Below are 67,272 nucleotides of genomic sequence, written 5' to 3' on the forward strand. Positions count from 1 at the left end.
CCGCCCCCCCCACAGATTGGCCTCTCGCCCCGGCACCCTGCAGGCATTGGCAATTCGGCCACGCCACGCCCCGCCCCCCTCACGCAATGCACGCTAGCTCTGGCCCCGCCCCCTCCCTCCCCCCGCGCATTCCCCGAACTGACACGGCTGTCACGGAGGTGAGTACTGTACTCCCCCCCCCCCCCCGGCCCCCGCTCGCACGGGAGTGGTGTGGATACGTTGGTAATCGGCGGAAGATCCACACGCACACACATAACAGCACACACACAAACATACACACACATCAGATCACACTCACTCTCACACACACCTCACACACACCTCACACACACCTCACATCGCATCCACACACTCACAGCATCCGGCGATATCGCTTGCTTCTCGGCCTCGATACTGTGCTGTTGTGACCTTCCAGGACCTGACGGAGGATCACATGGCCAGAGGCATGTGGTATCTCCGGATGTTGTGAGTGTGAGCGCGTATGTGCGATATCGTCAGTGTCTGTGTGTGTGAGTGTATGCGATCGGGTGTGTGTGAGTGGATGCGATCGGGTGTGTGTGAGTGGATGCGATCGGGTTGGGTGAGTGGATGCGATCGGGTGTGTGTGAGTGGATGCGATCGGGTGTGTGTGAGTGGATGCGATCGGGTCTGTGTGTGTGAGTGGATGCGATCGGGTGTGTGTGAGTGGATGCGATCGGGTGTGTGTGAGTGGATGCGATCGGGTGTGTGTGAGTGGATGCGATCGGGTGTGTGTGAGTGGATGCGATCGGGTGTGTGTGAGTGGATGCGATCGGGTGTGTGAGTGTCGGCAGAGGAGCACGGCGTGCTGGAGGAGGCTGGGAGCAGAGAGGCTGATCATGGGGAAGGCTGGGAGGGGGAGGCTGATGCTGGGGGAGACTGGGAGGGGAAGGCTGATGCTGAAGGAGGCTGGGAGGGGGAGGCTGGGAGGAAGGAGGCTGGGAGGAGAGAGGCTGATCCTGGGGAAGGCTGGGAAGGGGAGGCTGATGCTGAGGGAGGCTGGAAGGACAGAGGCTGATGCTGGGGGAGGCTGAAAGGAGAGAGGCTGAGGCTGGGAGGAGAGAGGCTGATGCTGGGGAAGGCTGATGCTGAGGGAGGCTGGGAGGGGAAAGCTGATGCTGGGGAAGGCTGGGAGGACGGAGGCTGGGAGGAGAGAGGCTGATCCTGGGGAAGGCTGGGAGAGGGAGGCTGATGCTGGGGGAGGCTGGAAGGAGAGAGGCTGATGCTGGGGGAGGCTGGAAGAAGAGAGGCTGATGCTGGGGGAGGCTGATGCTGGGGGAGGCTGGGAGGAGAGAGGCTGATGCTGGGGAAGGCTGGGAGGAGAGAGGCTGATGCTGGGGACAGAGAGGAGAGGCTGATGCTGGGAGGAGAGAGGCTGATGCTGGGATGAGAGAGGCTGATGCTGGGAGGAGAGAGGCTGATGCTGGGAGGAGAGAGGCTGATGCTGGGGGAGGCTGGGAGGGGGAGGCTGATGCTGGGGGAGGCTGGGACGAGGGAGGCTGATGCTGGTGGAGGCTGATGCTTGGGGAGGCTGATGCTGGGGGAGGCTGGAAGGAGAGAGGCTGATGCTGGTGGAGGCTGATGCTTGGGGAGGCTGATGCTGGGGGAGACTGGGAGGGGAAGGCTGATGCTGAGGGAGGCTGGGAGGGGGAGGCTGGGAGGAAGGAGGCTGGGAGGAGAGAGGCTGATCCTGGGGAAGGCTGGGAACGGGAGGCTGATGCTGAGGGAGGCTGGAAGGAGAGAGGCTGATGCTGGGGGAGGCTGGAAGGAGAGAGGCTGATGCTGGTGGAGGCTGATGCTTGGGGAGGCTGATGCTGGGGGAGACTGGGAGCGGAAGGCTGATGCTGAGGGAGGCTGGGAGGGGGAGGCTGGGAGGAAGGAGGCTGGGAGGAGAGAGGCTGATCCTGGGGAAGGCTGGGAAGGGGAGGCTGATGCTGACGGAGGCTGGAAGGAGAGAGGCTGATGCTGGGGGAGGCTGGAAGGAGAGAGGCTGAGGCTGGGAGGAGAGAGGCTGATGCTGGGGAAGGCTGATGCTGAGGGAGGCTGGGAGGGGAAAGCTGATGCTGGGGAAGGCTGGGAGGACGGAGGCTGGGAGGAGAGAGGCTGATCCTGGGGAAGGCTGGGAGAGGGAGGCTGATGCTGGAGGAGGCTGGAAGGAGAGAGGCTGATGCTGGTGGAGGCTGATGCTGGGGGAGGCTGGAAGGAGAGAGGCTGATGCTGGTGGAGGCTGATGCTTGGGGAGGCTGGGAGAGGGAGGCTGATGCTGAGGGAGGCTGGGAGGAGGGAGGCTGGGAGAGGTAGGCTGAGAGAAGAGAGGCTGATGCTGGGGGAGGCTGATGCTGGGGGAGGCTGGGAGAGGGAGGCTGATGCTGGGGGAGGGTGGGAGGAGGGAGGCTGGGAGGAGAGAGGCTGATGCTGGGGAAGGCTGGGAGGAGAGAGGCTGATGCTGGGGACAGAGAGGAGAGGCTGATGCTGGGAGGAGAGAGGCTGATGCTAGGATGAGAGAGGCTGATGCTGGGAGGAGAGAGGCTGATGCTGGGAGGAGAGAGGCTGATGCTGGGGGCAGAGAAGCTGATTCTGGGGGCAGAGAGGCTGATGCTGGTGCAGCATGGGGGATGGAGCACGATGGGGGGGTGCGCAGCATTGGGGATGGAGCATGATGGGGGGGTGCGCAGCATCGGGGATGGAGCACGATGGGGAGTGCGGAGTATGGCGGATGGAGCACGTTTGGGAGTGCGCAGCATGGCGGATGGAGCACGTTTGGGAGTGCGCAGCATGGCGGATGGAGCACGTTTGGGAGTGCGCAGCATGGCGGATGGAGCACGTTTGGGAGTGCGCAGCATGGGAGATGGAGCACGATGGGGGGTGCGCAGCATAGGGGATGGAGCACGATGGGGAGTGCGCTGCATGGGGGATGGAGCACGATGGGGAGTGCGCTGCATGGGGGATGGAGCACGTTTGGGAGTGCGCACCTCCCCCCAACACACACACACACACACACACACACACGCGCGCGCACTGCACAACACACCACACACCACACACACACACACTGGGAACCACAAACAACTGCTCTACACAGACACCCACACACACAGACAACGCTGCACACACACAACACCCAACACACAAACACCGCGGCACACACAAATATACGCACATACCGCACAACACACACATTGCACAAAACATACCTCCCCCCAAAACACACCACACACACACAAACCGCGCAACACACACACAACGCTACAGACACACAGCGCTCCACAAACAACGCAACACACGCAACACACATACAACACCGCTCTCACCCCCCGCCACACCCAGACAACACCCAGAACATGTACAGCCCCTACACAAACACTTGGTAACTACACACAACAACATCTATATATATATATATATATATATATATAACAAAAATCATACATGAACTACACAATACGTAAATTCTAGAATACCCGATGCGTAGAATCGGGCCACCTTCTAGTATAATTATATATGTACAGCTGCTATAACCTGGACATCTCCTGTATATAATTATATATGTACAGCTGCTATAACCTGGGCATCTCCTGTATATAATTATATATGTACAGCTGGTATAACCTGGACATCTCCTGTATATAATTATATATGTACAGCTGCTATAACCTGGGCATCTCCGGTATATAATTATATATGTACAGCTGGTATAACCTGGGTATCTCCTGTATATAATTATATATGTACAGCTGGTATAACCTGGGCATCTCCTGTATATAATTATATATGTACAGCTGCTATAACCTGGACATCTCCTGTATATAATTATATATGTACAGCTGGTATAACCTGGGCATCTCCTGTATATAATTATATATGTACAGCTGGTATAACCTGGGCATCTCCTGTATATAATTATAAATGTACAGCTGGTATAACCTGTGCATCCTCTGTATATAATTATATATGTACAGCTGGTATAACCTGGGTATCTTCTGTATATAATTATATATGTACAGCTGGTATAACCTGGGCATCTCCTGTATATAATTATATATGTACAGCTGGTATAACCTGGGCATCTCCTGTATATAATTATAAATGTACAGCTGGTATAACCTGTGCATCCTCTGTATATAATTATATATGTACAGCTGGTATAACCTGGGCATCTCCTGTATATAATTATATATGTACAGCTGGTATAACCTGGGCATCTCCTGTATATTATTATAAATGTGCAGCTGGTATAACCTGGGCATCTCCTGTATATAATTATATATGTACAGCTGGTATAACCTGGGCATCTCCTATATATAATTATATATGTACAGCTGGTATAACCTGGGCATCTCCTGTATATAATTATATATGTACAGCTGGTATAACCTGGGTATCTTCTGTATATAATTATATATGTACAGCTGGTATAACCTGGGCATCTCCTGTATATAATTATATATCTACAGCTGGTATAACCTGGGTATCTACTGTATATAATTATATATGCACAGCTGGAATAACCTGGGTATCTTTTGGAGCATTGACTGATATTTCACCAGACGTTACAGTTTTACATTCCTGGCTCTTTATTTCTCGCGTGCCTCGGCTGTCTATAATTTTACACTATTTCATGATGCATTTGGGTTTGTCCATATTAGACTGTAGGAATGTCAAAAATATTCTCCACGATGTTGCTCGCTCCGGACGTCAGATCATCGGATTTCGCTGTGACGTTCACACAACAACTTGGATTCTTAACTCCAAATGAATTTATGTCACAAGAGCAGGAGCTAAAACAGAGAAAAGGAGAAGCCATGAAAGGTGTGTGGTCAGGAGCGAGACTTCCTCCTACACTGCAGACTGCCTCTACATACTGCACAGTGCACTGCCTCTACATACTGCACAGTGCACTGCCTCTACATACTGCACAGTGGACTGCCTCTACATACTGCACAGTGCACTGCCTCTACATACTGCACAGTGCACTGCCTCTACATACTGCACAGTGGACTGCCTCTACATACTGCACAGTGCACTGCCTCTACATACTGCACAGTGCACTGCCTCTACATACTGCACAGTGGACTGCCTCTACATACTGCACAGTGGACTGCCTCTACATACTGCACAGTGCACTGCCTCTACATACTGCACAGTGGACTGCCTCTACATACTGCACAGTGCACTGCCTCTACATACTGCACAGTGGACTGCCTCTACATACTGCACAGTGCACTGCCTCTACATACTGCACAGTGCACTGCCTCTACATACTGCACAGTGCACTGCCTCTACATACTGCACAGTGCGCTGCCTCTACATACTGCACAGTGCGCTGCCTCTACATACTGCACAGTGCACTGCCTCTACATACTGCACAGTGCACTGCCTCTACATACTGCACAGTGCACTGCCTCTACATACTGCACAGTGCACTGCCTCTACATACTGTACAGTGAACTGCCTCTACATACTGCACAGTGCACTGCCTCTACATACTGCACAGTGCACTGCCTCTACATACTGCACAGTGCACTGCCTCTACATACTGCACAGTGGACTGTCTCTACATACTGCACAGTGCAATGCCTCTACATACTGCACAGTGCACTGCCTCTACATACTGCACAGTGCACTGCCTCTACATACTGCACAGTGCACTGCCTCTACATACAGTTAGGTCCAGAAATATTTGGCCAGTGACACAAGTTTTGTTATTTTAGCTGTTTACAAAAACATGTTCAGAAATACAATTATATATATAATATGGGCTGAAAGTGCACACTCCCAGCTGCAATATGAGAGTTTTCACATCCAAATCGGAGAAAGGGTTTAGGAATCATTGCTCTGTAATGCATAGCCTCCTCTTTTTCAAGGGACCAAAAGTAATTGGACAAGGGACTCTAAGGGCTGCAATTAACTCTGAAGGCGTCTCCCTCGTTAACCTGTAATCAATGAAGTAGTTAAAAGGTCTGGGGTTGATTACAGGTGTGTGGTTTTGCATTTGGAAGTTGTTGCTGTGACCAGACAACATGCGGTCTAAGGAACTCTCAATTGAGGTGAAGCAGAACATCCTGAGGCTGAAAAAAAAGAAAAAATCCATCAGAGAGATAGCAGACATGCTTGGAGTAGCAAAATCAACAGTCGGGTACATTCTGAGAAAAAAGGAATTGACTGGTGAGCTTGGGAACTCAAAAAGGCCTGGGCGTCCACGGATGACAACAGTGGTGGATGATCGCCGCATACTTTCTTTGGTGAAGAAGAACCCGTTCACAACATCAACTGAAGTCCAGAACACTCTCAGTGAAGTAGGTGTATCTGTCTCTAAGTCAACAGTAAAGAGAAGACTCCATGAAAGTAAATACAATGGTTCACATCTAGATGCAAACCATTCATCAATTCCAAAAATAGACAGGCCAGAGTTAAATTTGCTGAAAAACACCTCATGAAGCCAGCTCAGTTCTGGAAAAGTATTCTATGGACAGATGAGACCAAGATCAACCTGTACCAGAATGATGGGAAGAAAAAAGTTTGGAGAAGAAAGGGAACGGCACATGATCCAAAGCACACCACACCCTCTGTAAAACATGGTGGAGGCAACGTGATGGCATGGGCATGCATGGCTTTCAATGGCACTGGGTCACTTGTGTTTATTGATGACATAACAGCAGACAAGAGTAGCCGGATGAATTCTGAAGTGTACCGGGATATACCTTCAGCCCAGATTCAGCCAAATGCCGCAAAGTTGATCGGACGGCGCTTCATAGTACAGATGGACAATGACCCCAAGCATACAGCCAAAGCTACCCAGGAGTTCATGAGTGCAAAAAAGTGGAACATTCTGCAATGGCCAAGTCAATCACCAGATCTTAACCCAATTGAGCAAGCATTTCACTTGCTCAAATCCAGACTTAAGACGGAAAGACCCACAAACAAGCAAGACCTGAAGGCTGCGGCTGTAAAGGCCTGGCAAAGCATTAAGAAGGAGGAAACCCAGCGTTTGGTGATGTCCATGGGTTCCAGACTTAAGGCAGTGATTGCCTCCAAAGGATTCGCAACAAAATATTGAAACTAAAATTTTTTGTTTGGGTTTGGTTTATTTGTCCAATTACTTTTGACCTCCTAAAATGTGGAGTGTTTGTAAAGAAATGTGTACAATTCCTACAATTTCTATCAGATATTTTTGTTCAAACCTTCAAATTAAATGTTACAATCTGCACTTGAATTCTGTTGTAGAGGTTTCATTTCAAATCCAATGTGGTGGCATGCAGAGCCCAACTCGCGAAACTTGTGTCACTGTCCAAATATTTCTGGACCTAACTGTACTGCACAGTGGCCTGCCTCTACATACTGCACAGTTCACTGCCTCTATATACCGCACAGTGGACTGCCTCTATATACTGCACAGTGGACTGCCTCTATATACTGCACAGTTCACTGCCTCTATGTACTGCACAGTGGAATGTCTCTACAAACTGCACAGTTCACTGCCTCTATGTACTGTATAGTGGACTGCCTCTACATCCTGCACAGTGGACTGCCTCTACATACTGCACAGTTCACTGCCTCTACGTACTGTACAGTGGACTGCCTCTACATACTGCACAGTACACTGCTTCTACGTACTGTACAGTGGACTGCCTCTACATACTACACAGTGGACTGTTTCCTCATGCTGCACAGTGGACTGCCTCTACATACTGCACAGTGGACTGCCTCTACATACTGCACAGTTCACTGCCTCTACGTACTGTACAGTGGATTGCCTCTACATACTGCACAGTGCACTGCTTCTACGTACTGTACAGTGGACTGCCTCTACATACTGCACAGTGGACTGTTTCCTCATGCTGCACAGTAGACTGCCTCTTATTCTTTCTGAGCGAAGCCTCTAGGAAAATCTGCAGCAAACTACATTTTCTCCGCCATACTTAAAGCTGGTAACAATTATTCTCCTGTGAGATACAACTTAGCTTCTTACCGATTAGACGGAAGGCTTTTCCCGTGGATGCTGATATCATTTATTGTCACAATAACGTTATTATCACTTGTCACCCGACCTGAAAACATGAGAAGATAATTCTGTGAGTTTTCCTTCTTATGTCTGTGCCTGGGAAAAATGGGCTATGCTTGTAGCGCTCCCGGGGGGCGGCCGCCTAGAGCCATGCAGCACCCTTGTACGTTCCCCCCAGTGGTTGACACATACTGATGAGTCCGATGGTGTAATTGGAAGCCGCTCTCCTGCTCTCCACGTGAAGCTTCAGAAGATCCTCAGGTTTTACCAAGGAAATAAAGACCTTCAGCCCCGACTCCAGCGACACAACTAACTTATCTCCTTCATTCCTTACAAACCTATAGAGAAATAAAACAGTCAGTGAAATACCTGGTGTACGGCCGCCGGATATTACTGACCGCCGCTGCCTGTATATGTATAGTATATGGCTTCCGGTATGTCTCCTATCTATTATACGGTTAAAACCAGAAGTTTCCCTCCGTTCTCTATAAAGACACATCTGCAAGTTTTTCCTTCTGCTCTCTATAAAGACACATCTGCAGGTTTTTCCCTCTGCTCTCTATAAAGACACATCTGCAGGTTTTTCCTTCTGCTCTCTATAAAGACACATCTGCAGGTTTTTCCCTCCTCTCTCTATAAAGACACATCTGTACGTTTTTCCCTCCACTCTCTATAAAGACACATCTGCAGGTTTTTCCCTCCGCTCTCTATAAAGACACATCTGCAGGTTTTTCCTTCCTTCTCTATAAAGACACATCTGCAGGTTTTTCCCTCCGCTCTCTACAAAGACACATCTGCAGGTTTTTCTCCCTATCTGACATGAAATCAGAATAAACCTTTCCCGTTTTAGATCAATTAGGAACCAAAATTATTTCTATTTGCCAAATGCCAGAATAATGAGCAAGAGAGAATGTTTCAAGGCATTTTTATTACTTTCTGCAAAGTCAGAAGTTTCCCTCCATGTCATTAGTATTTGGTGCCATTGCCCTTACACTGTATGATTTGGGTAAAACGTTTTGGATCCTTCCACAAGCTTCTCACAATAGTTGGTAGGAATTTGGGCACATTCCTCCTGACAGAACTGGTGTAACTGAGCCATGTTTGTAGGATGTCTTGCTTGCATCGGCCTTTTCAGCTTTGCCCATAAATTGTCAATAGGATTGAGATCAGGGTTTTGTGATGGCCACTCCAAAACACCGACTTTGTTATCAGTAAGCCACTTTGTAATCAGTTTGGCAGTAGCAGTGTGTTTTGGGTCATTGTCCATTTGGAAGAACCATTTACTCCCAAGCTTAAGTTCCTGGCTGATGTCTTGAGATGTTGCTTAAAGGGGTTATCCGGCTTATTTTGACTTTTTTTTTATTATTTCCCTATTAGGCTATATTGGGGCAGGTAAGTAGATAGTGAGCACTTACCTGCCCTGCTGTCAGCCCCTCTCCCGCGGCTCAGAGTAGTCATGTGACCGCTCCTGCCACGATTTTGCTGCTTCCGGTCATTTCATGTCAACATGGGCAGGGCCATGTTGACATGCAAATCTGTGAACAGCTTGTTGCCGCCCTGCTGGGCGGGTAGAGTGTGTGAGTCCCCGCCCCCCATCCCTGCACCCTCCCACACATTCTCCCGCACCCCCTACTCTCCCCGCAACCTCCCCCGGCACTGCTGTGGGACCCGTGAGCTGATGGGAGGGGCCTGCCTGCGGCTGCCGTGGTGTCAGCGCCAGCACCGGGCCCCCTGCTCCCTGCTCAGGATCGCACATTCAAATGTATCAGCAGTATCTGTGATGCCGATACGTTTGAAAGCACTGATGAGAGGGAGCGCTGCTTCTCATCACTGTCCCGCTGTCTGTGTCTGACAGTTCAGGATAGCGGTGACGTCACTACTCTGTTGATATGTCCTGAGCAGACAGCGGACGAACGTGCAGGAGCGGCGGGGACCGAGAAGGGGTAAGTATGTATTCCCTACATGTGTTCCCTATGGGGGTAGGGGGGTCAGTGCAGAACGATGGGGGGTTGGTACAGAGTGCCGCGTGTGGGGGCGGGAGGGTTGCAGAGCCCGATGTGTGTGTGGGGTGCAGAGCCCTATGTGTGTGTGCGGTGCAGAGCCCTATGTGTGTGTGCAGTTCAGAGCCCTATGTGGGGGGGGGGTGCAGAGCCCGATGTGTGTGTGCGGTGCAGAGCCCGATGTGTGTGTGCGGTGCAGAGCCCTATGTGTGTGTGCGGTGCAGAGCCCTATGTGTGTGTGTGTGGGGGGGTGCAGAGCCCTATGTGTGTGTGGGGAGTGCAGAGCCCGATGTGTGTGTGCGGTGCAGAGCCCGATGTGTGTGTGCGGTGCAGAGCCCTATGTGTGTGTGCAGTTCAGAGCCCTATGTGGTGGGGGGTGCAGAGCCCGATGTGGGGCTGTTATTTCCATTGCTAGAGTGATAACAAGTCAGGTGCTGGGGCAGAATACTGATAGGGAATGTGTGTGCAGGGGGCGGGGTTGGCAGGGGGAGGGGCTGGACACTGAGGCCGGGCGGTGCCAGCTCTGACTGGGAGGTTTAGCACAGGAAGTTATGATGTTTGCTGGAGCTGAATGTAAAAAGAGAGCTGCAGAGAATAAAGTCATAATTCAAGAGGAACAAAAGTTAGAAAACAAAAAATAACAATGTAGGGGTGTTTTTTTTATGACAATACAGCACAGATTAGCTTAACAAAAAATTTTGAATCTATGTCGGATAACTCCGTTAAGTATTTCCACATAATCTTCTTTCCTCATCTATTTTGTGAAGTGCACCAGTCCATCCTGCAGCAAAACAACCCCATAACATGATGCTGCCTCCCCCGTGTTTCACAGTTGGGATGGTGTTGTTAGGCTTCAAAGCTTCTCCCTTTTTCCTTCAAACGTAACGATGGTCATTTTGGCCAAACAGTTCAAATTAAATTTCATCAGACTAAAGGACATGTCTCAAAAAACATTAAGGTCTTTGTGTTCCTTTGCAAACATTAATTTCACTTTTTTATGTTTTTTTTAGTAATGGCTTCTTCCTGGCAGAGTGGCCTTTCAGCTCCTGTTGATACAGTACTCGTTTCACTGTGGATAATGACACAATCTTACCAGCTTCCGCCAGCATCTTCACAAGGTCTTTTGCTTTTGTTCTTGGGTTGATATGCACATGTCTGACCAAAGCACATTCATCTCTGGTACACAGAACTGATCTCCTTCCTGAGCAGTATAATGGCTGGACATTCCATCTTGTTTGTACTTGCATATAAATGTTTGTACAAATGAACGAGGCACCTTCAGGTATCTGGAAATTGCACCCAAGGATGAACCAGACTTGTGCAAGACCACAATTTTCTTCCTGAGATCTTGGCTGTTTTCTTTTGACTTTCCCATGATGCTACATAAAGAAGCAGTGTGTTTTAGGTGTGCATTAAAATACATCCACAGGTGTGTCTCTAATTAACTCAGATGTTGCCAATAAACCTATCAGAAGTTTCCAAAGACATGACATCATCATATGGACTGTCCCATATTGTTTATAGGCATAGTACTCTTAGTGTAGGTAAACTTTTCACTTTGCATAAAGTAATAAAAATGCCTTAAGACATTATTTCCCTCTCTCATTATTCTGGCATTTGGCAAATATAAATAATTTTGGTTCTTAATTGACCTAAAAAGGGAAAAGTTTATTCTGATTTCATGTCAGATAGTGAGAAAAACCTGCAGATGTGTTTTTATAGAGAGCAAAGGGAAAAACCTGCAGATGTGTCTGTATAGAGGGTGGAGGGAAGAACCTGCAGATGTGTCTTTATAGAGAGCGGAGGGAAAAACCTGCAGATGTGTCTTTATATAGAGCAGAGGGAAAAGCCTGCAGATGTGTCTTTATATAGAGCAGAGGAAAAAACCTGAAGATGTGTCTTTATATAGAGCAGAGGGAAAAACCTGCAGATGTGTCTTTATATAGAGCAGAGGGAAAAACCTGCAGATGTGTCTTTATATAGAGCAGAGGGAAAACCCTGCAGATGTGTCTTTATATGAAGCAGAGGGAAAAATCTGCAGATGTGTCTTTATATAGAGCAGAGGAAAAAACCTGCAGATGTGTCTTTATAGAGAGCGGAGGGAAAAACTCTCTCTGCTCGTTGTGGTGTTACCTCAGTCCTTGTGGCCTTGATCCCCATGGGTACACCTGTGCATCCTCCCCGCTGGTCACTGTTATGTTTTCAGCCGTCACCTCCATGGTCTTAATCTTCTTGTAGACAAGTCCAATTTTATCAAAACCTTTCTTATTTTCTGCAAGTTTCCCATTAACTGTGATCCCTGCAGTGGAAGTAATGGACAATATCCCATTAACATCAGCGACCAAGAGAAATTCGGTAAAATCTGTTACAATATAATAATGTAATCTGGCGGCAGATTGGCTTTACCTCTGTCTGCATTGTGGAATAAATTTAAAATTGTATCTCGAGGCTCAGAAATTCTAAGACAAATTTTCTCTTGCAGTGCGGAGACGCTGATGAGCACGGGAGATGATAAACAATCTGCAAAAAAAAATGAAAAGGCAAAAAATGGAGAAAAGCTGACACAATAGAACTGACTTCTGATTCAATGTCTGCACAAACCAGTCTCTACTCTAGTGCATTGTGGAAAATGTATCAGGCAGCCACCACTAGAGGGAGCTCCCTGTATATAGAGATACATGATAATATTCTGTCTGCAGCCACCACTAGAGGGAGCTCCCTGTATATAGAGATACATGATAATATTCTGTCTGCAGTCACCACTAGGGGGAGCTCCCTGTATATAGAGATACATGATAAGCTTCTGTCTGCAGCCACCACTAGGGGGAGCTCTCTGTATACAGAGATACATGATAAGATTCTGTCTGCAGCCACCACTAGAGGGAGCTTCCTGTATACAGAGATACATGATAAGATTCTGTCTGCAGCCTCCACTAGAGGGAGCTCCCTGTATACAGAGATACATGATAAGACTCTGTCTGCAGCCACCACTAGGGGGAGCTCCCTGTATACAGAGATACATGATAATATTCTGTCTGCAGTCACCACTAGGGGGAGCTCCCTGTATACAGAGATACATGATAAGATTCTGTCTGCAGCCTCCACTAGAGGGAGCTCCCTGTATACAGAGATACATGATAAGACTCTGTCTGCAGCCACCACTAGGGGGAGCTCCCTGTATACAGAGATACATGATAATATTCTGTCTGCAGCCACCACTAGGGGGAGCTCCCTGTATATAGAGATACATGATAAGATTCTGTCTGCAGCCACCACTAGAGGGAGCTCCCTGTATACAGAGATACATGATAATATTCTGTCTGCAGCCACCACTAGGGGGAGATCCCTGTATATAGAGATACATGATAATATTCTGTCTGCAGTCACCACTAGGGGGAGCTCCCTGTATATAGAGATACATGATAAGATTCTGTCTGCAGCCACCACTAGGGGGAGCTCCCTGTATACAGAGATAAATGATAAGATTCTGTCTGCAGTCACCACTAGAGGGAGCTCCCTGTATACAGAGATACAGGATAAGATTCTGTCTGCAGCCACCACTAGGGGGAGCTCCCTGTATACAGAGATACACAAGATTCGGCTTGCAGCCACCACTAGGGGGAGCTCCCTGCATACAGAGATACATGATAATATTCTGTCTGCAGCCACCACTAGGGGGAGCTCCCTGTATACAGAGATACATGATAAGATCCTGTCTGCAGCCACCACTAGGGGGAGCTCCCTGTATGCAGAGATACATGATAAGATTCTGTCTGTAGCCACCACTAGGGGGAGCTCCCTGTATACAGAGATACATGATAAGATTCGGTCTGCAGTCACCACTAGGGGGAGCTCCCTGTATACAGAGATACATGATAAGATTCTGTCTGCAGCCACCACTAGGGGGAGCTCCCTGTATACAGAGATACATGATAAGATTCTGTCTGCAGCCACCACTAGGGGGAGCTCCCTGTATACAGAGATACATGATAAGATTCTGTCTGCAGCCACCACTAGGGGGAGCTCCCTGTATACAGAGACACATGATAGGATTCTATCTGCAGCCACCACTAGGGGGAGCTCCCTGTATACAGAGATCCATGATAAGATTCTGGCTACAGCCACCACTAGGGGGAGCTCCCTGTATACAGAGATACATGATAAGATTCTGTCTCCAGACACCACTAGGGGGAGCTCCCTGTATACAGAGATACATGATGAGATTCTGTCTGCAGCCACCACTAGGGGGAGCTCCCTATATACAGAGATACATGATAAGATTCTGTCTGCAGCCACCACTAGGGGGAGCTCCCTGTATACAGAGATACATGATAAGATTCTGTCTGCAGCCACCACTAGGGGGAGCTCCCTGTATACAGAGATACATGATAAGATTCTGTCTGCAGCCACCACTAGGGGGAACTCTCCAACTGTAGTTAAATTATCGAGGTCAATATATAGCAGCTCCCAGATTGCTAATAAGCTAAACACATTGACTATTCATGGGTCTGGGAAGAGAGAAGAAATGGCCCTATTGAAACAAGTATAACTAAATACATTAGAGAAGCTTGGTAAGCAGTTGTACACTGCAGACTGTCCATGAGATCTCACCTACTTGTGTCGGTCTCCGTAGTTTCTTCCTGGAGGCAGTGCGGGCATATAGAATACCTGCAAAGTAAATGAACTGAATAAGAGATTTTGTTCCCCTGCAGTGTACCCCAACTTCATCCCTCAGGAGCCACCAACAGCGCATGTTTTCAGGATTTCTTAGAATTTTCCTGGTCTTGGAATCATCACCTGTGCAATACTAAGGAAATCTGGGGAACTGTCATGATTCCTATTTGCAGAACATTTTGCATTGTTATGCTATGCTCTCCTGCAGAGCCGTTATACTGTATGTTGCCTATGGTGCAGAACGTTTTGCAGGATGAATGCTCTGCTGGTTGTTTCACAGCGCTGGGTTTCACGCTGGTCCTGGGAGGTGCTCTTGCAGATACTTCTTGTTCTCGGTGATTGCTCTGCTTCATTAGGGAGCGTGTTAGGTCAGGACGCCACCAGTCGGACTTCCTGGTTACAGTTGTGCTGTTGGCTCCCGTGGTGCTTAGTGTCCAGAGTGTGGTCACTCTACTCCGGACTGCTGATTACCCGTTTCTGCCTGTTCTCCCCTGTTTCTGTTGTTACTTCCTGGCTTCTGACCTCAGACTTCCTCCTGACCATGTCCTCGCCTGCTCCCTGTATTTTGTATGTACTCTCCTGGAACCCTGACCTCCAGCTTGTACTTTGACCTCATCTCTGTCTGCCTCGGGGGTGTACGGGGGGGTACACTGTCATGCCCTCCTGGTTTATGATCTCGGCCTGTCTGACTACCTCTCCATTTACATCATGTAAGTACTGTCTAACGCTACCTAGTGACAGTTATTATAGGAACATTGTCCTAGAGCAACTGCAGTACACTCAATCTCACACAATATAGCACTGGTAATATAAATTATAACTTTTAATATTTTTATTGCAATGTAACAAAAGTAACACCCAAATAATACCACAAGGTGTTTAGCACTAGAAACGAATCCAAATTATCCACCGGTCAGAGCCTATTCCTTTTCACTAGGGCCCATAGACTATTATCATATGCACTCTATAATAATAATAATAATAATAATAATAATAATAATTTATATAGCGCTGTTAGTTCCACAGCGCTTTACATACAATTGCAACACTGTCCCCATTGGGGCTCACAATCTAGGTTCCCTGTGAGTATATTTTTGGAGTGTGGGAGGAAACCCACACAAACACGGGGAGAACATACAAACTCCTTGCAGATGTTGTCCTTAGTGGGATTTGAACCCAGGACCCCAGCGCTGCAAGGCTGCAGTGCTAACCACTGAGCCACCGTGCCGCCCATATATGCCAAAAAAGCAATATTAAAGTGACGTTGTGCAATAAACAGGTAATCTCTCCTTCATAATTGCACTAATGCCCAAAGAGTATCACTCTTTTAAGGTGTCTATGTGCATTCAGAATGTAAACAAATGACTATATCAGGAATTCATTCATTACAGACATTTGTATAAAAGGGTGAAGGAGGGAAAAGGTTGGACAGGATAAAGTGCTAAAGAGATAAATACATTCATTGGTAGCGGTGGAATCTATGCTTACCAACTATACCACCACATACCTATTAAACTGGTATTGCCTTCCTTTTGATGGGAGGGGGGGATTTTCACACACCACACATTACCCCAGGTAATAACCAGTAACACTCAACGTCCTCCTTCCCGATGCGTTTCCTCAATACCGATTCATCAGGGGAGTTGGAGGCTAAAATGTCAGAGGCACGTTGAGCTGCCAATTGAAAAAAGATTCCACCACTACCAATGAATGTATTTATCTCTTTAGCACTTTATCCTGTCCAACCTTTTCCCTCCTTCACCCTTTTATACAAATGTCTGTAATGAATGAATTCCTGATATAGTCATTTGTTTACATTCTGAATGCACATAGACACCTTAAAAGAGTGATACTCTTTGGGCATTAGTGCAATTATGAAGGAGAGATTACCTGTTTATTGCACAACGTCACTTTAATATTGCTTTTTTGGCATTATAGAGTGCATATGATAATAGTCTATGGGCCCTAGTGAAAAGGAATAGCCTCTGACCGGTGGACAATTTGGATTTGTTTCTAGTGCTAAACACCTTGTGGTATTGTGCCGCCCCCGTGCCAGCAGCCGACGCTGCTCGGATCCGGACCTTCTATGGGGGTGGCTCGAGGGTCTCCAGACCCGGGTGTCTCGCGGACACGCCGAATAAAAAGAGGAACGTAGAGGTACGGGCTAGGCCGTAGTAAGTTCGTGACGCCACCCACGGTGTGTGGTGAGGTGGGACACCACCGCTGCTGTTACGGGGCACCCGGGGGAGATGTTGTGCAGCAAGTTGTTAACCCCTCCGTGGGCAGGGATGGTGGCCCCGGGACCCGGTTGGTGCATGCAGGGGAGGATGACGACCGCAGTGGGTGCTGGTGTACTCACTGTTAGTAAAACACACAAGTCTCTGGTAAACCAAGGTGATAGTGGCCGGTGCCGCGGCCAGTTGCGTTCTGGTCCCCCACCCGGCTGGTGGTCTCTATCCTTTTCCTGCACTGCTTTGTATAAGGTGGACTTTCCTAGTGTGAAACTCAGGAGTCCGCTCCCAGCTGGATGTGGCCTAAGGAGCCGTGCCCGCAGACGCTGGCCCGTGGGATCTATGGGCCCTGGCGGTGACCTCTTATCCCTAATCGGTTGGGTGTTGTCTTCTATGAGGGACTTTGGGTGGGACAGGACCTCTAGTCCTGGCCTCAATCGGTTAATTAACCAGTGCCACTTGATTCTGGTCCTGGCTTCAGGGTCCAAGTACCCCCCTGTGTGCTACGGTTTCCGGGTCGGTACCGGAGGGCTTCAACCCTGTCCCGGTCCACCACGGTTCCACCGACCCGTCTTCCCGTCTCCTGCTGACGGAGACCACCGTCTGCCTCCTAGCCAGTGGCACCAGGGCTCCTACCCTGGCACCGTTCACCTTGAACTTCTCTGCTGGATCTACCCCTAGCTCCAGACCACACTCCTCTCCAAACTGAACTTCACTTAGAACTGCTTGTTTTCCCGCCCCGGGCTGTCTAGACCCCTGGGTGGGCGTGTCCCAACCGCCTGGTCACGCCCACTGGTGTGTCTGTCTGTCCCTAAGGGGGGGTGACTAGGGTTTCAGGTCGGCTGTGTGTTTCCTAATGAGGGAACGGTGTAATGCGGGGGCCTATCTGTGACTACCTGGTTTTGCCAGGGCGTCACAGTATTATTTGGGTATCACTTTTGTTACATTTTAATAAAAATATTAAAAGTTATATTTTATATTACCAGTGCTCTATTGTGTTAACATATTGGTAAATAGGAATCTACAGTACACTCAATCTCCCCCTATACCCTGGTGCTGATAAATTAAATATATGGCTTAAACGGCAGAACAACTTATTCAAACTTAAAGACCTTAAAGGAACAGTAACCTTAAAATAACCAAGATTTTCCAGTATAAGAAGCTTACTTGAGACCGATGAAAAAAAGCGAGAATCAGGTCCCCCTGGAAATGAATAAAAATGAGAAATCTGAATAAGTACAGTATAGATTGTGTAGCATAGGCAGGATCTCCTGGGGGCACACCTCAGCCAGGCAAATATATGAGAGTTTTCTTAAAGGGGGGTCCATATATAGCTAATATGGTCGCCCATAACAGGGCTCATCACCCGCACAGTAGAGGAAATCTCAGGACTATATGAATATATGAATAAACTTTTAGATTGTAATTCTAAGGCTCTGTGCGCACTAGGCCGTTTTACACGCGGATTTACCCGCGGATTTGCTGCGGAAATTTCTTGAGAAATGTCTGCAATCTTTGTGAAGACATTTCCCAGCAAATCCTATGAGAAAAAAAAATAGCTGTGCGCACACTGCGGATTTTTCTCAAGAAAGTTCCTTGAGAAAATTTTCTCGAGAAACTTTCTTGAGAAAATGTGCATGTCCATTATTTTCCGCAGGTACCTGCGGTATACCCCCAGAATTCCACTCCATTCACTGTAATGTAATCGCGAAATTCTGGGGGTATACCGCAGGTAGCAAATGATGTGCGGTATACCCCCGGTATAGCCGCGATTTACCTGCGGTAATGCTCATCACTGCCTGCGGTTTTGCAGGAAGTGATGTCATTATGCCAGGAAGAGGAAGCGGAGAGAGTAAACACAGACGTCACACTGCCTGGACGCCGCACAGAAGCACTTCAGTGTGACCTCCAGGTGCCACGTGCAGTCTGTGTAACGCTCCAGCCTCGTGGCTGCCTGCACTGCTGTGTGTCAGTGCCTGCCCGCAGTAACAACAGCTTGTCACCCTGCAGTGTCAGTGTGTGCCCGCAGTATCGGCAGCTTGTCACGCTGCAGCGCAGGCAGACACTGACACAGGCAGACACTGACACTGCACTGCAGGGTATCAGTGTCTGCCCGCAGTATCAGCAGCTTGTCACGCGGCAGAGCAGGCAGACACTGACACCCTGCAGTGCTGGCAGCCGCGGGGATGACGATCGCTGCTGTCAGGAGGTGAGATCATTACCTGCTGTGACGATCTCCTGCCTCCTGACGTCACCGCGGTCACTGCTGTCTATGCCCGCCTCGCGGGCGGCCCGAGACTGTCACTAGCGGTGACGTCACGGGCTCTCGCGATACTTCTGACAACGCGGCGGGCATAGAAGTCAGTGACAGCGCTGACGTCAGCAGTACAGGAGATGATCACAGCAGGTAATGATCTCATCTATCCTCCTGACAGCAGCACTCGGCATCCCCTGCAGTGACCTGGGCTATTGATGTTAGCTCAGGTCACTGCATTGCTCTCCCAGCCAATGGAGAACATTCTGTTCTTCATTGACTGGGACAGCGACTATGGTATGGATCGCCGTGCCCCCCCCCCTTATTGGATTACGCCGGACGTGGAATTGATTGTTCTTTTCAATAAATTGGTGAAAGAGGGAATGTTTTGGGGAGTGTTTTTTCAAATAAAACTTTTTTTGTTGTCTATTTTTTATTTCTTACTGACTGGGTTGGTGATGTCGGGTATCTGATAGACGCCTGACCACACCAACCCCAGGGCTTGATGCCAGGTGACATTACACATCTGGCATCAACCCCATATATTACCTCGTTTGCCATTTTGCACCAGGGCAACGGGATGAGTTGGGGCGAAGCGCCAGGATTGGCACGTCTAATGGATGCGCCACTTCTGGGGCGGCTGTGGCCTGCTATTTTTAGGCTGGGGAGTGTCCAATAACAGTGGACCTCCCTAGACTGAGAATATCAGACCCCAGCTGTCCGCTTTACCTTGGCTGGTGATCCAATTTGGGGGGGACCCCACGTTTTGTTTTAAATTATTTATTTAATGTAAAATAACAGCGTGGGGTGCCCTATGTTTTGGATTACCAGCCAAGGTGAAGCTGCCAGCTGTGGTTTGCAGGCTGCAGCCGTCTGCTTTACCCTAGCTGGCTACAAAAGATGGGGGGACCTCACGTCGTTTTTTTTTTTAATTATTTATTTATTTATTTTATTGCTAAATATAAGGCTAAGCACCCTTTAGTGCCACATGAAAGTCACTAAAGGGTGCCAGCTTAGAATATGCAGGGGGGTAGGACATTATATAGGTCTTTCTCATCTATCTATCTATCTATCTATCTATTCATCTATCCATCTTTCACTCTATCCATTATCTGTCTATCAATTATCTATATTATGTATTGCAAAACCGCAGGGATCAACCTGCGGTAAATCCGCGGTAAATCCGCGGCAAATTCGCATGCGTTTTTCCCGCGTATTTTTCCGCAGGTGCGGAAATCTTCAACTCCCAGAAGTTTCTCAAGAAATTTTCTTGAGAAAAATCACTTTTCTAGTGCGCACATAGCCTTACTCTTTCAATTCAGTTCCTTATTTTCAAGATCTCTGCTTGCTTCCAGTGAAAATGAAGCTTACAGTCAGAGGCTAAAAATAAATCTTTCCTAGCCTGTTTGTTATAATGTATCCAGTGTATAAAATTCTGTGAGCTGCACCTTCTGGTCTCCAGATCAATACATTCTACAATGTAACGAGCTATTGTGCTTCCCCAAAAATAAGCCCTAGATTTTTGGAGTAAGCTTGAAATATAATCCATACTCCAAAAATAAGCCATAGTAAAGGGGGCTTTACACACTGCGACATCGCTAACGATATATCGTCGGGGTCACGTCGTTAGTGATGCACATATGGCGTCGTTACCGACATCGCAGCGTGTGACACCAAGGAGCGATGATCAATGATCGCAAAAACGTCAAAAATCGTTGATCGTTGACACGTCGCTCCTTTTCATAATATCGTTGGTGGTGCATGCCGCTGGTTGTTCGTCGTTCCTGCGGCATCCCACATCGCTGTGTGTGACACCGCAGGAGCGACGAACATCTCCTTACCTGCCTCCACCGGCAACAAGGAAGGAAGGAGGTGGGTGGCATGTTCCGGCCGCTCATCTCCGCCCCTCCTCTGCTATTGGACAACCGTTTTGTGACACCGCTGTGACGCCGAACGCACCTCCCCCTTGAAGGAGGGATTGTTCGGTGTCTCTAGCGACGTCACAGAACAGGTATGTGCGTGTGACGCTGCCGTAGCGATAATGTTCGCTACGGCAGCAATCACCACATATTGCACCAACGACGGGGGCGGGTGCTTTCGCTCGCGACATCGCTAGCAATCGCTAGCGATGTCGCAGCGTGTAAAGCACCCTTTACAGTCAAGGCCGGTGTTAGGAGAGTCAAACTGCACAATTTCTCAGGGCCCCCCATTCTTTTAGGGACACCAGCAGTTGTATTTTGAGGTTAAGATTGATTAAGGACCTTTGGTGACTTCACAGTCGTGTGACCAAAGGTCTCTTAATTGCACAAATCTAAAATAACTGAACAGGAGACCGGCTGGTATACAAGACTGACATTAGTGGGATGGGAGAGCAAACTGGGAAATTTCACAGGGCCCCCACTCTCTTAATGACCCCAGCAGTTGTATTCTGAGGTAAAGATTGATTTAGGACCTTTGGTGACTTCACAGTCATGTGACCAAAGGTCTCTTAATTTCAGAAATCTAAAAGAACTGAACAGACAGGCTGTTATGCAGGACTGACATTAGTGGGAAAGAAGAAAAAAAATGGGCAATTTCAAAGGACCCCCATTCTCCTAGGGGCCCTAGCATTTATATCCTGATGATAAAACTGCTTAAGGACCTTTGTGCCATCTCATCATGTGACTAGGTTGTCACCAAAAGCTCTCTTAATTGCAGGAATCTAAAACCGAAGAGGAGACAGGCAGGAAAAAAAATAAGACATCCCCTGAAAATAAGCCCTAGCCCTAAATATTATAAGACCCTGTCTTATATTTGGGAGAACACGGTATCACATTTGGCAGCTCATGTGTCTGACTCGCAAAGAATGGTGTAGAACTACCGTAATTCTCCTGGGAAAACTCACTTTCCTCCTTTGGCTTTTTGGCTACTATTGTTTTGGGGCCATCACTTTCCTCAGATGTTGTAATCACCATGGAGGTCAGAGGGGTCACAAAGTTGTACTTCAGGCTCAGGCGGAGGGCTTCCTTTGCAGAGTTCTCCTTTATTTCACCATCAGATGAGATTCTGGAGGGGGAAAAGGTGACTTTCAGTAGAATTAGTCTGCTGATCAGGAGTGAGACATGAGCTGTCTACCTTGTTTTTGGAGGTGCCGCAGCGCCTGCCTTATTTCTGGAGGTCACGCACCGCCTGCCCGATCTCACCTCTTGCTCAGCAGCTGCTGTACGGTCAGATAAGCCCACAATCTCTCCGTGAAGTCTCCGAATATGTATCTCTGCTCTTCCCTCACCTCCTTCTTTATATCAGTCTGCAACCTCATGGAGAAAGGATCGGTCACCTGGGCAAAGAATCACAGGCCATTCACATACAGTGGCGTGTAAAAGTTTGGGCACCCCTGGTCAAAAGTACTGTTGTTAACAGTTAAGCAAGTTGAAGATGAAATGATCTCTAAAAAGCATAAAGTTACAGATGACACATTTCCTTTCTATTTTAGGAAAAAAAATTATGTTCAACTTTTACTTTTTAAAACTAACAAAAAAGTAAAATGGACCAATGCAAAAATGTGGGCACCCTGCATGGTTAGTACCTAGTAGCATCCTCTTTGATAAGAATCACAGCTTGTAAATGCTTTTTGTAGCAGCCAAGAGTCTTTCAATTCTTCTTTGAGGGATTTTGATCCATTCTTCCTTGGAGACGTCATCCAGTTCTGTGAGATTCCTGGCTCATCTTCCAGTTCTGTGAGATTCCTGGCTCATCTTCCAGTTCTGTGAGATTCCTGGCTCATCTTCCAGTTCTGTGAGATTCCTGTCTCGTCTTCCAGTTCTGTGAGAGTCCTGTCTCGTCTTCCAGTTCTGAGAGATTCCTGGCTCGTCTTCCAGTTCTGTGAGATTCCTGGCTTGTCTTCCAGTTCTGTGAGATTCCTGGCTCATCTTCCAGTTCTGTGAGATTCCTGGCTCGTCTTCCAGTTCTGTAAGATTCCTGGCTCGTCTTCCAGTTCTGTAAGATTCCTGGCTCGTCTTCCAATTCTGTGAGACTCCTGGCTCATCTTCCAATTCTGTGAGATTCCTGGCTCATCTTCCAGTTTTGTGAGATTTCTGGGTCGTCATCCAATTCTGTGAGACTCCTGTCTCGTCTTCCAGTTCTGTGAGATTCCTGGCTCGCCTTCCAGTTTTGTGAGATTCCTGTCTCGTCTTCCAGTTCTGTGAGATTCCTCTCTCATCTTCCAGTTTTGTGAGATTCCTCTCTCGTCTTCCAGTCCTGTGAGATTCCTGTCTCGTCTTTTATGCTCTGCTCTTTTGCCACAGATTTTCAAAGATGTTCAGATCAGGGGACTATGAGGGCCTTTGTAAAACCTTCAATTTGCACCTTTTGAAGTTAACTATTGTGGATTTTGATGTGTGGTTAGGATGATTATCCATTTGTAGAAGCCATCCTCTTTTTTCCTTTTTCTTCTCTTTTCATCTTCAGCATTTTTATAGATGGTGTTATGTTTGCATCAAGAATTTCTTGAAATTTCATTGAATCTATTTTTCCCTCTACTCATGAAATGTTCCCTGTGCCATTGGCTGAAACACAACCCCTAAGCATGACTGATCTACCCCCATGCTTAATGGTTGGTGAGATGTTCTTTTCCTAAAATTCTGTGCCATTTTTTCTGCACACATAACTTTGATCATTGTGGGCAAAAGAGTTTTATTTCAACCTCATCGGTCCACAGGACTTATTTCCAAAATGCATCAGCTTGATTAGATATTCTCTTGCAAACTTCTGATGCTGAGCTTTATGGTGAGGACGCAGGAGAGGTTTTCTTCTGATGACTCTTCCATGAAGGCCATATTTGTGTAGGTGTCTCTGAACAGTAGAAAATTGTACTACAACTCCAGAGTCTAACAAGTCTTCCTGAGGGTCTTTTGCAGTCATACAGGGGTTCTGATTTGCCTCTCTAGCAATCCTACCAGCAGCTCTCACAGAAATTTTGCAACCTTATCTTGACCTCAAGTGTACTGTATATTGAGACATATATAGCCTTTAATTGCTATGGATGTTTTTGATCCTGAATATTATTTTCTTAGTGACTCCCCTCATTTTTTTTATCTGTTTTATAAAGATTTTCAATAAAGGTTCATGTTTATTCTTCTTCTACTTGGCTGATTACTCACACAGTCCCACAAGGTGTTTCTAGCTTTTCCTGAGTAAGGGTGGCTTTACATGCTGCGATATCCGGCCCAATATCGCTAGCATGCGACCCGCCCCCATCGTTTGTGCGCGACGGGCATATCGCTGCCCGTCGCGCACAAAATCGCGCACCCGCGTCACACGTACTTACCTTGCTTTTGACATCGCTGTGACCGGCGAACTGCCTCCTTTCTAAGGGGGCGGTCCGTTCGGCGTCACAGCGACGTCACTGAGCGGCCGCCCAATGAAAGCGGAGGGGCGGAGATGAGCGGGAGGAACATCCCGCCCACCTCCTTCCTTCCGCATTATGGCCGGCGGCAGGTAGGAGATGTTCCTCGTTCCTACAGGGGTCACACACAGCGATGTGCACTGCCGCAGGAACGAGGAACAACAACGGGAAAGCGATAGTAGCGATAATTGGGAGCGGACCCCCATGTCAACGAGGAGCGATTTTGGACGTTTTCGCAACGATCCAAAATCGCTCCTTGGAGTCACACATTACAAGATCGCTCCTGCGGCCGGATGTGCGTCACAAAATCCGTGACCCCAACGAGATCGCTGTAGCAAAATCGTAGCGTGTAAAGCCCGCTTAGGCCTTCTTTATAGCCATACATAAGGTTCCCTCTAAAAATGTCGACTGTTTAGTTCCTGATGTGTATACTTACACCTTGTGCCGCTACTTCAGCGATCAGCATGTCGATATCATTACTGTCTATGCGTCCGGCCACGACTATTTCAGAGCCCTGGTGGTAATATTTGAAGCTGTTCTGGGTTAGGTCACTGACAGGTAAATTGGGGTACTGGAGGGAGACGTCCAAGAGGACGGGGTTCGCCACTTCTTTGTAGAAATCCTGTAGTAATAAAATGAAAAACAGAAATATATTAATAAAAAAATCTCCAGGAGATATTCAAGATATTTACAAAAAGTGGGGTGTAAAGAAATAACAGTGCACTATATGGCAATAAAGGGGCACGGCATGAAAGGAAAGAGCATTGCATGCAACAATGGGGAATACATAATATCAATAGGCCATATAGAGAGCTATATAAAGCTATTATTCAGATCACTATATAAGCAAGTAAAATAAATAGATCAATGTGTGACATCATTTACCTGATCACTATCTGACATTTATCTGGTCACTATGTGACATCATTTATCTGGTCACTGTGTGATTCTATTTATCTGATCACTGTGGGACATCATTTATCTGATCACTGTGTGACATCATTTATCTGGTCACTGTGTGACACTATTTATCTGATCACTGTGTGACACTATTTATCTGATCACTGTGTGACACTATTTATCTGATCACTGTGTGACACTATTTATCTGATCACTGTGGGACATCATTTATCTGGTCACTGTGTGACACTATTTATCTGATCACTGTGTGACACTATTTATCTGATCACTGTGGGACATCATTTATCTGGTCACTGTGTGACACTATTTATCTGGTCACTGTGTGTTTCTATTTATCTGGTCACTGTGAGACATCATTTATCTGATCACTGTGTGACATCATTTATCTGGTCACTGTGTGACACTATTTATCTGATCACTGTGTGACATCATTTATCTGATCACTGTGTGACACTATTTATCTGATCACTGTGGGACATCATTTATCTGATCACTGTGTGACACTATTTATCTGATCACTGTGTGACATCATTTATCTGGTCACTGTGTGATTCTATTTATCTGATCACTGTGGGACATCATTTATCTGATCACTGTGGGACATCATTTATCTGATCACTGTGTGACATCATTTATCTGGTCACTGTGTGATTCTATTTATCTGATCACTGTGTGACATCATTTATCTGGTCACTGTGTGATTCTATTTATCTGAGCACTGTGGGACATCATTTATCTGATCACTGTGGGACATCATTTATCTGATCACTGTGTGACATCATTTATCTGGTCACTGTGTGATTCTATTTATCTGATCACTGTGTGACATCATTTATCTGGTCACTGTGTGATTCTATTTATCTGAGCACTGTGGGACATCATTTATCTGATCACTGTGTGACATTATTTATCTGGTCACTGTGTGATTCTATTTATCTGAGCACTGTGGGACATCATTTATCTGATCACTGTGGGACATCATTTATCTGGTCACTGTGTGACACTATTTATCTGGTCACTGTGTGTTTCTATTTATCTGGTCACTGTGAGACATCATTTATCTGATCACTGTGTGACATCATTTATCTGGTCACTGTGTGATTCTATTTATCTGAGCACTGTGGGACATCATTTATCTGATCACTGTGGGACATCATTTATCTGATCACTGTGTGACATCATTTATCTGGTCACTGTGTGATTCTATTTATCTGATCACTGTGTGACATCATTTATCTGGTCACTGTGTGATTCTATTTATCTGAGCACTGTGGGACATCATTTATCTGATCACTGTGGGACATCATTTATCTGATCACTGTGTGACATCATTTATCTGGTCACTGTGTGATTCTATTTATCTGATCACTGTGTGACATCATTTATCTGGTCACTGTGTGATTCTATTTATCTGAGCACTGTGGGACATCATTTATCTGATCACTGTGTGACATTATTTATCTGGTCACTGTGTGACATCATTTATCTGGTCACTGTGTGACACTATTTATCTGATCACTGTGTGACACCATTTATCTGATCACTGTGTGACACTATTAACTGATCACTGGATGACACCATTTATCTGATCACTGTGTGACACTATTTATCTGATCACTGTGGGACACCATTTATCTGATCATTGTGTGACACCATTTATCTGATCACTGTGTGACACTATTTATCTGATCACTGTGTGACACCATTTATCTGATCACTGTGTGACATTATTTATCTGATCACTGTGTGACACCATTTATCTGATCACTGTGTGACATTATTTATCTGATCACTGTGTGAAACCATTTATCTGATCACTGTGTGACATTATTTATCTGATCATTTATCTGATCACTGATCACTGTGTGACACTATTTATCTGATCACTGTGTGACACCATTTATCTGATCACTGTGTGACACTATTTATCTGATCACTGTGTGACATCATTTATCTGATCACTGTGTGACACTATTTATCTGATCACTGTGTGACACTATTTATCTGATCACTGTGTGACATCATTTATCTGATCACTGTGTGACACTATTTATCTGATCACTGTGTGACACTATTTATCTGATCACTGTGTGACACCATTTATCTGATCACTGTGTGACACTATTTATCTGATCACTGTGTGACACTATTTATCTGATCACTGTGGGACATCATTTATCTGATCACTGTGTGACATAATTTATCTGGTCACTGTGTGATTCTATTTATCTGATCACTGTGGGACATCATTTATCTGATCACTGTGGGACATCATTTATCTGATCACTGTGTGACATCATTTATCTGGTCACTGTGTGATTCTATTTATCTGATCACTGTGGGACATCATTTATCTGATCACTGTGTGACATTATTTATCTGGTCACTGTGTGACATCATTTATCTGGTCACTGTGTGATTCTATTTATCTGATCACTGTGGGACATCATTTATCTGGTCACTGTGTGACACTATTTATCTGATCACTGTGGGACATCATTTATCTGATCACTGTGGGACATCATTTATCTGATCACTGTGTGATTCTATTTATCTGATCACTGTGGGACATCATTTATCTGGTCACTGTGTGATTCTATTTATCTGATCACTGTGGGACATCATTTATCTGGTCACTGTGTGATTCTATTTATCTGATCACTGTGTGACATCATTTATCTGATCACTGTGTGACACTATTTATCTGATCACTGTGTGACTCTATCTAATCACTGTGTGACACTATTTATCTGATCACTGTGTGACACCATTTATCTGATCACTGTGTGACACCATTTATCTGATCACTGTGTGACACTATTAACTGATCACTGGATGACACCATTTATCTGATCACTGTGTGACACCATTTATCTGATCACTGTGTGACACCATTTATCTGATCACTGTGTGACACTATTTATCTGATCACTGTGTGACACCATTTATCTGATCACTGTGTGACATTATTTATCTGATCACTGTGTGACACCATTTATCTAATCACTGTGTGACATTATTTATCTGATCACTGTGTGAAACCATTTATCTGATCACTGTGTGACATTATTTATCTGATCATTTATCTGATCACTGATCACTGTGTGACACTATTTATCTGATCACTGTGTGACACCATTTATCTGATCACTGTGTGACACTATTTATCTGATCACTGTGTGACACCATTTATCTGATCACTGTGTGACACCATTTATCTGATCACTGTGTGACACCATTTATCTGATCACTGTGTGACACTATTTATCTGATCACTGTGTGAAACCATTTATCTGATCACTGTGTGACATTATTTATCTGATCATTTATCTGATCACTGATCACTGTGTGACACCATTTATCTGATCACTGTGTGACACTATTTATCTGATCACTGTGTGACACCATTTATCTGATCACTGTGTGACATTATTTATCTGATCACTGTGTGACACCATTTATCTAATCACTGTGTGACATTATTTATCTGATCACTGTGTGAAACCATTTATCTGATCACTGTGTGACATTATTTATCTGATCATTTATCTGATCACTGATCACTGTGTGACACTATTTATCTGATCACTGTGTGACACCATTTATCTGATCACTGTGTGACACTATTTATCTGATCACTGTGTGACACCATTTATCTGATCACTGTGTGACACTATTTATCTGATCACTGTGTGACACCATTTATCTGATCACTGTGTGACACCATTTATCTGATCACTGTGTGACACTATTTATCTGATCACTGTGTGACACTATTTATCTGATCACTGTGTGACACTATTTATCTGATCACTGTGTGACACCATTTATCTGATCACTGTGTGACACCATTTATCTGATCACTGTGTGACATCATTTATCTGATCACTGTGTGACACCATTTATCTGATCACTGTGTGACACTATTTATCTGATCATTGTGTGACACTATTTATCTGATCACTGTGTGACACTATTTATCTGATCACTGTGTGACACTATTTATCTGATCACTGTGTGACATCATTTATCTAATCACTGTGTGACACTATTTATCTGATCACTGTGTGACACTATTTATCTGATCACTGTGTGACACTATTTATCTGATCACTGTGTGACACTATTTATCTGATCACTGTGTGACACTATTTATCTGATCACTGTGTGACACAATCTGACCACTATGTGACTTTTTATCTGATCACCCTTCATCTATCACACATTATAACGCTATTTATCTGGTCACTATTTTGTTGCTAGTTTATCTGTTTACTGTGTGATGTTTCTCATCTCACTAATTGGTACAATGTATGTGGATGATGTGTGGGACTGTTACTTGATTAAAGCAGGTCGAATGTAATTATAAGTATAAATCATTCCTCCAGAAAGTCACCTGTAATTGTAAAGCGGAGTCAGAGTCCACATAAATTCTTCTCGCCAGGCCGCCATTTTCAAGGGACATTTTCTCTAAAAAGTTATAATCGACGTCTTCCCCAAATCCCAAACTGTACAAGGTCACCACACCTTCCGTGGCTTGCTTCACATTCATCATTATGGTATCAATGTTCCTTTCACCTTAAAATTGAAATGCAGAAAAAGTGAAGCATGCCGGAGGTCACAACTCAATACAAGTCTATGAGATAGCCTCTTTCTGGTCTCATAGACTTGTACTGAGCGATTGTGGCTTAACTTCTGACTTCTGGCCAGTCAGAAGTTATTGTTACAAGATGGCGCCAAGAGACCGGAGAAGCGACAGTAAAAGGTGAAGACGCACCCGATGAGTATATAATAGGTATCAGGGGGTTTAGTTAAAGCGCCACTCCAGTGCTGGACCCCCCACTGCTGGAGTGGTGTTTAAAACTCCCACCTATTATCCCAGCTCTACATACCAAGTGTTGGGTCACCATCAGAGAGGAATATTATAGATGAGGCACTGATTTCAGGTAATATTCCGGCTTCTTGTGCATCTTTCAGCATTTTGACGGCAGACAATAAAGCAGAATTTATATCAGTTCCTAAAATGCAAAAATGTACAGAATATGTAACACAACCCCAACTCCAAAAACATTACACCACTCTGTAAAAAATGAAGAAAATAAGAATGCAGTGATCTGGAAATCTCTATTTTATTCACAGCACACCATAGAACTGGTCAGTTGAACGTTGGACCTTTTTCCATTTTATTAAGAAAAAAAAGCACATTTAGAAATTGATGGAGGTGACACAAGCAAGAACAGTTTGGGCAGTGAGAACAAAAGGCAGCAAAAGTAAGTGGTATTCATGAAAACCAACTGGAGGGTAAGTGTTCAATGAAGTCACATGACTGTATAAAAAGAGCATGTTAGAGAGGCAGAGTCTCTCCGAAGCAAACATGGTCGTGGGTCACTGATCTGTTAACAATTGTGCCTAGAAATTGTGGAACACATTCAGAGAAATGTTCATTAGAGTAAAATTACAAAATGTCACACTGATGGGTGTGGACCCACTGCTCCATGGGCCGGGCTTACCCTGGAGACTATAGGCCGCTTTACACGCTGCAATATCGTTACCGATATCGCTAGCGTGGGTACCTGCCTCCATCGGTTGTGCGACATGGGCAAATGCTGCCCGTGGCGCACAACATCGCCCAGACCCGTCACAGTACTTACCTGCCCTGTGACGTCGCTGTGACCGGAGAACCCCCTCCTTTCTAAGGGGGCGGTTCGTTCAGCGTCACAGCGACGTCACAGCTGTGTCACTGAACCGCCACCCAATAGAAGCGGAGATGAGCGGGACGAACATCCCGCCCACCTCCTTCCTTCCGCATAGCGGCCGGGAGGCAGGTAAGGCGAGGTTCTTCGTTCCTGCGGTGTCACACGGAGCGATGTGTGCTGCTGCAGGAACGAGGAACAACTTTGTTACTGCTGCAGCAACGATATTCGAGAATGGACCCCCATGTCACTGAAGAGCGATTTTGCACGTTTTTGCAACGATTCAAAATCGCTCAAAGGTGTCACACGCAACGGTATCGCTAATGCGGCCGGATGTGCGTCACCAATTCCGTGACCTCAACGAGATCGCTTGAGCGATGTCGCAGCATGTAAAGCGGCCTTAAGTACCTACTTGGGCTTCACTAGAGCCTCTGATGATAAGGTTAACCTGGGCTACTGGTAGACACCAGGCAGCACACCAGGGCAGTCCCTGGGACTGCAGCAGCTGACTGGAGGGTCAGAGATGCAGGAACAGAGTACAGGAGGGCGAGACAGAGGCGTAGTCGGATGATACAGGGTTGGGGAAGGCAGCACAGAATCAGAGTACAAGACTGAGGTCAGGAATGGAAGGGTCAGGCAGGATGGCTAAGCAAGGCGGTCAACAATGGAAGACAGAATATGGAGGAATTCATAAACTAGGTGCTAGCAGGCTAGAAACCATATTCGGCAAAGAGTAAAGGGAAGAGTTGCCTACAATAGACCCTGCTTGACTGGGATTGGTCTGTGAACTTAATCTCTGCAGGACATTGCAGGAATTTCACTCTGCTGAGATTGGCCATGACCGCTAAGGCTAAATGGAACCCACATGCAGAAGCAGCAGTGGAGGGAAGTGCTGCAACAGGCAACGCAGCGAGGAGACCTGACACAAGGAGAAACCGCGCAGGGACCATAGTAAGTGGGGCGGTGCTGAGACTAGCCTCCATGACACAAAGACTGTGACAGCACATCATGTCATCAAGTGATTCAGAGATTCTGGAGAAGGATGATCTTCTGGCCCTCAGGAAGCACTGTAGTAAACACAGACATGAATCATTGTATGGGTCTAGGAAGAATCCAGAAATGTTTGTCTGTAATCACAGTTCTTCGTAGAATCTACAAATGCATGTGAAAGCTCCATCACGTAAAAAAAAAGCCGAATATCAGCATAATCCAGAATTGCTGTCATGTTCTCGGTGCCAAAACTCATTTATACAGCACAGAGGCAAAAACTGTTCTGTGGTTGGTTGTATCAAAATATTAAATTCTTTATGGAAACCCTGGTTGCAGTGTCCTGTGGACTCAGAACGAGAGGAACCATCCAGCTTGTTATCAAGGAGAGGGACAATACAGCTTGTAATTGTGGAGAGGCACCATCTAGCTTGTTATCGAGGAGAGGGACCATCCAGCTTGTTATCAAAGAGAAGGACCAACCAGCTTGTTATCGAGGAGCAGCACCAACCAGCTTGTTATCGAGGAGCAGTACCAACCAGCTTGTTATTGAGGAGCGGGACCAACCAGTTTGTTATCAAGGAGAGGGAGTATCCAGCTTGTTATCGAGGAGATGGACCATCCAGATTGTTATCAAGGAGAGGGACCATCCTGCTTGTTATTGTGGAGAGGGACCATCCAGCTTGCTATTGAGGAGAGGAGCCATTCAGCTTGTTATCGAGGAGAGGGGCTATTCAGCTTGTTATTGAGGAGAGGGGCTATTCAGCTTGTTATTGAGGAGAGTGACCATGCAGCTTGTCATCAAGGAGAGACACCAACCAGTTTGTTATCATTGTACGGCTCTACATCTCTGATGATATGGGGTGCATTAGGGCCTATGGCAAGGGCACAATGAAGCACACGGCCAGGGCACAATGGTGGACATGGACAATGGTGGTTATGGCCCAGGCACAATGGTGGACACGGCCTTGGCACAACTGTTCTGAGATGTGTCGCTGCCATCAATTTCTAAATAAATAAGATTATCAAATAAAATGAGCAAATGTCCAACATTCAACTTCTGATCTGTTCAGAATAAGAATAAGAGATTTCCAGATCATTACTTCTTTACATTTTGCACAGTGGAGAAACGTTTTTGGAATTGGGGTTGTTTAGAAATGTATATGTAAACAGAAATTTGCCATTAAAAATGGGGGAATTCATGGTGGGGAGCAAAATCAAACAAGTACCCCAACTCTTTACCCTCCTCTCTACTGGTGGAACAGTGGGGCAGTACCATAATCAAACAGGCCCTAAAGGGGTCCTCCATCTAAGACATAGATAGGCAATAGATGTAGGTCCTCGGTTTCAGACCCCTGTTAGTCAGAGCAGATACTATTACATCTGCCTGTCAACTCCGAGCAGAGGGTCTCCATAATTAGGCCATTATCATGGATCACCACAATTCGTACATGCCCCTATAGTATCTAACCCTTAAGGGTGGGGTAGTCCTGCACCAGTCTATGGTCACCCTGCAGCCAACCCGATATATCACCTACCTCCATGAGGCTTGATCTTTCTCACAAATTCCTTTGCCCCTTGGATATTGTCAGGTGTGGCTTTCACAAGATCGTCACTCCACTTCACGACATCGCCACTGAACTTCAGAATCCCAAAGTGATCCGTCACAGGTAAATCCGAGAGAATTTTGATGAAGGCTTCATATGTCTGCGGTCAAATCCACAAATGTTTAATGTTCGTCGTGTAAAGTGCACTAAACAGGTCAACTCACAAATGTAAGATTTTACTGTCTAGAATAAATACTAATTCAAATAGTCTTATTTTCAGGATAAGCAATTAGATTCACAATGACTCCACCAGCAGAATAGTGAGTGCAGCTCTGGAGTATAATACAGGAGGTAACTCAGGATCAGTACAGGATAAGTAATGTAATGTATGTACACAGTGACTACACCAGCAGAATAGTGAGTGCAGCTCTGGAGGATAATACAGGAGGTAACTCAGGATCAGTACAGGATAAGTAATGTAATGTATGTACACAGTGACTGCACCAGCAGAATAGTGAGTGCAGCTCTGGAGTATAATACATGAGGTAACTCAGGATCAGTACAGGATAAGTAATGTAATGTATGTACACAGTGACTACACCAGCAGAATAGTGAGTGCAGCTCTGGAGTATAATACATGAGGTAACTCAGGATCAGTACAGGATAAGTAATGTAATGTATGTACACAGTGACTGCACCAGCAGAATAGTGAGTACAGCTCTGGAGTATAATACAGGACATAACTCAGGATCAGTAAAGGATAAGTAATGTAATGTATGTACACAGTGACTGCACCAGCAGAATAGTGAGTGCAGCTCTGGAGTATAATACAGGACATAACTCAGGATCAGTAAAGGATAAGTAATGTAATGTATGTACACAGTGACTGCACCAGCAGAATAGTGAGTGCAGCTCTGGAGTATAATACAGGAGGTAACTCAGGATCAGTAAAGGATAAGTAATGTAATGTATGTACACAGTGACTGCACCAGCAGAATAGTGAGTGCAGCTCTGGAGTATAATACAGGAGGTAACTCAGGATCAGTAAAGGATAAGTAATGTAATGTATGTACACAGTGACTGCACCATCAGAATAGTGAGTGCAGCTCTGGAGTATAATACAGGAGGTAACTCAGGATCAGTAATGTAATGTATGTGCACAGTGACTGCACCAGCAGAATAGTGAGTGCAGCTCTGGAGTTTAATACAGGATGTAATTCAGGATCAGTACAGGATAAGTAATGTAATGTATGTACACAGTGACTGCACCAGCAGAATAGTGATTGCAGCTCTGGAGTATAATACAGGAGGTAACTCAGGATCAGTAAAGGATAAGTAATGTAATGTATGTACACAGTGACTACACCAGCAGAATAGTGAGTGCAGCTCTGGAGTATAATACAGGAGGTAACTCAGGATCAGTAAAGGATAAGTAATGTAATGTATGTACACAGTGACTGCACCAGCAGAATAGTGAGTGCAGCTCTGGAGTATAATACAGGAGGTAACTCAGGATCAGTAAAGGATAAGTAATGTAATGTATGTACACAGTGACTGCACCAGCAGAATGGAGCATAGTACATGATATACACCATAAATCAGATCAACCTTTTATAGTATTTACCTGTGTTATCTTGCGGCCCGCCATTGACATGCTGCAGTCAATAACAAACACCATATTTTTAGGGACCCTTTCAAGGGTGCTGGGAGCAAAATAATGCACAAAATAACCATTGACGATCTGTGGATCAAAATATTGTTTCTATAAGTGAAGTTATTACAGAGAATCAGGTTAATAAACATTGGCTTAAACTCGTTGCTCTATTAAAAACATTTGTTGTCAGCGAATGACAAAATTCCTGTTTGATCCAAAAGGCTGAAATCCCGACCAGATCTCGCACTTGCTCGTACGGTCGGGGTCAGACGAGTATAGCATGGGACGTGGTAAGTTAATGACACTCAGCTCAGAATATGATGTGAGCGTGCGCCGAGTGTCACTCACTGTCGTTCTCTCGTATGCGAGAATCGGATCACAGGGGTGGGAGATGGAGAGATTAATGTTTCCATCTGCTCCATTGTCTGTCTCTACGTGTATACAGTGTGTCCACCCATATCCTGTCCGCCTCCATTACCTTGAGAACGGCGGCAGCTATAGGCATAGAAGTGGTGTCTAGGTATAGTAAAGTAGCCAATGAAACCACCTATAGCGCCACCTGGTGGAAAACAACGGAGTTAGCATTTTTGTCTCGAAAATGGAACGAGATAGAGAAAAAAAGTGAATTACAAAGTTGTAGGGCATCATCAATTCAATACGAATCGACACCTTGCATACAGAAATGCTATGATTAGAGCGTGTAAAACTCACAAGGCTGCGGACGTGAAGCGATACCTCATGGAGACCTTCCTACAAGTCATTGGGTATGGTGGCTGTGTGGACCGGCCTCCACGCTCACCTGACCTGACCCCATTGGACTTCTTTCTGTGAGGTCACATCAAACAGCAGCTGTATGCGACACCGCCACCAACATTGCAGGACCTACGGCGACGTATCACAGATGCTTGTGCAAACGTGTCACCTACCATATTGCACAACGTGCAGCAAGATACAGTATGCTGTGCAGAGTCCAGATGTGCATTGCAGCTGACGGGGGCCACTTTGAGCATCAAAGTTAAATGAGCGCCATATGCGTGACCAGCATTCAATGTTTTGGGGGGGTCATGGGTTTCATATCATAGCATTTCTGTATGCAAGGTGTCGAATCATATTGAATTGATGATGCCCTACAACTTTGTAATTCACTTTTTTCTCTATCTCGTTCCATTTTCTAGATAAAAATCCTAACTCCATTGTTTTCCACCAGGTGGCACTATAGGTGGTTTCATTGCGTAGTGCATGGCTACTTTACTATACCTAGACACCACTTCCAGGGCCGGATTATAGGCGGGGAAGACGGGGCTCCAGCCCAGGGGCCCCGACCACAAGAGCTTCATAGGGGGCCCCCATCACTGTAGGCAGCGACCGCCGCCATTTTATTAACGCAGCGCGAGGATAAATATTAGACGCCGAGAAGAACTAGGCTGCGCATACGGTACCGCCTCCTCCTCTCTTGTCACGCCTTCTCTCCTGTCACGCCTCCTCTCCTGTGGATCTGCCTCCTCGCTGCGTTCCCGAGCATCGTGCGCCCGCCGCCTGCCGTGCCCGCCAATCAACGCTGCAGCGCCACGGTGATTATCACGCCTTCTCTCTGTATACCCTTGCGTGGAGGGGGGGGGGGAGCTGTATTCCCATGGGGGGGGGAGAGCTGCCTGTATACCCTTGTAGGGGGCAAGAGATGTGTACCCTTGCGTGGAGGTGGGGGGAGAGCTGTATTCCCATGGGGGAGGGAGAGCTGCCTCCCTGTATACCCTTGTAGGGGGCAAGAGATGTGTACCCTTGCGTGGAGGGGGGGGGAGCTGTATTCCCATGGGGGGGAGAGCTGCCTGTATACCCTTGTAGGGGGCAAGAGCTGTGTACCCTTGCGTGGAGGTGGGGGGAGAGCTGTATTCCCATGGGGGGGGAGAGCTGCCTCCCTGTATACCCTTGTAGGGGGCAAGAGATGTGTACCCTTGCGTGGAGGTGGGGGGAGAGCTGTATTCCCATGGGGGGGGGAGAGCTGCCTCCCTGTATACCCTTGTAGGGGGCAAGAGATGTGTACCCTTGCGTGGAGGGGAGGAAAGCTGTATTCCCATGGGGGGGGGGAGCTGCCTGTATACCCTTGTAGGGGGCAAGAGCTGTGTACCCTTGCGTGGAGGGGGGGGGGAGAGCTGTATTCCCATGGGGGGAGAGCTGCCTGTATACCCTTGTAGGGGGCAAGAGCTGTGTACCCTTGCGTGGAGGGGGGGGGGAGAGCTGTATTCCCATGGGGGGAGAGCTGCCTGTATACCTTTGTAGGGGGCAAGAGCTGTGTACCCTTGCGTGGAGGTGGGGGGAGAGCTGTATTCCCATGGGGGGGGAGAGCTGCCTCCCTGTATACCCTTGTAGGGGGCAAGAGATGTGTACCCTTGCGTGGAGGGGAGGAAAGCTGTATTCCCATGGGGGGGGGAGCTGCCTGTATACCCTTGTAGGGGGCAAGAGCTGTGTACCCTTGCGTGGAGGGGGGGGGGAGAGCTGTATTCCCATGGGGGGAGAGCTGCCTGTATACCCTTGTAGGGGGCAAGAGCTGTGTACCCTTGCGTGGAGGGGGGGGGGAGAGCTGTATTCCCATGGGGGGAGAGCTGCCTGTATACCCTTGTAGGGGGCAAGAGCTGTGTACCCTTGCGTGGAGGGGGGAGAGCTGTATTCCCATGGGGGGGAGAGCTGCCTCCCTGTATACTCTTTTAGGGGGCAAGAGCTGTGTACCCTTGCGGGGGGGGAGCTGTATTCTCATGGGGGGGAGAGCTGCCTGTATACCCTTGTAGGTGGAAAGAGCTGTCTACCCTTGCGAGGGGGAGCTGTATTCTCATGGGGGGGGGAGCTGCCTGTATACCCTTGTAGGGGGCAAGAGCTGTATACCCTTGCAGGGGGGGGAGCTGCATACCTTTGTAGGGGGGAGGGCTGTATACCTTTGTAGGGGGGGAACTGTATAGCCTCATAGGGGGGAGAGCTGTATACCGTTGGGGGGGAACTGTGTACATTCGGGAGCTTCATATGGAGAAGTCGGAGGGACTATATACCGATACATAAAGGCACTATACGGAGGCATGGGGGGCTGTATCCATGGGTGGCAGTATATGGAAATCTGGGGGCTGTACACAGACACATGGGTGGCTGCGTACATGCCACATACATGGTGGGTGCCGTATTCATGGGGGTGCTGCATACATGGGGTGGGGGCTCCTGAACCATCATCTTCATTTTTCATGCATTGCAGACAACATCATACATCATTGTGGGGGAAAAATACAGTAAAGCTTGTAATGTGTACATTTATCTCTGCTTTTATCTGTACACACTTTTATATAAAGCATGTTTTCGATCGCTAACACCTCCCCCTTGTACTTGGGGATGCTCACAGGCACATTAAGACAGGTGATATATCCTCCTTCAGCCAACAGACCTGTATTCAAAGAATGCTTCTTTTTCTTCTCTTACTATAGGAGAGCAAGCCACTACTCCGGAGATAATACAATAGAGAGCATATTGTTATACAGTAATTAGCAACAATTGCTGCTGGTGAAAACTTTCCCTTTCTGCATTTTTACTATTCCTTGGCTGTCTTAACATTGGGTTCAATAAAAAAAATGTGAGTAAAGGTACCTTCACACTTAGCGATGCAGCAGCGATCCGACCAGCGATCTGACCTGGTCAGGATCGCTGCTGCATCGCTACATGGTCGCTGGTGAGCTGTCAAACAGGCAGATCTCACCAGCGACCACTGAACAGCCCCCAGCCAGCAGCGACGTGCAAGCGACGCTGCGCTTGCACGGAGCCGCCGACTGGAAGCTGCGGAGACTGGTAACTAAGGTAAACATCGGGTATGGTTACCCGATGTTTACATTAGTTACCAGCGCTGTGTGCAGAGAGCAGGGAGCCGCGCACACTGAGCGCTGGCTCCTTGCTCTCCTAGCTGCTGTACACATCGGGTTAATTAACCCGATGTGTAATGCAGCTACATGTGCAGAGAGCAGGGAGCCGCGCACACTGCTTAGCGCTGGCTCCTTGCTCTCCTAGCTGCTGTACACATCGGGTTAATTAACCCGATGTGTACAGCAGCTACATGTGCAGAGAGCCGGAGCCGGCAGCACAGGCAGCGTGAGAGCTGCAGAGGCTGGTAACTAAGGTAAATATCGGGTAACCACCTTGGTTACCCGATGTTTATCTTGGTTACAAGCTTACCTCAGCTGTCAGACGCCGGCTCCTGCTCCCTGCTCGCTTCATTTGTCGCTCTCTCGCTGTCACACACAGCGATCTGTGTGTCACAGCGGGAGAGCGGCTTTGAAGAAAACGAACCAGGGCTGTGTGTAACGAGCAGCGATCTCGCAGCAGGGGCCAGATCGCTGCTCAGTGTTACACACAGCGAGATCGCTAATGAGGTCACTGCTGCGTCACAAAAAGCGTGACTCAGCAGCGATCTCGGCAGCGAGCTCGCTGTGTGTGAAGCACCCCTAACTCTTTCTGTCTAGAATTGGACTGCTTTGAGTAATCCTGGACTGTATCTCTATTGTAGTACTGTAAATCTGAATGTGGCAGTGTAATAACCTGCAGGTAACAGGATACGCAAGGACTGCACGGAACCACGGGGGTTAATCAATGCAAATTTAATAATGTATTGCACAACACAGGTGGAGGAAAAGTGAGGGAAGGGAGCACAGCAGTGGAGATAATGCAATATACATACAACTACTTTGAATAACTTGTCAAAGATAGGAAGCCTCAGATTGTACTCCCAAAAGCAAAACACAGAAATCCTTATTAAACAAAAAAACGCAGAGTCCTTGTTATCTTACTTGTATAACACAGTGCAGAGCCTTTTCCTATCTGTCCCTAACTAAAAGTAGTGTGCACACTTAACTGCAGGTTTCAGCGTGGGGTACCTCGTCACCGTTGGGGCCCGTATTCCGCCGGCAGACACCTCTAAAGTTCAGTCTTTGTCCCGGATCTGTAACTCGCACGTGCTGCCTGGCTCCTCGCTCTCCACATCCAGCCTCTTTGGATCGGTAATTTGCACGTGCTGTCTGGCCCCTCGCTGCACATCCAGCCTCTTTGGATCTGTGTCTTGGGGGGAACACCACGCAACACTCTAAGGTACTTGGACCTCGGAAAACAGGGCAGACTGAGGCCTTCTATCTTACAGCCCACTCGAGCACACTCCACTCTGCAAAACACAGCCACAAGTAGACTCCTCCTCCTCCTGTTCCAGACTGAACCAGTCACTCGAGCAGTAGGACTTTTTGCCCGCTGTTCTCTGTTTTGACAGCAGGTGGCAGCATAACACAAGGAAGTCCACCAAACAGTCTTTTAACCTATATATATATAAATGTTAACAGGTCTTACATTTACCCCCCTCTTTAACCTCGGCCGTCCCGGCCGATACACTCTTGAGGCACTCTGCAAAGGGGCACACGGTGGCAACTCCTGCCCTGCTTCACAACCTGTTGCTTGGGAGCCGATGTCGTAAAACAGGATTCAGTGACAGAACACACAAATTCATCTGCCAAGTACTGATCAGGGGGAATACCAGCATTAGCCCGCTCACTCCGGCGTGGCACCACAGCTAACTCACCAGACGTCGGCGCCGTATCAGGGAGTACAGTATTCCCGTCCCCATCTCTGGAGATTAGTGACTCCTGCTCTGCAGGGGTGGCACCTGTGTCTTGAAAGGATGGGGGTGTGGATCTCTCCCAGTCTGCTGGGTTGGTCGGGGCCCGCCACCATTCTTCATCGTCAGAGCCCTCTTCGAAGGTAACAGGAACAGGCACGGGCACCGTCTCCGAGGTACTTTGTCTGGTCCTGTCTTCTGAATAGCAGGGCCTCAGCATATTACGATGCAGGATGAGGGTGTCGCCTCTTCGCTCACCTCTCACTTCGTATAGTGATCCGTGGGGAGAGATTCTTCTAATCACAATGTACGGCTCTGTTTTCCAGCGCTCACTCAACTTGTGTCTCGGGTGTTTCTCTGCAACTAGTACTCGGTCTCCTGGCAAGAACGGGGCTTCACACACAGGTTTCTGCTGCGGGTGTGTCTTTTCTTGCAACCGCTTGGTGACAATTCGATGGATAGTCTCCAGCCGCCGACGGTGACAGTCAACCCAGGAACCTACGCTCTGACCTTCACTGATCTCGGGGGGAGTCAGGTTGAGCTCTTCTATGCCTCTTCCGGCTCTTCCAAACAGTAGTACGTATGGGGTGTACCCAGTGGTGGAGTGGACACGATTATTGTACGCCCACACGAGTTCTGCGAGATAGCCGGGCCAGTGATTCTTACGATCATCCTCCAACGTGCGTAGCATTTGTAGGAGGGTCCGGTTAAATCTCTCGCAGGCTCCGTTGCCCTGTGGATGATAAGGCGTAGTCCTTGACTTCTGCATTCCGTAAATCCTTTGCAGCTCTCTCATGACACCGCCTTGAAAGCAAGCCCCTTGGTCGGAATGTATTCTTTTGGGGCAGCCGTACACCCGGATAAAGTCATCACTGATGGCTCGAGCAGCTGATTCAGCCGTCTGATCTCTGGTGGGCTTCACCACCGCAAATTTGGAGAAGTGATCTGTCATCACAAGGCAGAACTGATAGCCCCGGTGGGAGTGGCCAATCTTCAGATAATCGATCATGAGTACTTCCAACGGCTCTTTGGTTACAATAGTCTGTACTGGTGCTTGCTGTGGGGGAGCCTTACTTAACTCGCAGGAACGGCACAGTTTACAGGCCTTCTCTACCGCCCGAAGCATCTGAGGACAGTATACTATTCTTTGCAACCACTGGTAAGTCTTGTCCGGTCCGAAATGGGCTCCCTTCTCATGCGCCTCTCGGGCCAGTGGTACTGCCATCTTCTGGGGTATCACTACTTGCCACCGTACTTCCAACTCTGTAGCTAGGTGCACCTTCCGATACAGCATCCCTTCTTGCACCGACAGCTTATCCCACTGGCTGAGAATCTGGAGGGCCACGTGCGACAGCGTGGCCCGTATTTCCTTTCTAGGCTTGCGCTGCTGGATCACCCACTCTTTCACTTGAAGCAGTTCTGGGTCAGATGACTGAATTTTCACCCATTCCTCTCTGGTTTGGCCAAGCAGGCATGATGTCGTGCCCGACGTAATTTCCAGCATACGAGCCTCTACCACTTGAGCGGTGAATTTACTGAAGTCCGGAATTTCGTCTTCCTCCAACTGTTCATCTCTCTCCCCCACTGGGGCTTCGGTGGTAACACGAGAAAGGGCATCCGCATTCTGATTTTCATGCTTAGAGCGGTATTGCACATGATAATTGTATCTGGAGAGTCGTGCCAGCCACCTCTGTTCCATTGCTCCCAGTTTGGCGGTGGAGATGTGAGCCAGGGGGTTATTATCCGTATAGACTTCAATTTTAGCTCCCGTGAGATATTCTGAGAACCTTTCGGTTATCGCCCATACTAGTGCCAGTAACTCCAGCCGAAAGGAACTGTAATTCTCGGGATTGCGCTCGGCTTCTCGCAACGTCCGACTTCCATATGCAATCACCCGTTCAGTACCATTCTGTACCTGGGCCAGTACTACACCCAGGCCGTAGAGGCTCGCGTCTGTATACAACCGAAAGGGGAGGTTATAGTCTGCATAGGCAAGCACAGTGGCGCTAACCAAGGCCTCTTTCAATCGGTGTAAGGCTTTTGCTTGTCTTGGTCCCCAGCAAATTTTCTGTGCTTTTGGTCCTTTCGCAGTACCTCGGAGCAATTCGTGCAAAGGTTCTGCCTCCTTCGCGAAATCTTTGATAAAGCGACGGTAATATCCGGCTAGCCCCAGGAAAGCTCGAACCTCCCGCACTGTGCTGGGTGTGGGCCATTGTAGCACTGCTCTCACTTTCCCATCGGAGGGCTGTACGCCGGCTTCCGACACCTTGTGTCCGAGATATTCAATCTCTTCCTGAAAGATCCGGCATTTTTTTGGTTTTAGTTTAAGCCCATGGGCCCGTAACCGCTGAAACACTTGGCCCAGGTTTTCTAGATGTTTCTCAAAGGTTGCAGAATACACTACTATGTCGTCCAGGTAAATCAATGTGGCCTCGAAGTTCATGTCTCCAAGGCAACTTTCCATGAGGCGCTGAAAAGTTCCTGGGGCATTATTTAGTCCAAACGGCATGCGATTGAACTCGAAGAGTCCCATGGGTACAATAAATGCGGTCTTGGCCTTGTCTTTCTCTGCCACAGGGACCTGCCAATATCCGCTGGCCAGATCGAGGGAGGAGAAGTAACGTGCCTTTCCCAACGCCGACAGGGACTCCTCTATCCGGGGCAGAGGGTAGGAATCACGAACCGTGCATCCATTAAGCTTGCGGTAGTCAACACAGAAGCGGGTAGACCCATCCTTTTTCTTGACCAGCACGATTGGGGCAGCCCATGGACTCTGACTTTCTCTTACCACCCCGCTCTTCAGCATCTGCGCCAAAAGCTCTTTTACCTCTTGGTAGTACTTTGGGGGTATTTGCCTGTACCTTTCCCTGATCGGTGGGGCATCTCCCGTGGGTATTTCGTGCTGAATCTTGTCAGTACAGCCGAAATCTTCTGCGTGACGGGAGAACGTGGCTTGATTCTCCCAAATAAAGTCCTCTATGGCTTGGGCTTGCTCCGAAGCGAAGGGGCTCAGGTCCACTCCCATCTGCCCTAAGATGACGCGACTGTTCCATTGATCAGTGGGTTTCTCTCTTCTTTCCATAGAAAGAGCCCAAGTCCAGGCTTCCCCTGCCATGGGCTGCAATTCAATCAATTCTGCGGCCGCCACCTCTTCAGGCGCCAGGTAGACATGGGCCAGAACAACTCCCGAGGTCAAGGTGTAGGCCTGTTCACCGGTGTTCACGCAACGGAAAGGGACACTTCCATTTCTTACTGTTGCTAAAGTGCGAGCCACCAACGGTTCGTCTCCGTTCTCTTCACCACGATAAGGCTCCACCAACACCTCCATCCCCTCGAGTGTATGGTGGGCCCCGACTGGCAAGGTGAGGACTGTCTCACGATTTGGAGGTAGAGTAATTGTTGTCTGTCTTGGGACTCGAACCCTCCCCACCGGGTAGCGGCTCCCACCATTCTTCCACAGTCCTCGGGCACGGATAAGGTGTTGGAAGACCTTTTGGGCAGGCCTGTTAGCAACTGTCGTCTTCCAGTAATCACAGCCCCCCGTGTCGAAGAGCAACTGGTCTAATTCTTTCAAGATGTTCATGCCCACGATAGCTGGCACCTCTCTGTCGTACCGGCCCTCCGTTAACACAATCCCTTTTTTGCCTAAGTTCTGGCCACAGGCACGTATGTTCATCCACACGACCCCTACAACCGGAATGGGAACATTGTTTGCAGCCCTCAGTTTGATATGTGCCCCTCTGTCAATGGATACAGTTTGTCCAAAATGTTGGTAGAAGAACTGTTCTGGCATGGTGGTCACTTGGGACCCAGTATCCATCAGGCATCTTACTTCTTTCCCTTCAAATTCGGCCATGATCGTCGGCGTGCTGGCTGCTATATCTTCAGGGCGTTGGTTTTCTCTAAGCTCAGTTGGTCTCCCCGCCATGTGCCCATCCATGGAGGGAGGCACTAGTTTAACGGCGGTCTTTCTTGAGACGTCTTCCTCTCCGGACAGCGTCGGAATAAATGGTTCCGATTTCCACAGTTCCAACACTAGTAGTCTCCAGCGGGTCTCGGTCGTCTCTGCTCGATCTGTCCCCTCTCTTCTTGATAGGTATGCGTGCGGGTATTTGGCCGCGGTGCTGTAGTTCCTAATTCTGACGCCGGGGCTTGCATATTCTTCAGCAACTCTTGTAGAGCAGTAACAGTCTCTTGTAACTGATCCACTTTAGCCTCAAGCTGGCTCGGTTCTCTGTTTTTCTCACCCGGGACTACCTTATGCATACAAACTTCACCCCAGGCGTTCTGCGGGTCGCAATTTTCAGTTTGTGTGCGGGAGACTGCTTCTTCCAATATCTCCTGGAAAGTTAGTTTTTTTTCTACCCTGAGCCGTTCACGGAGGGCACCTTTGATCTTGGGGTTATGTAACCCACGGAGGAATTGATCTCGTAGGGTACGGTCAGCATAACCGGGGGTTTGTGCTAGCTCTGGCTCTGCTGTAAGCATTTGTCTCATTATTCTCTGGAGTGCATTTGCATACTGTGGCAGACCTTCTTCTTCACCCTGCAGCCTGTAGAACAGTTGCGCCTGTAAATCTCCTGCTTCTGGTTTCCCGCCATACACTCTCTCAAGAATCTTCACCACCTGCTCTAACGTCTTTCGTTCACTCTCAGGGCGCAATAAAATGGTCTCTTGAGCATGGCCTTCAAGGGCAATCAACAATATCTCCCCTTGATTTTCTGCAGTCACTCCTGCTACTCTCAACATGCCCCTCACTCTCTGAGCCCAGTCATGGAGAGGTACATTGCTGCCAGTAAATTTTGGTATATGGGTCAGCATAGCCCCCAGGGACAGTTGCCTTGCTGGTATTCCCCCATCAGGTTGTATTAGAACACCTCCATCAGCGACACCCCCCTGTCCGTCCATTGTTCCGTACCAGCCTGCGTATCCTGCCGACTACGCCAAATGTAATAACCTGCAGGTAACGGGATACGCAAGGACTGCACGGAACCACGGGGGTTAATCAATGCAAATTTAATAATGTATTGCACAACACAGGTGGAGGAAAAGTGAGGGAAGGGAGCACAGCAGTAGAGATAATGCAATATACATACAACTACTTTGAATAACTTGTCAAAGATAGGAAGCCTCAGATTGTACTCTCAAAAGCAAAACACAGAAATCCTTATTAAACAAAAAAACGCAGAGTCCTTGTTATCTTACTTGTATAACACAGTGCAGAGTCTTTTCCTATCTGTCCCTAACTAAAAGTAGTGTGCACACTTAACTGCAGGTTTCAGCGTGGGGTACCTCGTCACCGTTGGGGCCCGTATTCCGCCGGCAGACACCTCTAAAGTTCAGTCTTTGTCCCGGATCTGTAACTCGCACGTGCTGCCTGGCTCCTCGCTCTCCACATCCAGCCTCTTTGGATCGGTAATTTGCACGTGCTGTCTGGCCCCTCGCTCCACATCCAGCCTCTTTGGATCTGTGTCTTGGGGGGAACACCACGCAACACTCTAAGGTACTTGGACCTCGGAAAACAGGGCAGACTGAGGCCTTCTATCTTACAGCCCACTCCAGCACACTCTACACTGCAAAAACACAGCTACAAGTAGACTCCTCCTCCTCCTGTTCCAGACTGAACCAGTCACTCGAGCAGTAGGACTTTTTGCCCGCTGTTCTCTGTTTTGACAGCAGGTGGCAGCATAACACAAGGAAGTCCACCAAACAGTCTTTTAACCTATATATATATATAAATGTTAACAGGTCTTACAGCAGAACAGAATAAGATTAGATTGTACATCTAAGTGCTGCAGTTCGCGCTCTACTGTTATGGCTAAAAATGTTAATGATATGGGGGCCCCCACCAGATTTTCTGCCCAGGGGCCCCCACCAACCTTAATCCGGCCCTGACCACTTCTATGCCTATAGCTGCCGCCGTTCTCAAGGTAATGGTGGTGGACAGGATATGGGTGCACACACTGTATATTGATATTTTTTGCTTGTACTGATACTTTGTAACAAACCTGCATGTTCCCGGCAGACGTCTCCCTGTTCACATCGTACTTGATGACAAAGTCGCCGTCTAGGAGCGTTTCTGCACACGAAGGGCATGTGCGCTGCTGATCCATTGTCGGCTTAAACACTATATGAGCCTGTAACATAGACACTGTGAGCCCGATCGCCTCCGACTCCAGCAGAGCAAGACGACAAATACCTTACCTTGCCCCCGTTGTGATCGATCTGCACCGTGTCCATCAGTTCATTCGTCATGAAACCACCAACTGCGTTCACAAAGCTGATTCCTTGTGGCTCTTCGATGTCCACAGAAATCTGCAAGCCAAAGTGTAACACAGTGGTCCTCAGCAGCACAGAGTATTTTAGGAGAGAAGTTTGGCGATATTGTGGGAGGTTACAGGCTAAGAGTCAACTAGGGTAACCTAGCAGCACAGAGTATTTAAGGAAAGGATTGTGCTGATCTTGTTGCCTGAGAAATATATTATGGAAGGAGCAGGGTCCTCCCAGCAGCACAGAGGATGTCAGGAGAGAAATGGGCTTATCTATTGGAGGATCACAGAATGAGAATAACATATACTAAGCAAAAATATAAACGCAACACTTTTATTTTTGCTTCCGTTTATAATGAGCACTTCTCCTTTGAGGAGATAATCCATCCACCTCACAGGTGTGGCATATCAAGATGCTGATTAGACAGCATGATGATTGCACAGGTGCACCTTGGACTGGCCAAACTAAGACGGTTTCTGACAGTTTGTGCAGAAATTCTTTGGTTTTGCACTGATTGTTGCAGCCGATGTCCGGGGGGGGGGCGGTTTCAGACGATCTTGGAGGTGAAGATGTTGGATGTGGAGGTCCTGGGCTGGTGTGGTTACACGTGGTCTGTGGTTGTGAGGCCGGTTGGATGTACTGCCAAAGTCTCCAACGCCTTTGGAGGCAGCTTATGGTAGAGAAATTAATATTTAATTCACAGGAAACAGCTTTGGTGGCCATTCCTACAGTCAGCAGCCAACTGCACGCTGCCTCATAGCTTGTGACATCTGTGGCATTGGTCTTTATGATAAAACTGCACATTTTAGTGTGGCCTTGCCTTTTATTATGGCCAGCCTAAGGCACACCTGTGCAATAATCATGCTGGCCAGCCTAAGGTGCACATGTGTAATAATCATGCTGGCCAGCCTAAGGTCCACTTGTGTAATAATTATGCTGGCCAGCCTAAGGCGCATCTGTGCAATAATCATGCTGGCCAGCCTAAGGCACATCTGTGCAATAATCATGTTGGCCAGCCTAAGGCGCACCTGTGTAATAATCATGCTGGCCAGCCTAAGGCGCACCTGTGCAATAATCATGCTGGCCAGCCTAAGACACATCTGTGCAATAATCATGCTGGCCAGCCTAAGGCGCACTTGTGTAATAATCATGCTGGCCAGCCTAAGGCGCACCTGTGTAATAATCATGCTGGCCAGCCTAAGGCGCACCTGTGTAATAATCATGCTGTCTAATCAGCATTTTGATATGCCGCACCTGTGAGGTGGATGGATTATCTCAGTAAAGGAGAAATGCTCACTAATACAAATTTGTGATCAATATTTAAGAGAGAAAGGCCTTTAGTGTACATAGAAAAAGTCTTAGATTTTTTAGGTCAATTTGTAAAAAATTAGAGCAAAAATAAAAGTGTTGTGGTAAAATATTTTTGTTCAGCATAGAAAAAGGATCATGGTCCTCCCAGCAGCACAGAGTATTTCAGGGAACTAGTCTGTGTTCTGACCTGGAAATTCTCCACCAGTTGTTTCGGTTTCACCTTCAGTTGCAGTTGGTAAATTCCTTGGTTTCTCTTCAGTAATTCCTCGTACGTTAATGTGAATATTGCTGTGGCCCGAGCTTCGACATTCACCGAAATCTTAAAATTTTCCATTTTCCGTCCAATGGACCTAAATAGAAATGAATTCTAAGCAGTGCACATCACCATACATGTAACCTGTGCTGACTATCTGTCTGATCGGATCAATAGCAGTGCTGGTCTCTGGCTTCATCAGAGAAATAACTTTCCCCCGTCCTCTGCAGTCCAGTCCCTGTACTCCTTGCAGTTATTTTCTCTGATGAAGCCCCTTCAGACTGTAGGGTTGTCTGGAGGAATGATTGTCAGGAGAAGAGAAGGTCAGTGCTGCCCTGAGTCCTGTGTGTAAAGCCTCCAGGACCCCTCACGTGTGGAGGTTTCTCATCCATGGAGGGGCTCACTCACAGTTATACCTAAGACCACGGCCATGAATAAAGAATAGGATCTAAAGGCCCCGTTACACGCAACAACATATCTAACGATATATCGCCGGGGTCATGGATTCCGTGACGCACACCCGGCCTCGTTAGCGACGTCGTTGCGTGTGACACCAATGAACGGCCGTTAACGATGGAAAATACTCACCAAATCGTTGATCGTTGACACGTCGTTCATTTTCAAAAAATCGTTGATTGTTGTAGGACGGATGTTGTTCGTCGTTCCCGAGGCAGCCCACATCGCTACGTGTGACACCTCGGGAATGACGAACTACAGCTTACCTGCGGCCGCCCGCAATGCGGAAGGAAGGAGGTGGACGGGATGTTACGTCCCACTCATCTCCGCCCCTCCTTCTATTGGGCGGCCGCTTAGTGACGCCAAACGAACCGCCCCCTTAGAAAGGAGGCGGTTCGCCGGCCACAGCGACGTCGCTAGGCAGGTAAGTCCGTGTGATGGCTCCTAACGATTTTGTGTGCCAAAGGCAGCGATTTGCCCATGACGCACAAACGACGGGAGCGGGTGCTTTCACCAGCGACATCGCTAGCGATATCACTGTGTGTAAAGCACCCTTAACACTCCTCCAAGAGAAACCTCTCCCATCATCCAGGACAATGAGCTGATGATGCCATGATGGAGACCAGGACACAAGGCAAAAATGAGAAGTGATTTCGGAACAAAACTTAAATGCTTTGAGTCCATAATCTGGAGACTGCCCAGATCTCAGTCTTAAGGCCCCGTCACACTAAGCAACATCGCTAGCAACAACGCTGCTAACGAACAACTTTTGTGACGTTGCTAGCGATGTTGCTGTGTGTGACATCCAGCAACAACCTGGCCCCTGCTGTGAGGTTGTTGGTTGTTGCTGAATGTCCTGGGCCATTTTTTAGTTGTTGCTGTCCTGCTGTGAAGCACAGATCGCTGTGTGTGACAGCGAGACAGCAACAACTAAATGTGCAGGCAGCAGGAGCCGGCTTCTGCAGAGGCTGGTAACCAATGTAAACATCGGGTAACCAAGAAGCCCTGTCCTTGGTTACCCGATATTTACCTTTGATACCAGCCTCAGCCGCTCTCACTGTCAGTGCCGGCTCCTGCTCTGTAAACATGTAGCTGCAGGACACATCGGGTTAATTAACCCGATGTGTGCTGTAGCTAGGAGAGCAAGGAGCCAGCGCTCAGTGTGCGCTGCTCCCTGCTCTCTGCACGTGTGGCTGGACACTGGTTGCTGGTGAGCTCACCAGCAACTCGTGTAGCCACGCTCCAGCGATCCCTGCCAGGTCAGGTTGCTGGTGGGATCGCTGGAGCGTGGCAGTGTGACAGCTCACCAGCAACCTCCTAGCAACTTACCAGCGATCCCTATCGTTGTTGGGATCGCTGGTAAGTTGCTTAGTGTGACTGGACCTTTATTGAGAACCTGTGGTCAATCCTCAGAAAGCAACAAAAACCCAGAAATTTTGATAAATTCTGAGCACTGATGATGAGACAAGTTTGGGTCACCGGTCAGGACCTGGTCCAGAAGACGATATCCAGCTGCCGGAGAGAAGGGCAGAAGTCTAGAGAAATCAGGGTCAGTGCTGGGAATATTCAATGTTTACAGAATCTTCATGTATTTGTCAATAGAATGTAACAGCTCATGGAATGTTTATATTTGAACTTCAGTAACCATAGAAACGAAAGAGGAAAAACACTGAAGCAGTAAAATGTGAAAACCAAACTTTGTGTCAGTTTATGAACATTTGACAACAAATGTAAATATCTCTGAAGGATATATCAGTGCTGGAGCATGATAAGAGGGGCTGATATCAGTCACATTATATGATGTAACGTCTGGGGGTTATATCAGTCCTGTAGCGTTGTAAGAGGGGCTGATATCAGTCACATAATGTAATGTCCTGAGGTTATACCAGTGCTGGAGCATTATAAGAGGGGCTGATATCAGTCACATAATGTAATGTCCTGAGGTTATACCAGTGCTGGAGCATTATAAGAGGGGCTGATATCAGTCACATAATGTAATGTCCTGAGGTTATATCAGTCCTGGAGCGTTGTAAGAGGGGCTGATATCAGTCACATAATGTAATGTCCTGAGGTTATATCAGTGCTGGAGCTTTATAAGAGGGGCTGATATGTCACATAATGTAATGTCCTGAGGTTATATCAGTGCTGGAGCATTATAAGAGGGGCTGATATCAGTCACATTATATGATGTAATGTCTGGGGGTTATATCAGTGCTGGAGCATTATAAGAGGGGCTGATATCAGTCACATTATATGATGTAATGTCTGGGGGTTATATCAGTGCTGGAGCTTTATAAGAGGGGCTGATAGTCACATAATGTAATGTCCTGAGGTTATATCAGTGCTGGAGCATTATAAGAGGGGCTGATATCAGTCACATAATGTAATGTCCTGAGGTTATATCAGTGCTGGAGCTTTATAAGAGGGGCTTATATCAGTCACATAATGTAATGTCTGGAGGTTATATCATTGCTGGAGCTTTATAAGAGGGGCTTATATCAGTCACATAATGTAATGTCTGGAGGTTATATCAGTGCTGGAGCTTTATAAGAGGGGCTTATATCAGTCATATAATGTAATGTCCTGAGGTTATATCAGTACTAGAGCGTTATAAGTGGGGCTGATATCAGTCACATAATATAATGTCTGGAGGTTATATCAGTACTGGAGCGTTATAAGAGGGGCTGATATCAGTCACATTATATGATGTAATGTCTGGGGGTTATATCAGTGCTGGAGCTTTATAAGAGGGGCTGATATCAGTCATATATGATGTAATGTCTGGGGGTTATATCACTTATCCAATTGGAAACAGTAGCCACCCCTGAAATGGCTGATAACAGGGAGCACTAGATACTTATTTACGCAGTGTATTTGCTATTGTTCCTTTAAATAACTTTCCACCTTTTTTTTTCAAATTTTGATGAAACATCAATATACAGGTGTCACGTACTGGATCAGTCCTGCGTTTTGGCCCCTGGACACGGCTCTCTCATACTGCTCATCCGCCTCCGCCTTCTCTTTCACTACTCCAACCGTGGTAACTCCATCGATGTTCCTCAGTAACAGAAGACAATATTTTATATTAATCGGTAGGCTCTTAGAATTTGTATCTGCCCTATAACTATACAGGCTGTAATCACATGTAGCGGCAAGTATTCAAACATAGCAAAAAATTAAATAAATATACGTGAGGTCTTTGCCTTTTTTATTTGCATATTTTTCATTTTTGCTTATTTTTAAAGGGACAGCACTAGTAAAATGTGGCGCCAAAACATAGTCACGATTCTATCAGTGTTAGCGCCACTGTTTTCTCTATTGAGGGAAATGTGGAAATTGCAGTAAAACCATTCACCGCATGGGACGCGCTGCCCACCACAACCGTCCATCGTTCTGCCGCGTTATGTGAAGGGCATTTCTTAGACCCCCATCTACTATTATACAACTTTCGACTGTGGTTGTAAATTACACCAGAAGCCAAAAATATAAATTTTCCTCATTATTAGATTGGGGGGGGACTCAAGAATATCGTTGATGAGGACTCACATGCTGAAGTTGGTGATAAAGGCAGTTTTGGGAAGTTCCACATCAAACACAACTTCATGGGATGAGTTCAACTGGTTCTCAATCTCAGCAATGATCGAGGTCCGAGCGAATCGTGACGTCACTCTGCAGTCGATATCCATATTGTGTATGAGTAGTGATGGCGCCTCCTGAAACATTATACAACATTGCAAACTTAGTCAGTTTAACATTCATCCATTCAGTATCTGCGCCACCAATGGGGAATTCAATGGGGTTGCCGACCCCTTGGTGCTGCGCCAAGCAGACTTCCTGTTCTGGTGCCCACCACCATGTCGTTCATGTGCGTAAGTCACTGGCGCAGTGTATGGCTGTATACTAGGTATACTGGCATCAGGTAGACAAGCGTTCGCAAAAGTTTTAGTAGGCAGGTGTAAAAAAAAAAAAAAAAGAAAGAAAAAAATAATAAAAACATATTAAAGGGGTCACTTCTCGGACAATTCTCAATCACCATGTTTGCCCCTCCCGTTAAAATAAAAAAACTTCTTCTCCTCTCCGATGCCGGAGTGGTTCTTGAGGTGTCGGCATTCTCTCTCTCGGGGCTCAAAAGGGTCCGAGATTCTTGTGCCCAATCACCGCCAGAATCGAACATCAAGAGGAACTCAGAGCTGCAGCATCCAAGCATTTTGTCTTGATGTTTTATTTGGCTGAAGGTGGAGAGAAGCTGGTGCTGCCTGGGCGAGCCGCGAGAGAGCGAATGCCAACTCCACTAGAACCGCACCGAAGACCAGAAGTGTTTTTATTTTAATGGGGGCAAACATGGGGAATGAGAAAGGGTCGTCCCAAGTAGTGGACAACCCCTTTAATAAATAAATAGTGTTTCCCCAAAAATAAGGCCTAGCAGAAATGTCTGGCATCAGCCTTAAATATAAGCCCTACCCTGAAAATAAGCCCTAGTGCGGTTCAATAATGAAGTGTCCATGCAGATAAAAAAAGTTACAGAATACTGCAGGACACTTCATTATAGAAAACAGACCCCTCCACCCCCCCCCCCCCCCCCAAAAAGAGAAGGAAGAAGAGAGAAGACCCTGCAATCATACTCACCAGACGCCGGCCAGGAGGACCTGCAGTGGAACGTACACCCACAAACATCAGATAACACACAATCACACATCATATCGATCGCGCACACACACACTCACCACATCCGCCGATACCGATTGCTTCTGGCTGGCAGGGGAACCTGAGACACAGTTACATGGAGCGCAAGGACCTGTGGTGGAATGCATCGAGAACCTGCGGTGGAACGCATGGAGGACCTGCGGTGGAACGCATCAATGCATTACAGCGCAGGTCCTCGCACTCCACAGCACTGTGTCCTAGGTATCTCTGTGTTACATCACCGCCGGAGTCTGCTCCAGCGACTTCTGCTCCGATCGCCAGGCAACGCCGTGTTCCTGCCGTGGATGGTGCTGGTGATGGGAGAGAAGTCGATGCCAGCGGCACCAGTGGGCGCAGGCTCCGATCATCCACTGGGCTGGGTTAGCTTGGGATCTGCAGTACCGCTGGCTGACTGTGGGTGGCATGTGTCTTCCAGGTGAAGTTGCCAGCGTTCAGCTACAGCCAATGGGAAGACACCACACCCTTCTTATTTCCCCTCCTGTCACATGATTACTGCCAGATATAGTTCTGATTTTCCTGGCTCCTGTTACGTCCTATTCTGTTGGTGATTCCCGTGTTGACTTCTGCGTGTTTTTGACTACCCTTCTGCCTACTGTTTTTGTACCTTGCTGCCCGACCCGGATCTGACCTCTGCTACGTTTGCTGACTACGTCACTGCCTGCCGATTCTGTCCCTGTTCCGCAATTCCTGGTTCCTGGTTTTCGGACTGCAGCCTTCCACAGGTAGTGATCTCCAGGGTCCTGTGTAATTCCAAATCCCTGTATAGGGGTTAAAGGGTTTCAGGGTTCTGGGGGTCCTACTTGGTGAATGGCTTCCCTCTAGCCTCCCCTTTACAGCCCATCTGAGTCTGTGGATCCAGGCAGGCGTTACACTCTGCTGGCCAGAAGCAATCGGTATTGCTGGATGTGGTGAGTGTGCGCAATCTTATGTATGTGAGTGTCGGACAGAAGCAGGGGAAGACCACGTGGAGCATACCTGCAGGGAGCACCCACCGATCACGGGAGGACCTGGCATCGATGCAGATGCCTGGGTCTGGTATGATTCTCCTCCTGGGAGGGAGGGGGGGGGCAGCATTTTTTTGGGGAGTAAACTTTCCCCCAACCATGTTTCTCTGAGAATAAGCCCTAGCGCATTTTTCAGGGCAAAAAATAATACAAGACAGGGTCCTATTTTCAGGGAAACAGGGTAGTACAAAAGACAGGTATGAGATGGATAAAGAGATTAGACGCTAGACGGGTAGATGGTTATTACAAAGACATGAGAGATCAGTCGATCACTTTTTTTCACCAGCTACTTCTCAGATGTATTAATTGAAGGCTGTGCTGCCTCCCTCCAGTAGTCAGGACCTGTGCTGCATTCTTTCTAATTGAGATTGTAAAGATTTGTCCTCTAGAGAATCTGTCACCAGGTCTTCGCTGTTATCTGAGAGCAGCATGATGTCCAGGAAGAGACCCCGATTCCAGTAGTGTATCACGTACTGGGCTGCTTGCTTATTTATATAGTATATATATATTTATTTATATAGTTGATTACAATTCTGTTTTCTCTGCTGCAGATTTATCAGTTCTCTGAATGCTGAGCTCTTTTTAACCTCATCCACAGCACTATATTAGCAACATTCTGTGTATACTGTGCATAGGCAGAAAACTGCCTGTAATGGGAGTCATAGACAGCTCATGAATAAGGAGATGGCAGCAGGTTCACTAATCCTCTAGTGATAACATAGTGATAATAGGCAGCCCAATAAGTAACATTACAGGAATCAGGGTCTTTGCACCTACACCATGAGATTCCATTTAAAGGGAATCGGTCACCAGGTTTTTGCTCACTCATCTGAGAGCAACGTAATGTATAGACAAAGACCTTGATTACAGTTATGTGTCACTTACTGAGCTGTTCGCTGTCATTTTGATAAAATCAATGTTTTCTCTGCTGCAGATCTAGCAATTAAATAGTAAAAAAGAAGAATTCAGCTCACCCGTATATGTGCTCTCCCAGTTTGGATGGGGTGCATGCAGTCCACCAGACAGGCAGGTCCGTAGAAGCGTGGAAGAGAGAAAGGTAGGGACTCCGCACCAATACCAGGATGGTAAAATGTATATCCAAGGAGGTATAAAACGTAGAAACCTTTATTCAATCATTTAAAATTTCAGTGATTCCATAAGCCATGACGTTTTTAATGGAATCACTGAAAGTTTAAATGATTGAATAAAGGTTTCTACGTTTTATACCTCCTCGGATATACATTTTCCTATCCTGGTATTGGTGCAGAGTCCCTACCTTTCTCCCTTCCACAGATCTAGCAGTTATACAGAGCTCATGAATATGCTGGACTACCTGCGGCACGCGATGTAGTCCTATAATGATAATCTCCTGCTGATTAAACAGTGATTTTATCAAAACTACACCAAGCAGCCCAGTGACACATCGCTGGAATCAGGATCTCTGCCCCTACATTATGCTGCTCTCAGATTAGGTGGCAAAAATCTGGTGACAGATTCCCTTTAATAGCTGATATGGAGAACTTTGTAGCATCACTTTTTGTTGATTGCTTTTCCTGCTCCTCACACAGCCGCTGTTTACTTGAATAGACATTGAACTCCGCACTCTTTGCTCTGGATTCCGTTGAATTGTGGATACATTTCGCAACAAAGTATCAGTTCTGAACGTTCATGAGGAAAAGCAGAAAAAAGGGGTAAAAAAAAAACAAACTAAAAACAAATAAAAACACAAATGTAAGAATTTTATTTAGTTGATGTGATCAGAATCCTAAATGTTTTTAAAGGGAACATGTCGCTTATATTTGAGCAGTTACTACAGATATGTTTTGGGGTTATTTTCTGTAGGTTTATGGGCCATAAACATGACCCGAGCATCCGACAACACTAGAGAGGAAATCTACAACAGCCACGAGGCATAGACAAGGCAGGAGAGGTCATTGATGGATATGGGAGAGGAGTGAGCATGTTCTGTGCAGTAAGTGGGGGGAGGTGAGCTGTGACCACATGGAGGATCTGCCTCCAACAATGATTTTACTTTTTGTTGTAAAATAATGTGGGTTTTTTTGCCATTTTTGGCTTGAACTTTTTTTTTTTCTTTTTCTATAAGAAGTCACTTTGCCAGCCTGCCATTGTGAGCAGATTTAGCCGTTACCAGATATTTTGACTAATTTCCAACATTTGTCGCAAATGTTCTCCCGCCTCCCGGACTGAGTTCATGCAGACCTGAAGCTTGGGCACAAATCTAGCAGAACGTTTGACTTTTTCAATATAGAAAAATGCACATGTTAAATACATAAAAGAGAGCATTTCTGATTTTGCATAAAATTAATGAATCTCAAGAGCCAAAAAATAAAATGAAGTTAAAAAATAATATATATATATAAAAAAAAAAATTTTAAAATTTTATATATATAAGTAAGAAATATATATGTTATAATATAATAACTACATATAAACTTAAAAAAAAATTATATTATATATATAACTATATATATTTTTTTTAAATAATTATATAATGTTATATTATATATAAACTTAAAAAAATAATTGTATATATGTTTTAAGTTTATATATATATATATATATATTTCTTACAATATAATATATATATATATATATATAATGTTATAATAACTATATAAACTTAAAAAAATAATTTTATATATAAAATTATTTTTTTTAAGTTTATAGTTATATTGTAACATTATATGTTATACTGTATATATACATACATTGTATATATATATATATATATATATATACACACACACACATATGTGTGTATATCTATGTGTATATACAGTATAATATATATGTTATAATATAACTATATAAACTTAAAAAAAATTATATATAAACTTTTTTAAGTTTATATATATATATATATATATATATAGTTATATTGTAACATTATATATTATAAAGTATATATACACACATATATATATATATATATATATATATATATATATACACACACGTGTGTGTGTTTTTATATATATATATATATAAACAACAGGATGAAAAGAGTATGAAATGTCGACCGTAAATAAGGTTTTAGAGCTGGAGTGAAAACCACAAGTTTCAGGATTGTTTTCTTAATATAGTGATAATGGGCAATTAAAAGAAAAGTCACTCCCCCCCCCCCCCAAAAAAAACCAAAAAGTAAACATAGGTCATTATGTGATGACACTAAAGACTAAACTAATATTCTGATTCCTACAACTGTCAATGTATCTTTGTGTACAGTTGTAGCCCTAACAACCAAAGAGCCCACCATTCTTTACACTGCAGGCTGTTATCAGCTGCACTGTAGGTTTAGATCAGTCAATGGCATTACTGCAGGGTAAGCATGTATGTGTAGATCGTTCTGTGCATGTTCGGCAGCAGCAGTCCCCAGCACCTGATTTTAGGGGCTCGGACTCTGTACTCACCGGAGCGCCATCGCCGTGTCCTGGGTTACAGAGGATCAGGAGCAGAGCAGTGACTGACAGACAGCACCTGAGCAGCGCCATGGCGATTCTGCCTCCTGTGCGGTGGCCGCTGGCTTGTCACACGTTAATGGATAACTGGACTCAAACCCTCGGTCCCTGCGGCTGGTGGTGAGGCAACGGCTGGGGCACGACTTCCCCAGAATACTAACAAACTGCAATCAAGAGGGAAACAGGGACCAGACAAATGTTTGCTGGAAGCTGAAGCGGATCCCACTGCCAAGATTGCACAGTGTGTTATGTCAGAGAAGGGTCTGAGCGGCACGTGAGGACTATAACCACCATCATGCTAGATAATACTCCCTGAATCAGCAGCGTACACAGCAGCTAATCTGAACAATCACAGCTGCAGTGTAAAGCATGGCGTGAGTTTATTTCAATTGGACAATGCAGTTAATATACACTGTGTGCAGAATTATTATGCAAATGAGTATTTTGATCACGATACTTTTTATACATGTCGTCCTACTCCAAGCTGTATAGGCTGAGAGCCAACTACCAATTAAGTAAATCAGGTGATGTGCATCTCTGTAATGAGGAGGGGTGCGGTGTAATGACATCAACACCCTATATAAGGGGTGCTTAATTATTAGGCAACTTCCTTTCCTTTGGCAAAATGGGTCAGAAGAGAGATTTGACGGGCTCTGAAAAGTCCACAATTGTGAGATGTCTTGCAGAGGGATGCAGCAGTCTTGAAATTGCCAAACTTTTGAAGCGTGATCACCGAACAATCAAGCGTTTCATGGCAAATAGCCAACAGGGTCGCAAGAAGCGTGATGGGCAAAAAAGGCGCAAAATAACTGCCCATGAATTGAGGAAAATCAAGCGTGAAGCTGCCAAGATGCCATTTGCCACCAGTTTGGCCATATTTCAGAGCTGCAACGTTACTGGAGTATCAAAAAGCACAAGGTGTGCCATACTCAGGGACATGGCCAAGGTAAGGAAGGCTGAAAAACCACCACCTCTGACCAAGAAACATAAGATAAAACGTCAAGACTGGGCCAAGAAATATCTTAAGACTGATTTTTCAAAGGTTTTATGGACTGATGAAATGAGAGTGACTCTTGATGGGCCAGAGGCTGGATCAGTAAAGGGCAGAGGGCTCCACTCCGACTCAGACGCCAGCAAGGTGGAGGTGGGTACTGGTATGGGCTGGTATCATCAAAGATCAACTTGTGGGACCTTTCGGGTTGAGAATGGAGAGAGGCTCAACTCCCAGACCTACTGCCAGTTTCTGGAAGACAACTTCTTCAAGCAGTGGTACAGGAAGAAGTCGGTATCGTTCAAGAAAAACATGATTTTCATGCAGGACAATGCTCCATCACATGCATCCAACTACTCCACAGCGTGGCTGGCCAGTAAAGGTCTAAAAGATGAAAAAATAATGACATGGCCCCCTTGTTCACCTGATCTGAACCCCATAGAGAACCTGTGATCCCGCATAAAATGTGAGATCTACAGGGAGGGAAAACAGTCCACCTCTCGGAGCAGTGTCTGGAGGCTGTGGTGGCTTCTGCACGCAATGTGGATCATAAACAGATCAAGCAATGACAGGATCTATGGATGGTCGGCTGCTGAGTGTCATCATAAAGAAAGGGGGCTATATTGGTCACTCATTTTTTGGGGTTTTGTTTTTGCATGTCAGAAATGTTTCTTAATTTTGGGCAGTTATATTGGTTTACCTGGTGAAAATAAACAAGTGACAGGGGAATATATTTGTTTTTTGTTAAGTTGCCTAATAATTCTGCACAGTAATAGTTTTACCTGCACAAACAGATCTCCTCCTAAGATAGCCAAATCTAAAAAAAACCACTCCAACTTCCAAAAAAATTAAGCTTTGATATTTATGAGTTTTGTTTTGATTCAGAACATAGTTGTTGAACAATAATAAAAAAAAAATCCTCTAAAATACAACTTGCCTAATAATTCTGCACACGGTGTAGAGCTGATAATCTAGCAGAATTGTGACTCTGGACAATGCTGTACTCCGCTAAGTCTGATGAAATCTATAAAATTCCGCAGATCATAAATTGTACGAAAACAGGCGATAATCACTGAACATGGCCAACTTTCTAACATTCATTGCGCCTCAATTCTGAACCAATCTGCTGTTACTGAATAAACATCAATGTGTGACAAGGAGGATTTTCCAAAAAGAATTGAAGATTTGTTACAATGTCAAAAATAACAAAACCTCACACTGGTTCACATCATCATCTCTAATGATTTAGGCTATGGCCGCGCGTGTGCGCTCTGCACCGCAGCGTACAAGGTCCGCTTCAGAGCGCAGCTGAAAAGCTCCGTTCTGAAGCGCCTGGTGCCTGCAGAATTAGTGCGCTCTGAATGCTGCCTCTCCCTATAGACAGCATGCAAAGCGCACGAAAGAAGTAACATGTCAATTCTTAGAACGCAGCCATTTGGCAGCAGCCGAATCGCTGCGTTCTAATACACCACGTGGGCATGGATTCGGCACAACCTTCATAGATTGTGCTGGGGACGCAGGACGCATGCAGTTACGCTGCGGTGCAGATCGCAGCGTAACTGCATGAAAATACGCTACGTGGGCACATAGCCTAAGGCTCTTCTGCCAAGTGTGAATTCCGGATGTTCAGCCTGGGGCGCCGCACGTTACGGCTGGAGCGGAAGACGGAGTGCTCGTTGCAAACAATGTGCAGATTCTAAAAATGGAGGCAAAACTACAGATTGTACATGGTTTGTTTGTTTTTTTTTTAATCAAATGACATGAGGCACAGAACACAACTATTTCGCGTTTTTAGCGTTGTTCGCCAGCATCTTCTTCAGCCCTTTTTTGTTGTGTTTCTTGGCGAAGCGCATGTTCCTCAAGAACTTGGGATCGACCTGAAAAATACAAGTAAATAAAACTTTAGGGGAAATAAAACAAACAAGGAGACGGGTGACCAATGTGAACGTTGTATACCCTGCTGAGATGACTGATCCCTCTCTTGGCCTGCAGAGGACTAAGTGAAAAAGTATGACGGAAACGTGACAGATCGTGAATCGATCGTCTGCACCAAACCCAATACGAACATGAAGTGATGCTGCCTGTGATTATGACATCAAAGGACGGACACTAAACGCTACATCATCAGACAGCTGACTAAGGCCCGTTTCACACATCCGGCATTTCGCCGGATCCGGCACGCATGCAGTACAGACAGTAGATTCATTTACAGCGTGACACCATGTGGACAAAAGCGGTTGTGCATGAAGCACACAACGGCACGGTGTCGCGCGTCCACTGTAAATGAATGTACTGTACTGCATGCGTGCCGGATCCGGCGAAATGCCAGATGTGTGAAATGGGCCTAATAGTAGACTGTCGTTTCTCATCACCAATATCCTGGCTTGTTCCCATGTAGCCGGGGGATCTCAGCACAACTGGACATAGAATGTTTTCAGATCTGTCCCGTGGACCAGTCTGACACCAGAAATAAAGGCTCGGGGCTCAGTTCTGACATTGGTCTCCTTACAACATTTCATTATTGTGCCAGCGGATATATGTGACTGTAGGCTTGTTGCACACTGAAGAGACGTTTAGTACTCAACGTCCTCTTCTTAAATGTTAACGTGCCCCAAATAAAATAAAGAGCAGCGTTGACTCCTGGGACGGCATCGGTCCAGCAATGTCAGTGCCGAGTCTTTCGGCAGCCAATTAGCATCCACTAGTTGGCTGCAGCATCCCACTCCTATTGGACAGAAGGTATCATTTTGCAGAACTGTGATGCCTGCAGCGCTTACAGCCGGGAGACATAACAGCAACATCGAAGGAACAGCGCTGGTCTGGGAGAAACCAAGTTTTTACCTGGGGCACTGTAGCATTTAAGAAGGGACTGTGGAGAGATCTCATTTATATGTATAAATACATGTGTGAGACTCCGGTAGCTAAATAGGAAAGGGTTCTTTACAGTTAGAGCAGTCAGACTGTGGAATGCCGACCACAAGAGGTAGTAATGGCAGATACTATAACAGCTTTTATATCAGGGCTGGATGATTTCCTCACATGCACACAACATTGTGAGTTATAAATGACTTAATGACAAAAATTGGAGGGGGAAGGTTGAACTAGATGGAGCGGGGGCTTTTTTCAACCTATGAAGCTAGACAACCACTTCAAAGCTCTGCAATCCAAGGGAAAAATACTGCCCAAAAAATTACCTGTCCAGAGTGAAACAGACAATACAATTAACTGCTGTGGCTCCTCGAGGAGCGGGGCAACAAACTGCACCGAAAACAGAAGAGGAAACACTGAACATGGAGATAAGCGCTCACAACAGAAATAAATGTCAATAGACATCTGACAGACTCATCCAGTCCTCCTCGTTTGTAAGAACTCGGCTTGCTTACAGTAAACGGAGACGTTAAATTTAGAGGCCCAAAATCCACCAAAGCTGTATACATTTCTAACAGCTGAGGGCTTGGTACATTTATTTCTAAAATCAGCAGAACCAAGTCTTGACTTGGACTCCAGGACGCCACCTTTTAACTGTCCCAGCACAAAGCGACAGACCCTCAGCAGTGAGACATTAGGCTTGAACATCTTTTTAATATCTCACGGTTATCCATAACGTTTCTATTCACTGGAAGCAAATAGGGGGTTTGAAAATGGTAAAACATTGAAAACAAAAAAGTGCATAGATTAAAGGGTTTAGTGAATATTAGAGTGGGCTGTGCACTGTGCTGGACAGACCCTGCGAGTCAGGGGTATTATCATTTACCACCAAGACACGTGAACTCGACAGATGAATCTAACAACCTAGTCACACACCTCCCCGCAGGATGTCCGCAGAGCTGAAAATGTAGTGATGCAGAAACTACAAAAGGTTTTCCTGGATTTTATATAAATTTGTCAAACAGTAGGCAGTGATGGCAGATATATATATCCATAACTCGCCTATTATACACCGCGCCAGTGGATATCGTTGGATATTTTCTTCTATTATCACTACAGATGAGCGGATCGTTTTGCAGGACCCTGGTCCAGTGACCTCGTCAGTAATCTGCAGCTGCCAGACTGGAGCCTTGAGCCTTGCAGACCTCCTCCCTGCCGGAAATCCCAGCGCCATTTTTAATTGCAAGTCTTGTGTAGTCATATTTGTGGTATGACAGAATGATATTGCGCTGAGACTAATAAGAGGAGGCGCGGGAGATCGGTAGTCTGCAATCCTCCCGCTACAATGTGGCCACTAGAACGTGATCTGCTCATCTCTGTCACATTTTCTGCTCTAAGGAATATATTTTATAATATATATACAAGTAAAATATATCTTTGTACCGTGTTAGCCAGTAGAGATAAAAAAAATTGTTTAAAAGAACAGAGAGTCCTCAGTGGTTGATACCTTTTAATGGCTAACTGAAAAGATGGTAATAATTGCAAGCTTTCGAGACTACTCAGGTCTCTTCATCAGGCATGGTATAACACAAAATCTGAAGAGTCACATATTTATACACAACAGGACTTAGAATACTGCACTATTCTAAGTCCTGTTGTGTATAAATATGTGACTCTTCAGATTTTGTGTTATACCATGCCTGATGAAGAGACCTGAGTAGTCTCGAAAGCTTGCAATTATTACCATCTTTTCAGTTAGCCATTAAAAGGTATCAACCACTGAGGACTCTCTGTTCTTTTAAACAATTTTTTTTATAATATATATATAAATAATGAAAGAAAAAAAAAGAGACACTGTTCTTACCCCTTTAAGTGACTCGTATCTCTGTGACCGCGGCTTCTTGATGCCATTTCTGTGCCACTTGCGAGCTGTAAAGACAAACAGATTTAACCTCTAAGACTAAGATAACGGGGGGCAACAAATGAATAAGGGCCGGGGAGCGGTCACTTACACTGGTTGTGAGTTGTGTGATTCTTGGACTTGGCCATGATAAATCCTGGAAAATAAAAATAACGGTTTATATATCTTACAATGTAATATAATCCACCTGTGCAGGTGACACATCAACACAAACACCACCACAATACAACCACAACTGACCCTGCAGCAGCTGCAAACCATACTCCCCAAAAGAGAACTAAAGCGGAAGCCCTCTGTACCCCGACACCAGATAGATACATGGAGCAGGAAGAACGCACTGCCCTCTGCACCCCAGCACTAGACACAGAGCGGGGGGGACACAGCTCTCTGCACCCCAGCACTAGATGAAGAGCTGGGGGTGGATACAGCTCTCTGGACCCCAGCACTAGATGAAGAGCACACTAGACGAAAAGCTGGGGGGGACGCACAGCTCAGCATCCCAGCACTAGACGCAGAGCGAGGGGGATGCACAGCCCTCTGCACCCCAGCACTAGATGCAGAGCAGGGGGGGTGGACGCAAGCTCTCTGGACCACAGCACTGGATGCAGAGTGGGGGAGGGTGCACAGCCCAACACAGAGCAGGGGGACACACAGTTCTCTGGACCCCAACACTAGACGAGAAGCGAGGGGATGCACAGCCCTCTGTACCCAGAGCATACTAGACGAAAAGGTGGCAGGGACGCACTGCCCTCTGTACCCCAGCACTAGACGCAGAGCGGGGGGGGGGGTGGATGCAAGCTCTCTGGACCATAGCACTGGATGCAGAGTGGGGGAGGGGGTGCACAGCCCGACGCACAGCAGGGGGACACACAGTTCTCTGGACCCAAACACTAAACGAGAAGCGGGGGGCGGGGCACATTTCTCTGCACCCCATCACTAGACACAGAGCGGGGGGACGCACAGCACTCTGCACCCCAGCACTAGACGAGGAGTGGGAGGACGCACAGTTCTCTGGACCCCAGCACTTGATGAAGAGCGGGGGGGGGGGACGCACAGCTCTATGGACCCCAGCACTAGCCACCACATAACATGTATTTGCTCCATTACTCCGGATACCACATGCTGGAGCCTCGGTGATGGTTTGTCACTTAAAGACCCCAGAACCTGGGCCGCCCCCAAATATACACAGGGAGGACCCTGCCCCCAGAAACTAAACAACACCCCCATATAATGCACAGGATAGAAGGGCAGTGCACAGGAGGCGCCCACAGTTCTCGGTGCACCCACACATCTAATCTATCCACTATCCCCAGGGTAATATCCGGCGGCCCCGCTCCCTCACCCCCTCCTGCGCTGTCCCTGATGTGATTCCCCCCGGTCCCGGAGCCCGTAACCGAGGATGCCGGCGGATTAGCGCACCCGGGGCCGCACTCACCGCTGCACAGCTCTGCTCACAAACCGGAAGAGGAAGGCTGCGCGCAGAGCATGCCGGGAAGTGACTCAGCCGAGGTGCAGCACTAAACGTGTCCTAGAGGTACAAGCAGCGCGCACGAAGGTTCCGGACTTGACTGGGACGTCATCACCTGATTATAATAATATAAAAAATGTTAATCTGTAATAACGGCATAAATAATAACATAATACCCTGCAGAATTACAGGGCATTGTTCTGTCATTGCTATAGTGTTCAAAAATAGTAAATAGTGTGTGGTTGTCATTCTGCAGCGTCATGGGGTCTGTCAGCACTACAGTGTTAATATATACATATTAGATATACATATATCAGGTGCACATAGTAAAAACTTTTCCTTTGCGAAACTATATGCAACTGGGTAAGGAATTGGCTAAAAAAAATGGTACATTCTCTAAATGGGCTATAGTCAGCAGTGGGGGCCGCAGGGATCTGTGCTAGGAGCAATTCTTTTTAATCTCTTTATTAATGACCTTGTGGATGGGATTGATAGTAAAGTGTCAGTCTTTGCTGATGACACCAAACTATGTAGGATATTAAAAACGGACCTTGATAGTACAATATTACAAAAAGATCTGGATAAGATGTCAGAATGGGCAGATACTTGGCAAATGAGATTTAATGTTGATAAATGTAAAGTAATGCACCTAGGACGGAGTAATCCTATAGCTGCGTATACATTAAATGGAAGTAAACTCAGGACTACAGAACAGGAGAAGGACTTGGGTATTCTCATTACAAATAAGCTGAGCAGCAGCACTCAATGTCAAGCAGCAGCTGCTAAAGCAAACAAGATTTTAGGGTGTATAAAAAGAGAGATTAGATCCCGGGATCCCAACGTATTATTACCCCTCTATAAATCACTTGCAAAGCCACATCTGGAATATGGGATCCAGTTTTGGGCTCCACATTTTAAGAAGAACATTCAGAAGTTAGAGTCAGTTCAAAGGCGGCTAACTAGATTACTACAAGGAATGGAAGGACTCACATTTGATGAGAGGTTAAAAAAGTTAGATAAGTTTAGCTTAGAAAAAAAGACGTCTCAGAGGAGATCTCATTTATATGTATAAATACATGTGTGGTCAATATAAAGGACTGGCACATGACTTATTTCTTCCAAAGACAATACTAAGGACCAGGGGGCACTCACTGCGAGTGGAAGAAAAGCGACTCCGGCAGCTAAATAGGAAAGGGTTCTTTACAGTTAGAGCAGTCAGACTGTGGAATGCCGAGCACAAGAGGTAGTAATGGCAGATACTATAACAGCTTTTATATCAGGGCTGGATGATTTCCTCAGTACACAACATTGTTGGTTATAAATGACTTAGGGACAAAATGTAGAATTGGTGGAGGACGGTTGAGCTAGATGGACCAGGGGCTTTTTTTCAACCTATGTAACTATATCCCTCCAACCACCATTACTTTTGCATTTCTTTCTATGCACTGATGATAAGACGTAAGAGCTTTTTCTTCGTTGTCTCTATTAGGCACGGTATCTAAGGGGTTAAACGTTCGAGTTTGGAGGCGTCTGTGATCTCCGCCATCACCCAAAGATGAC

At 46.5% G+C, this 67,272-nt stretch overlaps 1 protein-coding gene across 1 annotated transcript; it reads right to left on the reverse strand.

Moving 5' to 3' along the window:
* Nucleotides 1-4,568: 4,568 nt before the first annotated feature.
* Nucleotides 4,569-58,745, reverse strand: LOC142249761 (inter-alpha-trypsin inhibitor heavy chain H3-like). Its single transcript, XM_075321619.1, has 20 exons — nucleotides 58,417-58,745; nucleotides 52,824-52,990; nucleotides 52,231-52,335; nucleotides 48,756-48,918; nucleotides 47,192-47,302; nucleotides 46,996-47,124; nucleotides 35,335-35,451; nucleotides 33,702-33,870; nucleotides 30,376-30,501; nucleotides 29,880-30,061; nucleotides 24,999-25,184; nucleotides 22,362-22,495; nucleotides 22,064-22,224; nucleotides 18,093-18,128; nucleotides 14,632-14,688; nucleotides 12,427-12,540; nucleotides 12,154-12,319; nucleotides 8,213-8,358; nucleotides 7,988-8,066; nucleotides 4,569-4,796 (listed from the first exon to the last, which is right to left on the reverse strand). The coding sequence occupies exons 1-20, from the start codon at nucleotides 58,495-58,497 to the stop codon at nucleotides 4,661-4,663; spliced, it is 2,565 nt and encodes an 854-aa protein (XP_075177734.1). The 5' UTR covers nucleotides 58,498-58,745; the 3' UTR covers nucleotides 4,569-4,660.
* Between the last annotated feature and the right edge of the window lie 8,527 nt (nucleotides 58,746-67,272).

Source organism: Anomaloglossus baeobatrachus, chromosome 8, assembly GCF_048569485.1.
Source record: "Anomaloglossus baeobatrachus isolate aAnoBae1 chromosome 8, aAnoBae1.hap1, whole genome shotgun sequence".
Lineage (NCBI taxonomy): Eukaryota > Metazoa > Chordata > Amphibia > Anura > Aromobatidae > Anomaloglossus > Anomaloglossus baeobatrachus.

Excerpts from the sequence above, each read along its gene's own strand:
- LOC142249761 (XM_075321619.1), bottom strand. The coding sequence starts at position 58,497 with ATGGCGCTGCTCAGGTGCTGTCTGTCAGTCACTGCTCTGCTCCTGATC. Across the intron at positions 12,541-14,631 it reads ACGGAGACCGACACAAGTAG|ATTGTTTATCATCTCCCGTG; the intron begins GTGAGATCTCAT and ends TTTTTTTTGCAG. Across the intron at positions 4,797-7,987 it reads AAAAGCCTTCCGTCTAATCG|CTCCTGCTCTTGTGACATAA; the intron begins GTAAGAAGCTAA and ends TCTCTGTTTTAG.